Source organism: Amphiura filiformis, chromosome 9 (genome assembly GCF_039555335.1).
Source record: "Amphiura filiformis chromosome 9, Afil_fr2py, whole genome shotgun sequence".
Lineage (NCBI taxonomy): Eukaryota > Metazoa > Echinodermata > Ophiuroidea > Amphilepidida > Amphiuridae > Amphiura > Amphiura filiformis.
In genome coordinates, this window is record NC_092636.1 from 47,489,135 (window position 1) to 47,560,909 (window position 71,775).

General features: G+C 36.4%; 1 pseudogene; it reads right to left on the reverse strand.

The window, feature by feature from the left end:
* Nucleotides 1–54,044: 54,044 nt before the first annotated feature.
* Nucleotides 54,045–55,125, reverse strand: LOC140160108 (melatonin receptor type 1B-A-like; annotated as a pseudogene).
* Between the last annotated feature and the right edge of the window lie 16,650 nt (nt 55,126–71,775).

Here is a 71,775-nt window from a genome sequence, read left to right on the forward strand (position 1 = left end):
ACGAGGATTGTCCCTATATCTAATAATAATAATAATTTTGATTTTGTGAAATTCGCGATATAGGGGCCTATATACAAATTATTAAAATTTCATATTTTTTATATTTTTCCAAATGTAACAGTCCTCGAAGTAAACTTTATAAATCTAATGATATGTAATTAAACTATAGGCCTATGTAGCTGGGATGAAAAGCCGACTCAATTGAAAATTTGACCTTTCATATAGAACTTAAACATTTGTTTCCAAAAAGACCTACATTTTTAGTGTTTTGAGGAAAAAATCTATATCTTTAATAATGAAGGTCACAATTTTCATATGATTGACGGCTGTTCAACCCAACTTCCTACTATTTACTGCATATCGTTAGATTTATACAATTTACTTTGAGGACTGTTAAATTTCAAAAATATCAATTTTTTTTTTTTTGCCTTAAAATGTGTATTGTATCGCGAATTTAATAAAAATCTAAATTATTTGATATCAGAAGGGTGTGTCTGATTTGCTCTTAGGTGCCACAAACAAAATACGTAAAAACGTCGCTATCCGAGCCCTTACAATGCAATCTGTGAAAAGCAAGTCAAGATCAAAACGGGCAGGTTAAATTGTTGGCTAAGTATACGTTGTACTTATTATGCAAGATGTGTTTTACCCTCACTTAGGCTTTACTTCGTAGGCCTTTACTTTTATTTATTTGGACCTTTCTTTCTACGCTTACTGTTTTTTATAACATTTTTTTTCCTTCTTTATATTTTTATACGTTTTCAGTGGCTTAGGCCCTACATATAATTTGTCATATTTTGGGCAACATTGCTACATATACATAATACACATTCTGTATCAATGTATTTAGGCCTATGAATCTGTTTATTTTCAAATCGTTCTCTTCGGGCATGTTTAATAATGATAAAAGCCACAGTAGGTCTATTTTCTGTATAATTTTATTTGTCATTAGTATATTTGATGTTTCATCTGATGGTATTTTGGCAGGCTTGAATATTTACTTACATCGTTCAGTAGGCCTATCCGATACCGTAAAACGGGTAACTTTGGGCACTTTTCAGAGTTTTTAAAGCACTGCTTCCAAACAAAACCAAATATATTTCTAATTATCTCTTTTTATGACGTTAGGGTTCCCTTCTACACCTTGAAGTTGAAAAAGATTTGTGAATAATTTTGAAAGGGTGCCCTAGGGGTTGAAAATAGCCTGACCAAAGTTACCCCGCATTTGGGGCAACTTTGGTCAGAGTATTACATTCCATGAAGAAAAGAAAAGAAAAAATTGATCTTCGCTGTATATGGGCAAGGTTTTGTTTTTTGTGACATTTATCCCCATGCAAAATTAAGCAAGCACGCATCCTTGCTCACAAATATCGATTTTTATTTTGTCTGAAAAAAATGTAAAAAAATGTAAAAAATTGCTCATTTTTGGTCAAAAATGCCAATATTTTCGTAACTTTCAAAGAAATTGGACATGAGCGTCTTCTTCCAAATATATTTCTTAACAAATTGAGACCAAATATGACTAAAAACAATATTGCTGTACGGAAATATGACCATTTAAAAATATATTTGAACGACCAAAGTTACCCTGCTTACCGAAGTTACCCCATTTTACGGTAATTAAATATTACAATGTTAGGGACGCTCCATTTGATTTCGGAAGGGGACTGGAAGTTGAGGTGGCTTTTATTTCGCGTCGAAGGCGGCGAAATTTGTTTTGTTTTTGCCGACAAAGTTCAAGGACAATAATAGGCCTAGGTAAAATGTGTTGTAGTACATTTAAAATTTTCGTACCTGATTTGGTCCTTCTGCTGCGAATCAACGATATATATCCTCGGAATGATTCCATCAAAAATTATCCAAGATAAACAATAGTGTCCATAATTGCATGGTTGTTCCAAAATCGTAAACTCGATTCACAGAGAAGAGTATCATTGCTCAGGTATAGCGATAGGTGTAGTTTTCTTGAGGTTGACAACTGTAATGACCATTTCATATGAGCCTATACATGCTATATGACCTTTTTGCCAATTTTCCTTATTATGCAAAATAGAGACCTAAACGCAACATGACGCAACTACTTCAACAGTTAATACATTAGAAGTGGGCATAAAGAACTATTGATGGTCTAATCACTTTAATGATTTTACGAATCTACGTTTATTCAATTTGTGTACCAAACATTTTAAATCTTTATAATTCAAGAAGGTGGTTACGGATGATTTGAACTAAACACCTGGATCGTGATATGATGGGTATTTCTATAGAAATTTTACATAAAGCTGAGTCGGACTATTTTGCACTCGCACCTAAAATTTAGTACGATCATTATATTAGTGTATTGTCCGGCATCAATGAGTAATTGATCAATTTGTAAAGAGCAACTTATTTCAATAACACTCCATTCGTGAAAAATAATGGAGCGGTAAAACAATAGCGCGACGTCATAGGTGTTTAAGTCGGTTAATGGCCGCGGATTAGAACGTGAGTGGGTAGGTAAGAATGGCTTCGCCGCTCCGCGGCTCAGCCATTCTTACCCACTCACGTTCTAATCCTTGGCCATTATCCTATACTTAATACACACCTATGACGTCGCGCTATTGTTTTACCGCTCCATTATTTTCCACGAATGGAGCGATGATCACAATAACACGCCATTCGTAAATGCCTTTCTCTTTTCTCTGAAAAGCAAATACTTTTCAGGGAAAAAGTACTGGCATTTACGAATGTAGTGTTAATATCAATTGCACTTTTGAAAAGCAAGTATTTGCGAAAAGTGCGGTATTGTTATCATCACTTCATTCATGCAAAACAATGATACGAAAAACAAGAAGAAAATGATTTTCATTAATACAATAAATTGAGGAAGCGGATAGCAACATTTGCACAGTATTGTCATGGGACCTGAGAGCACATCAGACATATCGAATTGCATGCTGAATACGAGGATTGTCCCTATATCTAATAATAATAATAATTTTGATTTTGTGAAATTCGCGATATAGGGGCCTATATACAAATTATTAAAATTTCATATTTTTTATATTTTTCCAAATGTAACAGTCCTCGAAGTAAACTTTATAAATCTAATGATATGTAATTAAACTATAGGCCTATGTAGCTGGGATGAAAAGCCGACTCAATTGAAAATTTGACCTTTCATATAGAACTTAAACATTTGTTTCCAAAAAGACCTACATTTTTTAGTGTTTAAAGGAAAAAATCTATATCTTTAATAATGAAGGTCACAATTTTCATATGATTGACGGCTGTTCAACCCAACTTCCTACTATTTACTGCATATCGTTAGATTTATACAATTTACTTTGAGGACTGTTAAATTTCAAAAATATCAATTTTAATAATTTGCCTTAAAATGTGTATTGTATCGCGAATTTAATAAAATCTAAATTATTTGATATCAGAAGGGTGTGTCTGATTTGCTCTTAGGTGCCACAAACAAAATACGTAAAAACGTCGCTATCCGAGCCCTTACAATGCAATCTGTGAAAAGCAAGTCAAGATCAAAACGGGCAGGTTAAATTGTTGGCTAAGTATACGTTGTACTTATTATGCAAGATGTGTTTTACCCTCACTTAGGCTTTACTTCGTAGGCCTTTACTTTTATTTATTTGGACCTTTCTTTCTACGCTTACTGTTTTTTATAACATTTTTTTTCCTTCTTTATATTTTTATACGTTTTCAGTGGCTTAGGCCCTACATATAATTTGTCATATTTTGGGCAACATTGCTACATATACATAATACACATTCTGTATCAATGTATTTAGGCCTATGAATCTGTTTATTTTCAAATCGTTCTCTTCGGGCATGTTTAATAATGATAAAAGCCACAGTAGGTCTATTTTCTGTATAATTTTTATTTGTCATTAGTATATTTGATGTTTCATCTGATGGTATTTTGGCATGCTTGAATATTTACTTACATCGTTCAGTAGGCCTATCCGATACCGTAAAACGGGTAACTTTGGGCACTTTTCAGAGTTTTTAAAGCACTGCTTCCAAACAAAACCAAATATATTTCTAATTATCTCTTTTTATGACGTTAGGGTTCCCTTCTACACCTTGAAGTTGAAAAAGATTTTTGAATAATTTTGAAAGGGTGCCCTAGGGGTTGAAAATAGCCTGACCAAAGTTACCCCGCATTTGGGGCAACTTTGGTCAGAGTATTACATTCCATGAAGAAAAGAAAATGAAAAAATTGATCTTCGCTGTATATGGGCAAGGTTTTGTTTTTTGTGACATTTATCCCCATGCAAAATTAAGCAAGCACGCATCCTTGCTCACAAATATCGATTTTTATTTTGTCTGAAAAAAATGTAAAAAAATGTAAAAAAATGCTCATTTTTGGTCAAAAATGCCAATATTTTCGTAACTTTCAAAGAAATTGGACATGAGCGTCTTCTTCCAAATATATTTCTTAACAAATTGAGACCAAATATGACTAAAAACAATATTGCTGTACGGAAATATGACCATTTAAAAAATATATTTGAACGACCAAAGTTACCCCGCTTACCGAAGTTACCCCCATTTTACGGTAATTAAATATTACAATGTTAGGGACGCTCCATTTGATTTCGGAAGGGGGACTGGAAGTTGAGGTGGCTTTTATTTCGCGTCGAAGGCGGCGAAATTTGTTTTGTTTTTTGCCGACAAAGTTCAAGGACAATAATAGGCCTAGGTAAAATGTGTTGTAGTACATTTAAAATTTTCGTACCTGATTTTGGTCCTTCTGCTGCGAATCAACGATATATATCCTCGGAATGATTCCATCAAAAAATTATCCAAGATAAACAATAGTGTCCATAATTGCATGGTTGTTCCAAAATCGTAAACTCGATTCACAGAGAAGAGTATCATTGCTCAGGTATAGCGATAGGTGTAGTTTTCTTGAGGTTGACAACTGTAATGACCATTTCATATGAGCCTATACATGCTATATGACCTTTTGCCAATTTTCCTTATTATGCAAAATAGAGACCTAAACGCAACATGACGCAACTACTTCAACAGTTAATACATTAGAAGTGGGCATAAAGAACTATTGATGGTCTAATCACTTTAATGATTTTACGAATCTACGTTTATTCAATTTGTGTACCAAACATTTTAAATCTTTATAATTCAAGAAGGTGGTTACGGATGATTTGAACTAAACACCTGGATCGTGATATGATGGGTATTTCTATAGAAATTTTACATAAAGCTGAGTCGGACTATTTTTGCACTCGCACCTAAAATTTAGTACGATCATTATATTAGTGTATTGTCCGGCATCAATGAGTAATTGATCAATTTGTAAAGAGCAACTTATTTCAATAACACTCCATTCGTGAAAAATAATGGAGCGGTAAAACAATAGCGCGACGTCATAGGTGTGTATTAAGTCGGTTAATGGCCGCGGATTAGAACGTGAGTGGGTAAGAATGGCTTCGCCGCTCCGCGGCTCAGCCATTCTTACCCACTCACGTTCTAACCCCTGGCCATTATCCTATACTTAATACACACCTATGACGTCGCGCTATTGTTTTACCGCTCCATTATTTTCCACGAATGGAGCGATGATCACAATAACACGCCATTCGTAAATGCCTTTCTCTTTTCTCTGAAAAGCAAATACTTTTCAGGGAAAAAGTACTGGCATTTACGAATGTAGTGTTAATATCAATTGCACTTTTGAAAAGCAAGTATTTGCGAAAAGTGCGGTATTGTTATCATCACTTCATTCATGCAAAACAATGATACGAAAAACAAGAAGAAAATGATTTTCATTAATACAATAAATTGAGGAAGCGGATAGCAACATTTGCACAGTATTGTCATGGGACCTGAGAGCACATCAGACATATCGAATTGCATGCTGAATACGAGGATTGTCCCTATATCTAATAATAATAATAATTTTGATTTTGTGAAATTCGCGATATAGGGGCCTATATACAAATTATTAAAATTTCATATTTTTATATTTTTCCAAATGTAACAGTCCTCGAAGTAAACTTTATAAATCTAATGATATGTAATTAAACTATAGGCCTATGTAGCTGGGATGAAAAGCCGACTCAATTGAAAATTTGACCTTTCATATAGAACTTAAACATTTGTTTCCAAAAGACCTACATTTTTTAGTGTTTTGAGGAAAAATCTATATCTTTAATAATGAAGGTCACAATTTTCATATGATTGACGGCTGTTCAACCCAACTTCCTACTATTTACTGCATATCGTTAGATTTATACAATTTACTTTGAGGACTGTTAAATTTCAAAAATATCAATTTTAATAATTTGCCTTAAAATGTGTATTGTATCGCGAATTTAATAAAAATCTAAATTATTTGATATCAGAAGGGTGTGTCTGATTTGCTCTTAGGTGCCACAAACAAAATACGTAAAAACGTCGCTATCCGAGCCCTTACAATGCAATCTGTGAAAAGCAAGTCAAGATCAAAACGGGCAGGTTAAATTGTTGGCTAAGTATACGTTGTACTTATTATGCAAGATGTGTTTTACCCTCACTTAGGCTTTACTTCGTAGGCCTTTACTTTTATTTATTTGGACCTTTCTTTCTACGCTTACTGTTTTTATAACATTTTTTTCCTTCTTTATATTTTTATACGTTTTCAGTGGCTTAGGCCCTACATATAATTTGTCATATTTTGGGCAACATTGCTACATATACATAATACACATTCTGTATCAATGTATTTAGGCCTATGAATCTGTTTATTTTCAAATCGTTCTCTTCTGGCATGTTTAATAATGATAAAAGCCACAGTAGGTCTATTTTCTGTATAATTTTTATTTGTCATTAGTATATTTGATGTTTCATCTGATGGTATTTTGGCATGCTTGAATATTTACTTACATCGTTCAGTAGGCCTATCCGATACCGTAAAACGGGTAACTTTGGGCACTTTTCAGAGTTTTTAAAGCACTGCTTCCAAACAAAACCAAATATATTTCTAATTATCTCTTTTTTATGACGTTAGGGTTCCTTCTACACCTTGAAGTTGAAAAAGATTTTGAATAATTTTGAAAGGGTGCCCTAGGGGTTGAAAATAGCCTTGACCAAAGTTACCCCGCATTTGGGGCAACTTTGGTCAGAGTATTACATTCCATGAAGAAAAGAAAATGAGAAAAATTGATCTTCGCTGTATATGGGCAAGGTTTTGTTTTTGTGACATTTATCCCCATGCAAAATTAAGCAAGCACGCATCCTTGCTCACAAATATCGATTTTTATTTTGTCTGAAAAAATGTAAAAAATGTAAAAATGCTCATTTTGGTCAAAAATGCCAATATTTTCGTAACTTTCAAAGAAATTGGACATGAGCGTCTTCTTCCAAATATATTTCTTAACAAATTGAGACCAAATATGACTAAAAACAATATTGCTGTACGGAAATATGACCATTTAAAAATATATTTGAACGACCAAAGTTACCTGCTTACCGAAGTTACCCCATTTTACGGTAATTAAATATTACAATGTTAGGGACGCTCCATTTGATTTCGGAAGGGGGACTGGAAGTTGAGGTGGCTTTTATTTCGCGTCGAAGGCGGCGAAATTTGTTTTGTTTTTTGCCGACAAAGTTCAAGGACAATAATAGGCCTAGGTAAAATGTGTTGTAGTACATTTAAAATTTTCGTACCTGATTTTGGTCCTTCTGCTGCGAATCAACGATATATATCCTCGGAATGATTCCATCAAAAATTCTCCAAGATAAACAATAGTGTCCATAATTGCATGGTTGTTCCAAAATCGTAAACTCGATTCACAGAGAAGAGTATCATTGCTCAGGTATAGCGATAGGTGTAGTTTTCTTGAGGTTGACAACTGTAATGACCATTTCATATGAGCCTATACATGCTATATGACCTTTTGCCAATTTTCCTTATTATGCAAAATAGAGACCTAAACGCAACATGACGCAACTACTTCAACAGTTAATACATTAGAAGTGGGCATAAAGAACTATTGATGGTCTAATCACTTTAATGATTTTACGAATCTACGTTTATTCAATTTGTGTACCAAACATTTTAAATCTTTATAATTCAAGAAGGTGGTTACGGATGATTTGAACTAAACACCTGGATCGTGATATGATGGGTATTTCTATAGAAATTTTACATAAAGCTGAGTCGGACTATTTTTGCACTCGCACCTAAAATTTAGTACGATCATTATATTAGTGTATTGTCCGGCATCAATGAGTAATTGATCAATTTGTAAAGAGCAACTTATTTCAATAACACTCCATTCGTGAAAATAATGGAGCGGTAAAACAATAGCGCGACGTCATAGGTGTGTATTAAGTCGGTTAATGGCCGCGGATTAGAACGTGAGTGGGTAAGAATGGCTTCGCCGCTCCGCGGCTCAGCCATTCTTACCCACTCACGTTCTAATCCTTGGCCATTATCCTATACTTAATACACACCTATGACGTCGCGCTATTGTTTTACTGTCCATTATTTTCCACGAATGGAGCGATGATCACAATAACACGCCATTCGTAAATGCCTTTCTCTTTTCTGAAAAGCAAATACTTTTCAGGGAAAAAGTACTTGGCATTTACGAATGTAGTGTTAATATCAATTGCACTTTTGAAAAGCAAGTATTTGCGAAAAGTGCGGTATTGTTATCATCACTTCATTCATGCAAAACAATGATACGAAAAACAAGAAGAAAATGATTTTCATTAATACAATAAATTGAGGAAGCGGATAGCAACATTTGCACAGTATTGTCATGGGACCTGAGAGCACATCAGACATATCGAATTGCATGCTGAATACGAGGATTGTCCCTATATCTAATAATAATAATAATTTTGATTTTGTGAAATTCGCGATATAGGGGCCTATATACAAATTATTAAAATTTCATATTTTTATATTTTTCCAAATGTAACAGTCCTCGAAGTAAACTTTATAAATCTAATGATATGTAATTAAACTATAGGCCTATGTAGCTGGGATGAAAAGCCGACTCAATTGAAAATTTGACCTTTCATATAGAACTTAAACATTTGTTTCCAAAAAGACCTACATTTTTAGTGTTTTGAGGAAAAATCTATATCTTTAATAATGAAGGTCACAATTTTCATATGATTGACGGCTGTTCAACCCAACTTCCTACTATTTACTGCATATCGTTAGATTTATACAATTTACTTTGAGGACTGTTAAATTTCAAAAATATCAATTTTAATAATTTGCCTTAAAATGTGTATTGTATCGCGAATTTAATAAAAATCTAAATTATTTGATATCAGAAGGGTGTGTCTGATTTGCTCTTAGGTGCCACAAACAAAATACGTAAAAACGTCGCTATCCGAGCCCTTACAATGCAATCTGTGAAAAGCAAGTCAAGATCAAAACGGGCAGGTTAAATTGTTGGCTAAGTATACGTTGTACTTATTATGCAAGATGTGTTTTACCTCACTTAGGCTTTACTTCGTAGGCCTTTACTTTTATTTATTTGGACCTTTCTTTCTACGCTTACTGTTTTTATAACATTTTTTTTCCTTCTTTATATTTTTATACGTTTTCAGTGGCTTAGGCCCTACATATAATTTGTCATATTTTGGGCAACATTGCTACATATACATAATACACATTCTGTATCAATGTATTTAGGCCTATGAATCTGTTTATTTTCAAATCGTTCTCTTCGGGCATGTTTAATAATGATAAAAGCCACAGTAGGTCTATTTTCTGTATAATTTTTATTTGTCATTAGTATATTTGATGTTTCATCTGATGGTATTTTGGCATGCTTGAATATTTACTTACATCGTTCAGTAGGCCTATCCGATACCGTAAAACGGGTAACTTTGGGCACTTTTCAGAGTTTTGAAAGCACTGCTTCCAAACAAAACCAAATATATTTCTAATTATCTCTTTTTTATGACGTTAGGGTTCCCTTCTACACCTTGAAGTTGAAAAAGATTTTTGAATAATTTTGAAAGGGTGCCCTAGGGGTTGAAAATAGCCTGACCAAAGTTACCCCGCATTTGGGGCAACTTTGGTCAGAGTATTACATTCCATGAAGAAAAGAAAATGAAAAAATTGATCTTCGCTGTATATGGGCAAGGTTTTGTTTTTGTGACATTTATCCCCATGCAAAATTAAGCAAGCACGCATCCTTGCTCACAAATATCGATTTTTATTTTGTCTGAAAAAAAATGTAAAAAAATGCTCATTTTTGGTCAAAAGTGCCAATATTTTCGTAACTTTCAAAGAAATTGGACATGAGCGTCTTCTTCCAAATATATTTCTTAACAAATTGAGACCAAATATGACTAAAAACAATATTGCTGTACGGAAATATGACCATTTAAAAAATATATTTGAACGACCAAAGTTACCCCGCTTACCGAAGTTACCCCCATTTTACGGTAATTAAATATTACAATGTTAGGGACGCTCCATTTGATTTCGGAAGGGGGACTGGAAGTTGAGGTGGCTTTTATTTCGCGTCGAAGGCGGCGAAATTTGTTTTGTTTTTTGTCGACATAGTTCAAGGACGATACTAGGCCTAGGTAAAATGTGTTGTAGTACATTTAAAATTTTCGTACCTGATTTTGGTCCTTCTGCTGCGAATCAACGATATATATCCTCGGAATGATTCCATCAAAAATTATCCAAGATAAACAATAGTGTCCATAATTGCATGGTTGTTCCAAAATCGTAAACTCGATTCACAGAGAAGAGTATCATTGCTCAGGTATAGCGATAGGTGTAGTTTTCTTGAGGTTGACAACTGTAATGACCATTTCATATGAGCCTATACATGCTATATGACCTTTTGCCAATTTTCCTTATTATGCAAAATAGAGACCTAAACGCAACATGACGCAACTACTTCAACAGTTAATACATTAGAAGTGGGCATAAAGAACTATTGATGGTCTAATCACTTTAATGATTTTACGAATCTACGTTTATTCAATTTGTGTACCAAACATTTTAAATCTTTATAATTCAAGAAGGTGGTTACGGATGATTTGAACTAAACACCTGGATCGTGATATGATGGGTATTTCTATAGAAATTTTACATAAAGCTGAGTCGGACTATTTTTGCACTCGCACCTAAAATTTAGTACGATCATTATATTAGTGTATTGTCCGGCATCAATGAGTAATTGATCAATTTGTAAAGAGCAACTTATTTCAATAACACTCCATTCGTGAAAAATAATGGAGCGGTAAAACAATAGCGCGACGTCATAGGTGTGTATTAAGTCGGTTAATGGCCGCGGATTAGAACGTGAGTGGGTAAGAATGGCTTCGCCGCTCCGCGGCTCAGCCATTCTTACCCACTCACGTTCTAATCCTGGCCATTATCCTATACTTAATACACACCTATGACGTCGCGCTATTGTTTTACTGCTCCATTATTTTCCACGAATGGAGCGATGATCACAATAACACGCCATTCGTAAATGCCTTTCTTTTCTCTGAAAAGCAAATACTTTTCAGGAAAAAAGTACTGGCATTTACGAATGTAGTGTTAATATCAATTGCACTTTTGAAAAGCAAGTATTTGCGAAAAGTGCGGTATTGTTATCATCACTTCATTCATGCAAAACAATGATACGAAAAACAAGAAGAAAATGATTTTCATTAATACAATAAATTGAGGAAGCGGATAGCAACATTTGCACAGTATTGTCATGGGACCTGAGAGCACATCAGACATATCGAATTGCATGCTGAATACGAGGATTGTCCCTATATCTAATAATAATAATAATTTTGATTTTGTGAAATTCGCGATATAGGGGCCTATATACAAATTATTAAAATTTCATATTTTTTATATTTTTCCAAATGTAACAGTCCTCGAAGTAAACTTTATAAATCTAATGATATGTAATTAAACTATAGGCCTATGTAGCTGGGATGAAAAGCCGACTCAATTGAAAATTTGACCTTTCATATAGAACTTAAACATTTGTTTCCAAAAGACCTACATTTTTAGTGTTTTGAGGAAAAAATCTATATCTTTAATAATGAAGGTCACAATTTTCATATGATTGACGGCTGTTCAACCCAACTTCCTACTATTTACTGCATATCGTTAGATTTATACAATTTACTTTGAGGACTGTTAAATTTCAAAAATATCAATTTTTAAGAATTTGCCTTAAAATGTGTATTGTATCGCGAATTTAATAAAAATCTAAATTATTTGATATCAGAAGGGTGTGTCTGATTTGCTCTTAGGTGCCACAAACAAAATACGTAAAAACGTCGCTATCCGAGCCCTTACAATGCAATCTGTGAAAAGCAAGTCAAGATCAAAACGGGCAGGTTAAATTGTTGGCTAAGTATACGTTGTACTTATTATGCAAGATGTGTTTTACCCTCACTTAGGCTTTACTTCGTAGGCCTTTACTTTTATTTATTTGGACCTTTCTTTCTACGCTTACTGTTTGTTTTTATAACATTTTTTTTCCTTCTTTATATTTTTATACGTTTTCAGTGGCTTAGGCCCTACATATAATTTGTCATATTTTGGGCAACATTGCTACATATACATAATACACATTCTGTATCAATGTATTTAGGCCTATGAATCTGTTTATTTTCAAATCGTTCTCTTCGGGCATGTTTAATAATGATAAAAGCCACAGTAGGTCTATTTTCTGTATAATTTTTATTTGTCATTAGTATATTTGATGTTTCATCTGATGGTATTTTGGCATGCTTGAATATTTACTTACATCGTTCAGTAGGCCTATCCGATACCGTAAAACGGGTAACTTTGGGCACTTTTCAGAGTTTTTAAAGCACTGCTTCCAAACAAAACCAAATATATTTCTAATTATCTCTTTTTTATGACGTTAGGGTTCACTTCTACACCTTGAAGTTGAAAAAGATTTTTGAATAATTTTGAAAGGGTGCCCTAGGGTTGAAAATAGCCTGACCAAAGTTACCCCGCATTTGGGGCAACTTTGGTCAGAGTATTACATTCCATGAAGAAAAGAAAATGAAAAAATTGATCTTCGCTGTATATGGGCAAGGTTTTGTTTTTGTGACATTTATCCCCATGCAAAATTAAGCAAGCACGCATCCTTGCTCACAAATATCGATTTTATTTTGTCTGAAAAAAATGTAAAAAATGTAAAAAATGCTCATTTTGGTCAAAAATGCCAATATTTTCGTAACTTTCAAAGAAATTGGACATGAGCGTCTTCTTCCAAATATATTTCTTAACAAATTGAGACCAAATATGACTAAAAACAATATTGCTGTACGGAAATATGACCATTTAAAAAATATATTTGAACGACCAAAGTTACCCCGCTTACCGAAGTTACCCCATTTTACGGTAATTAAATATTACAATGTTAGGGACGCTCCATTTGATTTCGGAAGGGGACTGGAAGTTGAGGTGGCTTTTATTTCGCGTCGAAGGCGGCGAAATTTGTTTTGTTTTTTGCCGACAAAGTTCAAGGACAATAATAGGCCTAGGTAAAATGTGTTGTAGTACATTTAAAATTTTCGTACCTGATTTTGGTCCTTCTGCTGCGAATCAACGATATATATCCTCGGAATGATTCCATCAAAAATTATCCAAGATAAACAATAGTGTCCATAATTGCATGGTTGTTCCAAAATCGTAAACTCGATTCACAGAGAAGAGTATCATTGCTCAGGTATAGCGATAGGTGTAGTTTTCTTGAGGTTGACAACTGTAATGACCATTTCATATGAGCCTATACATGCTATATGACCTTTTGCCAATTTTCCTTATTATGCAAAATAGAGACCTAAACGCAACATGACGCAACTACTTCAACAGTTAATACATTAGAAGTGGGCATAAAGAACTATTGATGGTCTAATCACTTTAATGATTTTACGAATCTACGTTTATTCAATTTGTGTACCAAACATTTTAAATCTTTATAATTCAAGAAGGTGGTTACGGATGATTTGAACTAAACACCTGGATCGTGATATGATGGGTATTTCTATAGAAATTTTACATAAAGCTGAGTCGGACTATTTTTGCACTCGCACCTAAAATTTAGTACGATCATTATATTAGTGTATTGTCCGGCATCAATGAGTAATTGATCAATTTGTAAAGAGCAACTTATTTCAATAACACTCCATTCGTGAAAAATAATGGAGCGGTAAAACAATAGCGCGACGTCATAGGTGTGTATTAAGTCGGTTAATGGCCGCGGATTAGAACGTGAGTGGGTCAGCCATTCTTCGCCACTCACGCTAACTCAGGCCATTATCCCATACTTAATACACACCCATGATACTATGACGTCGCGCTATTGTTTTACTGCTCCATTATTTTCCACGAATGGAGCGATGATCACAATAACACGCCATTCGTAAATGCCTTTCTTTTCTCTGAAAAGCAAATACTTTTCAGGAAAAAGTATTGGCATTTACGAATGTAGTGTTAATATCAATTGCACTTTTGAAAAGCAAGTATTTGCGAAAAGTGCGGTATTGTTATCATCACTTCATTCATGCAAAACAATGATACGAAAAACAAGAAGAAAATGATTTTCATTAATACAATAAATTGAGGAAGCGGATAGCAACATTTGCACAGTATTGTCATGGGACCTGAGAGCACATCAGACATATCGAATTGCATGCTGAATACGAGGATTGTCCCTATATCTAATAATAATAATAATTTTGATTTTGTGAAATTCGCGATATAGGGCCTATATACAAATTATTAAAATTTCATATTTTTTATATTTTTCCAAATGTAACAGTCCTCGAAGTAAACTTTATAAATCTAATGATATGTAATTAAACTATAGGCCTATGTAGCTGGGATGAAAAGCCGACTCAATTGAAAATTTGACCTTTCATATAGAACTTAAACATTTGTTTCCAAAAAGACCTACATTTTTAGTGTTTTGAGGAAAAATCTATATCTTTAATAATGAAGGTCACAATTTTCATATGATTGACGGCTGTTCAACCCAACTTCCTACTATTTACTGCATATCGTTAGATTTATACAATTTACTTTGAGGACTGTTAAATTTCAAAAATATCAATTTTAATAATTTGCCTTAAAATGTGTATTGTATCGCGAATTTAATAAAAATCTAAATTATTTGATATCAGAAGGGTGTGTCTGATTTGCTCTTAGGTGCCACAAACAAAATACGTAAAACGTCGCTATCCGAGCCCTTACAATGCAATCTGTGAAAAGCAAGTCAAGATCAAAACGGGCAGGTTAAATTGTTGGCTAAGTATACGTTGTACTTATTATGCAAGATGTGTTTTACCCTCACTTAGGCTTTACTTCGTAGGCCTTTACTTTTATTTATTTGGACCTTTCTTTCTACGCTTACTGTTTTTTATAACATTTTTTTTCCTTCTTTATATTTTTATACGTTTTCAGTGGCTTAGGCCCTACATATAATTTGTCATATTTTGGGCAACATTGCTACATATACATAATACACATTCTGTATCAATGTATTTAGGCCTATGAATCTGTTTATTTTCAAATCGTTCTCTTCGGGCATGTTTAATAATGATAAAAGCCACAGTAGGTCTATTTTCTGTATAAGTTTTATTTGTCATTAGTATATTTGATGTTTCATCTGATGGTATTTTGGCATGCTTGAATATTTACTTACATCGTTCAGTAGGCCTATCCGATACCGTAAAACGGGTAACTTTGGGCACTTTTCAGAGTTTTTAAAGCACTGCTTCCAAACAAAACCAAATATATTTCTAATTATCTCTTTTTTATGACGTTAGGGTTCCCTTCTACACCTTGAAGTTGAAAAAGATTTTTGAATAATTTTGAAAGGGTGCCCTAGGGGTTGAAAATAGCCTGACCAAAGTTACCCCGCATTTGGGGCAACTTTGGTCAGAGTATTACATTCCATGAAGAAAAGAAAATGAAAAAATTGATCTTCGCTGTATATGGGCAAGGTTTTGTTTTTGTGACATTTATCCCCATGCAAAATTAAGCAAGCACGCATCCTTGCTCACAAATATCGATTTTATTTTGTCTGAAAAAAATGTAAAAAATGTAAAAAATGCTCATTTTGGTCAAAAATGCCAATATTTTCGTAACTTTCAAAGAAATTGGACATGAGCGTCTTCTTCCAAATATATTTCTTAACAAATTGAGACCAAATATGACTAAAAACAATATTGCTGTACGGAAATATGACCATTTAAAAATATATTTGAACGACCAAAGTTACCCTGCTTACCGAAGTTACCCCCATTTTACGGTAATTAAATATTACAATGTTAGGGACGCTCCATTTGATTTCGGAAGGGGACTGGAAGTTGAGGTGGCTTTTATTTCGCGTCGAAGGCGGCGAAATATGTTTTGTTTTTTGCCGACAAAGTTCAAGGACAATAATAGGCCTAGGTAAAATGTGTTGTAGTACATTTAAAATTTTCGTACCTGATTTTGGTCCTTCTGCTGCGAATCAACGATATATATCCTCGGAATGATTCCATCAAAAATTATCCAAGATAAACAATAGTGTCCATAATTGCATGGTTGTTCCAAAATCGTAAACTCGATTCACAGAGAAGAGTATCATTGCTCAGGTATAGCGATAGGTGTAGTTTTCTTGAGGTTGACAACTGTAATGACCATTTCATATGAGCCTATACATGCTATATGACCTTTTGCCAATTTTCCTTATTATGCAAAATAGAGACCTAAACGCAACATGACGCAACTACTTCAACAGTTAATACATTAGAAGTGGGCATAAAGAACTATTGATGGTCTAATCACTTTAATGATTTTACGAATCTACGTTTATTCAATTTGTGTACCAAACATTTTAAATCTTTATAATTCAAGAAGGTGGTTACGGATGATTTGAACTAAACACCTGGATCGTGATATGATGGGTATTTCTATAGAAATTTTACATAAAGCTGAGTCGGACTATTTTTGCACTCGCACCTAAAATTTAGTACGATCATTATATTAGTGTATTGTCCGGCATCAATGAGTAATTGATCAATTTGTAAAGAGCAACTTATTTCAATAACACTCCATTCGTGAAAAATAATGGAGCGGTAAAACAATAGCGCGACGTCATAGGTGTGTATTAAGTCGGTTAATGGCCGCGGATTAGAACGTGAGTGGGTAAGAATGGCTTCGCCGCTCCGCGGCTCAGCCATTCTTACCCACTCACGTTCTAATCCTTGGCCATTATCCTATACATAAACATGAGCACACAATTTCGTCCAAGAGCTTCCAAGCAAGCAGTGAATTGTCTCTATACAGTCTTTGTTTATACTACACGGTTGAGTGCATAGCATCATAAGAGCTGTGTGAGCTTCAAGCTGGTGACTAGTGGAAAATAGGCATATGTGATTGGTTTTTGCCAAACCTCAAGTGTTCCCTTCATCCAATCAGAATTTTTTTTTATATCGAACGAAAGCTAACACTTCCCCCTAAAGCAATTTTGTTTTCGTTACGTCCATATGGAAAGGTTTGGCTACAAACAAAACCCGATTCTCTTATAAATCATCTGTGCACAGTTTCCACCTCGATACACCTGAGCACACAATTTCGTCCAAGCTACCAGTGAATTGTCTTAACCATCGATGTCTCAACGCAGTCTTTCTTTGTACACTGCTATGGCAAGTATATTGCACAATAGAACAGAAAAACCTGGTTTTCGTAGATAAACCTGGTTTTCGATCGAAAACGTGGTTTTCGATCGAGAAACCTGGTTTTCGGTGAAAACCAGGTTTTTCGGCAGAGAAACCTGGTTTTTCGCCGATAAACTTGGTTTTTCAATCGATTTGAAAAACCAGGTTTTTCAAATTCGATTGTCATAGTTTTTGAAAAACCAGGTTTATCGGTCGATAAACCTGGTTTATCAAAAACTATGACAATCGACTTGAAAAACCTGGTTTTTCGATTGAAAACCAGGTTTATCAAAAAACTATGACAATCGATTTGAAAAACCAAGTTTATCGGCGAAAAACCAGGTTTATCGGTCGATAAACCTGGTTTATCAAAAACTATGACAATCGAATTTGAAAAACCTGGTTTTTCGATTGAAAAACCAGGTTTATCAAAAAAAACTATGACAATCGATTTGAAAAACCAAGTTTATCGACGAAAAACCAGGTTTCTCGGTCGATAAACCTGGTTTTTCAAAAACTATGACAATCGAATTTGAAAACCTGGTTTTCGATTGAAAACCAGGTTTATCAAAAAACTATGACAATCGATTTGAAAAACCAAGTTTATCGGCGAAAACCAGGTTTATCGGTCGATAAACCTGGTTTATCAAAAACTATGACAATCGAATTTGAAAAACCTGGTTTTCGATTGAAAAACCAGGTTTATCAAAAACTATGACAATCGATTTGAAAAACCAAGTTTATCGACGAAAAACCAGGTTTCTCGGTCGATAAACCTGGTTTTTCAAAAACTATGACAATCAAATTCGAAAAACCTGGTTTTTCGATTGAAAAACCAGGTTTATCAAAAAAAACTATGACAATCGATTTGAAAAACCAAGTTTATCGACGAAAAACCAGGATTCTCGGTCGATAAACCTGGTTTTTCAAAAACTACGACAATCGAATTCGAAAACCAGGTTTCTCGGTCGATAAACCTGGTTTTTCAAAACTATGACAATCGAATTCGAAAAACCAGGTTTATCAAAAACTACATTGTAATAGTAATGGTGACACACTTCATGGCGCGCGGGCATGGTGTGATCAACGAGGTAGAAAGGATAGAGGTCCTGCCGATTTGGTAAAGGTGCTCTTACATATACCCCTTGAAGATTCCACATCCATCCTACCAATATCATGTTAAAAACCTGTAAGCACATCATGATTTATCACTAAATGGCGTACGGAAAATTGCTGAAAATTTGCTGGCATGGAGTGTACAGTACCAGGGGGAATCGATGCGTGTACGAAGTTGTGGTACTCGACAGTTTGTTTTCAAGCTCCTTGTAGGCCTATGTAGCGTACAGACCACAATAAATCAGCAAATCCACTCGGCTTCATAAGCGTCTGTTGTTTTTATATTCCCCGTCTCTGAAATCAATGACGTAATCAAAATTTACTCAATATTCATATTTTCGAACGTTGTTTGCTCCAGTCCAGGCCCTGCTCCAGTCCTCAATACAACACAGTGAAGCGGCCGTGCGTGAGTACCGGTATTCGAGGCCTGGAGGATCTAGCCTAAGTGCAATCGGGGAGTGCAAGCGTATAGTACTCGATTGTCATAGTTTTTTTGATAAACCAGGTTAATCAAAAACTATGACAATCGAATTCAAAAACCTGGTTTTCGATTGAAAACCAGGTTTATCAAAAAACTATGACAATCGAATTGAAAAACCAAGTTTATCGGCGAAAAACCAGGTTTCTCTGTCGATAAACCTGGTTTTTCAAAAACTATGACAATCGAATTTGAAAAACCTGGTTTTCGATTGAAAACCAGGTTTATCAAAAAAACTATGACAATCGAATTGAAAACCAAGTTTATCAGGGAAAACCAGGTTTCTCGGTCGATAAACTTGGTTTATCAAAAACTATGACAATCAAATTCGAAAAACCTGCTTTTTAGATTGAAAAACCAGGATTATAAAAAAAAACTATGACAATCGAATTGAAAAACCAAGTTTATCGGCGAAAAACCAGGTTTCTCGGTCGATAAACCTGGTTTTTCAAAAACTATGACAATCGAATTCGAAAAACCTGGTTTTTTGATTGAAAACCAGGTTTATCAATAAAAACTATGACAATCGAATTGAAAAACCAAGTTTATCAGTGAAAAACCAGGTTTCTCGGCCGATAAACCTGGTTTCTCAAAAACTATGACAATCAAATTCGAAAAACCTGGTTTTTCCAGGTTTATCAAATCGAAAAACCAAGTTTATCGATTGGATTGTCATAGTTTTTGATAAACCTTTTATCAGCCGAAAAACCAAGTTTATCAAAAACTCTGACAATCGAATTGATAAACCTGGTTTTCGATTTGAAAACCTGGTTTTTCGATCGAAAACCAGGTGTTTCGATTGAAAAACCAGGTTTATCGACGAAAACCAGGTTTTTCTGTTCTATTGTGCAATATACTTGCCATACACTGCACGGTTGAGTGCATAGCATCATAGAGTTGTGTGTGAAAATAAGCCTCTGTGATTGGTTTTTCTCAAAACCTCAAGTGTTCCCTTCATCCAATCAGAATTTTTTTTTTTTTTTACGAAAGCTAACACTTCCCCCTAAAACACGTTTTTAATAGGTCAACATATAACGCAATTCAATGTTTATAGCAAGGCGAATGTGGTAAATCTGTTGAAAACGACCTTTCCAAGCACGATTTTTGACCAAAATATAGGTTTTAAAAGTCAAAACCTCAAATGTTCCTTACAATATTGTTCAGATTTATGTCATCATTTCTACCTGTTTTGTCATGCGGTTGTAAATTCAATGAACTATGAATTGATATGAACAGATATCTCAATTCAATGTTATTGCAAGGCGAATGTGGTAAATCTGTTGACAACGACCTATCCCAACACAATTTTTGACCAAAATGAAATTTTATTTCATTAAATGAAAGAGCACACTTATATTGTCATATTGTCCATATACTAAATTCATTTCAATGAGCAATGACCAATTCACTTTAAATTGCAAATTGTGCTGAAAGTTGCTAGTTTCGCTTGTTTTGTCATACGGTTGTAAATTCAATAAATAATGACTTTATAAATTCATATGTGCCTTCACACTCGCCTTATTGGAAGTAAATCTCACTACCAACACATTTTTACAATACGAGGCTGTTGATCGGGTCACGAATAATGACTAAACAAATTATAGTAGAATCTGGGCCCTGGATTATGAGTCTCGCCTAAAAATATTGAAAGAATCGAACAAAATAACAGTAACCGACTTTGGACAAAAGTAACTACGGTATATAAGGTTATTATTGAAAACAAACAATAAGTCGCAAATATTGAAGGTGTAAAATTTATTACAACACAGATGTAATGAAGAAAGTCTTTATTTGATTAGATTCCCGATATATTCAATTCTTACATTGATTTGATTTTGATGAATAATTCTCTCCAGTTGATTGATTTGAAAGTTGTATCTAAAAAAACAAATATATTGAAATAATGGAATTTGAACCAGAATAAACAAAATCTAATATTGTTTTCGTATACATGTATTATTATTAATATTTGAACCTCTGAAATACACAACTTGCAAAACATTCTCGTCTTTCAGGCGAGAACATTAAAGTAACGCCAAACACCATTGAACACGTCATTGTGTGGCGGCAATGAGATCGAGAATGCCAACAGCAAGTGAAAAACAAGAAGAATTGAGCAAGGAGGCAAAAAAACAAAAACAAAAACATACAAACAACAACAACAATTAACAACAAAAACCAATTTATAAACCCCGTCCTCCTTAACCTTTTTTCACTGAAAATATTAATTGTGATGCGATCAAATATTGAAGGAAATATTTTCTTTTGTTTCCTCTTGTTTTGGAAACTCCATAATTGCCCATATCGCTGGAACTGGTAATTTCAGCAATTTTAATTATGTTCTTCAACGATAAATTGTCCGTTTGCAATTATTGATTAATCAAACTATACACTTTTTATATTTCCTGTGAATGTGGTGCTTGCCGTTGCAATTTCTATCACTATTTGTCATACAGTGCGTAACACATAATACATTCGATGAAATTAAAAGGGATTTTAAGGGGAGGGGTATGAACGTTTGGACAGTATTTATTGTGGGACATTAGAGCACATCACTCAGACATATTGAAATGCATTCTGAATACGAAGAATGTCCTTCTGATATCAAATAATTTTGTTTTTTTGAAATTCGCAATGTAATACACATTATATGGCAAATGATTAAAATTGATATTTTTGATATTTAACAGTACTCAGTAAACTTTATAAATCTGATGGTTTATACTTAAAGTGTATGTAGGTGGGATGAAAAGCCGACGATCAATTGAAAATTTTGACCTTTCGTATTGAAGATATAGATTTTTTTCCCCAAAACACAAAACAAAATTAGGTCTTTTTGGGAAAAAAATCCATATCTTCAATATAAAAGGTCAAAATTTTCACAATTGATCTTCGGCTTTTCCTCCCAGCTACATACACTTTAAGAATATGCCATTAGATTTATAAAATTTACTTCGAGGACTGTTATATATCAAAAATGTGAAAAATATCACATTTTAATAATTTGTCATAAAATTTGTATTATATCGTGAATTTCAAAAATGAAACTTATTTGATATCAGAAAGACATTCTTCGTATTCAGAATGCAATTCGATGTGTCTGATGTGCTCTCATGTCCCACAAAAAATACTGTCGAAATGCTTAAAACGCTCATTCCAGATCCCTTAACATGAGCATTCGGAGCAAGGAAAACCTAGGCCTACTCCAACGGCATATTTGCGCCTTGTCCCATTCATTGCCTGACTTATGTCTTCATGCCGCGGCGTGGCCTTTCCACCTCACAAGAGACAGCTTCCTCCACTTCTGTCTATCTTTTGCCTGATGCATTCGCTGTAGAAGTGACGCAAGCCTACCATAGCGAGTATATCGCCCTGCACTACAACATTCACGAGATACCTATGCATTGATCCATGTCAAAGAAATGCTGATCTATAACCTGTAAGATTAGTATCTTTGAGAAAAGCGGTGTTGTATTTAATTTATGATTGCAGACCACGGAGGCATTCGTCATCGGGCCAAGTGTTTTTAAAATGCGTAAAAAACAACTTGATTTTAATGCTAATTATTGCACATTCTGAGGAAGTCTGATTATCATTTTTGTAATAGCCGAGTGGCAGGGTTTTCGATGAAATATTGTTTGTGTAAAAACTGAAGCATCCTATGGATAAAGAAATAATTATATGAATATTAACTGCACAGCATATATAACGATTCGTGATACCCAGTTGTGGTACAGTTGGTGTCGTTTAGAAGACAGAGAATCTTATTTCAATTTTATATACGCCAAAATATTTTCTGAATTTAGCAAAAATAAATGCCGAAAAGATTATGAAAAATCTATGTAAAAATTACATAGGTCCCCACTAAAGATTGCTGTTTCGTCTTTATGGGAATCTAATCTTTTAATATCTGAAAGAAACTTTGGGGACCTATGTGGACTTTTACTATAAATTGCAAAAATCAAGACCGATAATTTTGTTCTGCGTATATGTTAACACCACATTCAACACACTGCGGCTTCATTCCAATTTGATTGGAAAAAGAGAGCATTTCATACTGCAGTTACGGTCCGTTTTCCTATACACAATACACAGTGCTCTCACCATTGACGCGTGACCCCTACAAATGATGTACGTTGCAAGAATGGGCACTTGCCTAGTTAACATCACTGTGTGAAAAATAACCAGCCAATATGTTAGTTATTCTCCAAACTTCTAGCAAATATATTTCTCTAACATGACCTAAAATTACAGCTAGGTTAGATGTTCAGAAATAGTCGCACCTTTGTAAAATATGAGTGAGGGCAAGGCATAGCTAGCCAACTCCCGTGTTAATTGAATGGAGATTTGACCGAAAATATTGGTATCGGACCGCTCACTTCTGAAGGATGCCACAAAAAACGGTACAAGCTACATCTTAACTATTCTCTGGCAATCATCATGATGAGTTTCTTATAATAGTATGCCGAAATTGGGTACTGTAGGTGATTGACAGAGGGTCGCACTTTTCTGATAAATAAGTGACAGTGAACATGAAATATCAGCGCCCATAAACCCAAGTTAGTAGCTAGTTAGTGGAGGCCGTCACGGGACTGATTATTGATTATTGAAGTGCCTTATTAATAGATACGCACGATTTAGGGCAAGAAAAACAAACCGGGACACTTTTGGAGACATCATCATCATCATCATCATCATCATCATCATCATCATCATCATTTTCTTGAAATGCATGTAACTATAATTATTGTTTAGAGCGTGATGAAATAAAACATCACGATTTTCATCACAAAACAAATATAATGCATAAGAAATCGTTTGTTTTAGAGCGTGATGATGAAATAAAACATCACGATTTTCATCCCGAAACAAAGTAAATACATAAGAAATCAATTTTTCGTGAGTGATGAAATAAAACATCAAAATTGTCATCACGAAACAAAGTAATACATGAGAAATCGTTTGTTTTAAAGCGTGATGAAATAAAACATCACGATTTTCATCACGGAACAAAGTAATACATAAGACATCGTTTGTTTGATTGCAATCAACCGCGACAGTTCGTCTCACACACATAACAATGCACTGCGATCAAATAGGTTGATGACAACATTTGATTGAATGGACTGCACTGCGCCATGATTACGTGCACCGGTTCAAATCCTTTGTTTGGAGCCAATCAATAATTTCACGTACAGCCTCTATGCAAATTAGAGTTTACACACGCTGCAGCTGGGGTAATCGACCGAAGCTGGTTGCCGTTAGTGATCGAATGCATGAGCTTATTTGCTTTACTGAATCGATTTACTGGATTAATTTCCTGTTAACTGGGTTTAATGCCACAAAGGTCGAATCGCCTTTGCCATGGACCATGACTGCATCATGTCAAAAGTGATACATTTGGGATATTTCTTCCTTCAGAGTGATTCCCGCCGGCTTTTGCTTTTGTAGCTGGCTCGTTACAGCATGACAGATCAACTCTAACTCGTCGTGCTCGTAATTAGCGCGTTTCGAGAGAATAGTCTATTTAAACCTGGTTGAAATGCTCTTATATTATTCAAATTGGTATATGTTGGGGAAATGAAGTCGCGTCATGCCCTATCAAAATATACGCCGAACAAAATTCGCATCTATTGACTACTTTATTTGTGGGTAATACAGGCTTTGTGTCTTGGTTTTGTTTCAAGTGTACTGATATTTGAAATTTAAGGAGAGTCTGGCTCTGATAGAATTCAAGTGAACGAGGATTCTATTACGTTATACAAACATCAAAGCGTGTTTGAAGGGATGATATTTGGACATCGATATTAAACAAAACAAATATCAATAAATGTGTTTGACAAATCTTGGTCATTACTGCATGGTATACTGTCAACTCTTGCTTCGTAACCATGGTTACGTATGTTTGTATAAATTGATTAATTAGTTGATACAATAAGACCATCTTCAATGTGGTACGTTTGGAATCCAGATCAATTTTGACTTGCCTATACGCTGGAGAAGTTACGTAATAAATCGGATTAACTACCATAGAAATAGGTGAAAACAATTTTGAATATTTCGTACTCATCACCTGTGTATATGTCTGGATTCTGGAATCATAGATTGAATACAATACCGGTCTTTTCAAAGATACTAATCTTACAGGTGCGAGTGATCAACATGATATGATCCAGAGAGTAAACGTGAACGTACCAGTGCAGCGCGGTATATTCAAAAATTGTCTTCACCTATTGCTATGGTAGTTAATCCGATTATTACATAACTTCGCCAGCGTATAGTAGCCTACAATAATTTGTGACTGTCTACACGACGTTAATTTCACGCACACAGGGTATAAATGTTGCGACATTACAACAGCTGTGTAGCATAAATGTTGCGAGATTAGAACAGCGTAAATGAAAGTGAATGTCACGCAACGCGTAATTTCACTCAGTAACAGCGTAAATGTTGCGTCATTTGAACAGCCATAGTGCGTAAATGTTACGACATTAGAACAGCTATAGCGCGGGAATGAATGTCCCCGGTGAATGTGACGCAACCGATACTCATTATCATACCCTGTCTCATTATGCGCAATCGCAAGGAGCGTATTGTATATTTGTGACATACAGCGCCGCCGGGAGCCATTACGGGCCCGGAGGCAAAATGAACGCAAGGGCCCCTTTGATCAGCGATGACGGTGCAGGACTTCATAACTACTTTTTACCATTAATGAAAGGAATAACTAATATTATTGGGCTTAATTAAATTTAAAGTATATGTAAATAGCGCCCTCAATTTCCACACAAACATACAGTTTAGAGAATTACCATAAAAAGGCCGAAACAGATGAACAATTTGGTAACGAATAGAAAATATAAGTTAAAATAGCTAAAAAATATGTGTATAAATAATGTGTTGGTATATTGTAAAGGTCTAAATTGAAAATTACGTAATGTTTTGTTAGAAATATTAATAAATGACCACATCAAACAACCGTGCCTAGGACCCGGGCCCCGGGGGTAACGCACCTCCTTACCCCTCCCCTACTGGTGACATAACTTCCGTCGCTTATCAGAATAGCGATTGCCGATATCTGATCGATAAGTCGCTAGTAAATTTTAATCCACGAAGAGTAAAATCGCTGATTCTCTTTCGCGAAGAATGACCACGTGCAACAAAGGAGTAAAATTTACTCCCACGTGGCTTTAGACCCGCTTTGGCTAATGCGCGTGAACGTCATGGTGAAGTTGTGAAGCAAATCAACTGGGGATTGGAGTCAATTATTGCAGTTTTCTGGTAAGTATTATCCAAAATTATTATTAGTAATCGGTCCATGGATCAGGACGAACATATCCTGCCAGGATGTTTACCTTCGTGCATTGAGTGAACGCCCCAGACTGAAGTCAATGTCATGATCCGTGCATGCCAGATGCTGACCGTATGGCACATATAACCCATGAACTACAAGAGGGGTTACCACCTAAGCTTTTTTATCTGTCATATAAAACGCACGCGTTTACGCCCAAACGACCTAAACTAATCGTAGATACATCCTTTGCGCTCATTTTGGTGATAAAAGTTTTACCCCAGCACCTTACCCGGCCGGCCCGGGGGTAGGACCGGCCATCAAAGATAACCATAGGGGGTGGTGAGGCCTCAATGATTTTCATTTCGCTCTTGTGAAATTATTTCAAGAGCTACTGACTTTTTACTTGTTATTTAGGTGAAAATAGTCATTTCCTTTGATTTTAAAACAATTTTTAAAAGAATTTTTACCCGTAAAACAATTTTGCCTATAGAGGGTGTGCATATGACGTATACCGTAGATATGGCGGCCTACTCAAATGCATTCAACAAAAGCATGAGTGCAATCTATCGCGACACACAGTGTCATCGCCCCGATATCTTCATGGCAGAAATCGCCATGGTAGGTTGAATCCACCGCCACGCATGGCCATCTTGTATCGACCTGTTTAATAGTTTTGAGTCGCATAATGGGCCGAAGAACATCTGACTAAGGCTACTGACAATAGCCCCGATTAGCTCGGTTACTGACCTCGCTGTGTGTGAGTCGTGCATGGTACGCAATAGGTCATATGGTTTTAGACATACCTCCACGATTGGCCTATACACTGCGCTATATAATTCTGCACATATAAATCAGAATTATTGTCAGTTTTTGACTCAAGACGCACGCTACTTTCTCAAGACGCAAGCTAACGACTATCATATCTGTTCAAAATATATATTCAAGTACAACGAACCACATCTGGTTTCTTTATACGAAATCATTTACGGGAGATATTCATCATTTTCTACCCCGGTATCCAAAGATTTTCTTCTCATATCAAACTCGTGCATAGCAAATTCACGTGTATCGATCCCGGGTATTTATTTTAGTATCTCTGCTGACAAAGTAATTATTAGCCAGGCGATGTCGGCGTGCGACAGTTTGTCTTACAAACGTAACAAATGCACTACGATCAAACAGGTTGATGACAACAGGTGAAGGACACCGGTTCAAATCCTTTGTTTGGAGCCAATCGATAAAAGCATGCAGGGCCTCTATAGACGAATCCAAATCCACGCATTCCTACACCTGACTAGCAGCCTTTAGTTGGGTAGCCGTCGGCTACAATGCACCCAAAATGTGAAATGATTCGGCCTTGGCGGAAATTTTAAACTGTATTCCATCACCCGTTTTACACTTTCCGCGAAAACACAGGTAGACAAAAGAATGATTAAAATTTACAACACAATAGGCCCTATAGTTCCCTTCGGCAAAACATGCAGCTTCTACATGGTCTATTCGCTGTTGAAGTGACATAATAATCGGATTAACTACACCATATCAAACGCTACAAATGGATGTACTGAATTGCGAACAAAAGGAATGTTTGCAGCATAGTGCAGTTATACTGCACAGCAAACATGATTCGACCTTTGCAGTACTTAAACCTGGTTAACAGGAAAACTATTCCAGCAAAATCAATCTTATGGACAGATATGGGACCTTTTTTAGCCTACATGTAATGTATACATTATTCTTGAGTGATAGCAAGTACAAAAAATATCCGTCAGGTAATTTAGCTTTAATGCCCTTCGGAAGAGAGCGGTCTACAAGTGAGTGATAGTCACTAAAAGTAACTGTTGCATTCGATTTACACAGGGAATATTTCAGGCCATGCCGTGCCCTACTTACTAAAACACCAAAGTGCGAATATTTCCGAATATCTAAATTAGCTAAACATTTAGGACATGTTACAAAACTATATTTCCTAGAATTTCAGAGAGTACAATAAATATTGGTCGGTTATTTTTCACACAGTGACGTTAACTAGGAAATTCCTATATACATCTAACATACACTGTTTGTAGAGGTCACACCTCAATGGTGAGAGCATTGTGTATTGTGTATAGGAAAATGAACAGTTACTGTAGTGTGCTTATTTTGGTATCACTGGGTAGAGGAGACCCATAGCTATACATTAGTACCAAATATAACAATATAATTATGACGTTCATAATTGAAAATTAAGGGGAGTCCAACAATCCCCCTCTTCGTTGTTAGTGTTACAAAATATGGCTCAGTAGTTCTAGGATTAAGCTTATCATGGACATAATTGGATATGTCCATGATATCGATAGTATAGCCAGGGGGATGACACTCTATTCACGTGGTTTCTTTTCCAACGCTAAAAGATTACGAATTTTGGTGGTTTGTAAATGAAAAGTGTCCGCACTATCGATTGATTACGTAACTGTTATGAATAATTTATTAGTTTTTCAATGCAATCGCCTCGACCCATTAATACATATTATCTGTATTTATCAAAGTACTTGGAATAGCAATCTGGTGAGTTCACTGAACTACGCCCAAATACTGATGGAGTTTTAATGGCGCTAATCCTCTCCATACACAGATGAACAAATACAATAGGAGAAGGTCAACACATATGACCTCCTATATGACATGTTATAATATGAGATGTACAACAACCTGAATATCATAAAGATCAGTGTTCGTTTGTGCATATGAACTGCATATTTACAATACTAAATATTACTCGTTATATATTATGTCAAATATTGGTATTATGACAACACGGTATATACATTGTATATAAAACGACTAATAGATCCTACTATCATGGCGTCAGGTCATTGGTTCATCATATCCCGTATGTTTCTTAAAATTCATTCATATTTGAGACAGATTTCTGTGCCCATTTTATAGGCGTACAGGTGGATCCGGTTTTTTTTGTCATTTTCATTTCTTTTTGATGAAAGAATTAAGGTTTTCCACTGCACGGAGGCCACTATGTGATACTAATTTAATGCTATTTGTAAATGAATGCGGATTCCCGGTTGTTGTTTTTCCACAGTGTGACAACTGTCCACCCATCCAGACAACATCATCACATAATAAAACGTCTGTATTTTTACGATGAGTAAATATTAAACTGAACTTTGCCTTGGAACATTGTGTAAGACGGTGTAAGATTTTGTGGGCGCCCTCAACATTATTATCCTCTTTGTATCCGTAAATGACATGGCATAGACTGTGTGAATTCTATGAAGACTAGGGGCCTACTTATACATGGGGTCATATCCATGGACACAAGTAACGATAATTGACAACACGATACGCGACTGTATTTAGGGAGGCTAACCACTAATAATTAATAATGCCGGGTAGGGCCTACTCCTGGGCGACTCGTGTGGGCAAGGACGCTTTAGGACGGTGACCAAATGAGTCTCAAATTTCACCGGGGAGGGGCACTCAAGTATGATAATGTAGGCCTATACGCATGTGTGGCCAACTTTTTTAAACACCCCCTAAAACGAGTTTTACCCTACCAGCAAATTTAGGATCAATAGGCCTAAGGGGTGGTGCAATAATTATGTGTACCCCGGGGGTGAATTATAGGGGGGCAAAGACTTTTGGCAGGCCAAAAGGGTGGGGCAAGCATTATTTGGCAGGTCGAAAGGGGGGGGTCAAGCGATTTTTGGCAGGTCGAAAGGGGGGGCAAGCAATTTTTGGCACAGATATTTTGGGCACCGTTTCTATATTACGCCCTAAAAAGGCGTAGGAAAACGTTACGAACACGTTCAAATATGCAAAATTTCCTGCTCGCTGCGCTCGCATTATATGTTAAGACAATTTAAGGTTTTAAATTCGGGTTCCCCAAAATCTTGAATGTGTAGGGGGGGCAAAGATTTTTGGCACGTCAAAAGGGGGGGCAAAGGTTTTTTGGCACGTCGAAAGGGGGGGCAAAGGTTTTTTTGGCACGGCCAAAGGGGGGGGCAAGCGATTTTTGGCAGACCATTTTGAGAATTCACCCCCCTGGGGGTACACATAATTATTGCACCACCCTAAGCTAACTTAATACACTAAAGGAAGTTTTGATGAGAAAACGGACATTTTGATGAGAAACGGCCAAAATGGTGAGAATTTAAATTTTCTCATTCTTTTGGATGAGAAACTTCCTGGTGTGTGTGTCAATCATTATTGTCTTATTAAAATCCGGGACTTTGGTTGACCTGTGCTAGACTCCAGCACATGTTAATGACGCAAAGACAGTTGTGGTAACACCATGGTCGCAGACCTGCAAAAAAGCTCAAAAACAGATAGTAATGAAACCAGTTTTATTTTCCTTGCTCTAGCGAGTTCACAGAGAAGGTGTTTCTAGTACAATGCAGCGTCGGCCTCTAGCTGAGAGCGTAGCCTGAGTCCAAACGGACTCCAAGAAGGGCTCTCCATACACAAATGAACAAACACAAAGGAAAGTAGTCTCCTCCGTGACCAGCTTGATTTCGATGGAGCGAAACCAAATTGGCTGCAGAGGAGACGGGTAATTTTGCCATGCAAATGAGGTGAGTGCCCTCTCAAGAATAACTACGTAGTAGATAAAGGGTGAGAAACAGACCATTACCATAGATAATCGGTGTCTTGTTGAGGTATGGTGAGCATGTTAGTCGCTCGGAAGGCGAGACCCCGAAGGGGTCGAGCCTTCCGAGCGACTAACATGCGAACCATACCTCAACAAGACATCGATTATCTATGGTAATGGTCTGTTTTGAACCGTTTATCTTACATATACGGTGAGCCAAAATAAACGAATTTGTTGTTATGGTTTATTCATTTTCCAAAACACAAACTGGAAAAGCTGATATGATTATCTTGTGTAAGTTAAGGGTTTTCCAAAAATAAAAACACACCGAGACAGTGTAATATTCTTCCCGTGTGTCCTGCGTTTGAGTCTACGAGTCTTATCTAGTGTCAATTGAAAGTGATTTAATCAAATCAATACAGCATTGATTTTAACCGGAGATTCTATTCAATTCACTTGTGGTCATGTCCCACTCGATTATACATATTCGTAATATTAATAATGAATATGTAAATAGTTCAAAGGTCAAAGTGGGTGTGTTTTACATAGACATGGCGGTAACTCATTTAACACCATAGAATTTATATTTATCTTTAATATACTTATAGATCAAATGTCCTGAACCTAATCAACGTATATTCCTGGGTACCTTCCTCGACCTTTTTTGGTTGGGGTTAGGCCGCAGATTGTTGTAGTTTTCTACATCTAGTCTTGTGGCCTGTAATGTACTGCATTTTAGGTGCAAAATATCCTTGGTTGAACTTAATTTGTAAGACCTCATGGCTCTTGTTTTGTTACCTACTTTGTCGCAATCTGCGTTAGTTGGGAGAGGGGGGACAAAGGTAGATTGACATCCTCGTCCTAATTATACAGGCATTATTCAATAAAGGTGTTCTTGGTGTCATTCAATAATAATTTATGCTGATCGTGTAAAATATATTAAACTTTGATGCATTTTAAGTTTGTTGAAATGTCCAAAAAGTCAAATAATGTGGCCAGTGTTTCTAAATATGAACATGTACTTCTCTTGTTCAAAATTTATTGACCTGACCAAGATTATCGTGACCTGACCAAGATTATCTTGACCTGTCCAGATTATCTTGACCTGTCCAGATTATCTTGACCTGTCCACATTACTTGATATAATCGACAGTTGACCAGACTTTGAACAAAAGAAATACAATAGATAATGGAACAAAAGAAGAGGGCTAGACGTATATTCTCTGGTATAGCCATGGAATAATTGATAGGAAGAGGCACTCCCTAATTAGCATGAGGCCGCATTCTTATTTAAATTAGCCATTGTGTTATAAATTCATATTCATGTTTACCAGTAGCACTTTACACCACCAGGTAGGGTAAGCCATGAATAATTTAGTGTTGTAAAGTCAAATTAATAAGCTTCATTCTTTCCAGTCTTGAACAAAATAGTAGGCGGAGGCGGGAATCGATCTCGGTACCTCTCGGTTGAAAGGCACAGCGTACGACCACTACGCCAAGTAACTATCTGCTGTGAGACGTGTGATTTTAATCCTTGATATTGCTCAATGGAATAAATCGTGAAATTAAATCAATAATAAAAGAAGCAGAGTTTTATTTTGGGCTCAAATTGGAGACAGCTCTACTAGAGAAAAGGGAAAATATTTGTCTTTGCTCTAAAGAAAATATTTAAGTTAGAAAATAATCAAATAAATTTAAATAAATATTTTGAAACAGAATGTTATGCCTCTATTGGAAAAAAAATATATTACAATAACTTGTGTGTACTATAATTTATTATTTATTTATTATTAATTACTTACTTACTTAATTAATTAATTAATTTATTTATTTATTATTTAATCACTAACATTTATACTCACTTCATCACTCACTCACTTAAAATTAATCTCATTCTGATGACAAAACAACCCAATTAATTATATCATGAACAATATTATTTAAATTATTAAAATTTTGTAAATTTGACCAAATATTTTTATAATTGTCCCAGAAAGATTAATTTGATTGTAGGTGCATGCAGTAGAAAATAGTCTAAAGACAATATATGCAAAGTTTAAGGCCTTTTATGGTGGGTATACTTTTGGAGCTACATTTTATTTCAGGTCGAAATATGGTGAAAAAAATGAAATGTGTAAAAACGCGTTTGAAAATTTAAAAAACGTTGTTTTTAAAAAATTTTTATCCGATTTGCATAACTTTTGAAAGTTTGTTTAATGTATTATCAAAAGTGCATTATGTTAATGTGTCTAATAATGAAAAACACATTGATATAATCATATAATGATGATTTTTTGATTTCTCTTGACACCTGTCTCACTTTAATTTCAAAATGGCAATTTATTGCTCGCATTTATTTCAGAAAAATTAATTCATCCACCAATGCCAAGAAATCTACCGTCACCACTGTCTATTTTACCATAATGACAGATTCAGTAATCATCCATCTTACAAAATAATATTGTGTGAAATAATATATGGTCAGTAAATCAATCAACCAATCAACTCCCTCCTCTCAATTACTCTTGCATTCATTCATTTACCTGTTATACCTTCACACTTTATTCCAACAATCAATCATCAATCAATCAATCAATCAATCAATTCATCAATCAATCAACCCATACATCAACATATCAATCAGTCAATCTGTCAGTCATTTAGTCTCACGTCATCACAAGTCATAAAATTAAAATTGATCGACAACTTGATTGGTCGATCAGTTCATTGTTTCATTGTTTGATGGTTTGATAAGTCTATTGATCGAAATTGACTATTATATAATTATTAATATTGTTATTGTTTGATTGATTGATTGATAACTTGAAGAATTGATGTATCAATTAATTCGATGAGCCGTTGCAAGTGAGTACGTGAAATGTTTAAGAGCTGAGTTACTTCAATAGGCCTAAATTAAATAAATAAATAAACAAGCAAATAAATAAATAAATAAATGAATAAATAAATAAATAAATAAATAAATAAATAAATAAATTAATTAATTAATTAATTAATTAATTAATTAATTAATTAATTAATTAATTAATGAATTTATTTATTTATTTATTAATTTATTAAGTAATTAATTTATTAAGTAATTAATTCATACATTCATTCATTAATTAACTAATTAATTATTAGATGAATAAATAAAAGTTGTGCAAGAAAAATCAATGCAATAATGTCCCATTTCGTTTACGGCTATCTATCTGTATATTTGTTTTGTTTTCATAAAATTGCTGTAGGCCTATTTCTCTTTTGAAATCATTAGGGGCTGTGCAATAGTTATGATCCCTGGGGAGGGTAAAATTGGGGGCAAGAATTTTTGGCGAGCCGCAAGGGGGGGACAAGCATTTTTGGCCAGCCGAGAGGGGGGGAAAGCGATTTTGGCACACATCCATGGGGTGCGTTTTAAATAAAACGCTCTAAAAAGGCTTCGAAAAACAGTTATACGGAAACGCTTTAATATGCAAATTTTCCTGCTCGCCGCGCTCGCAACATAATAAGCCATACCGCATGATACCCGCAAATCATTGGCATGTGCAAGAGGGGGGGGCTAAGAATTTTGGCGGACCGAGAGGGGGTGCAAGCGATTTTTGGCAGGCTGCGAGGGGGGAACGATATTTGGCGGGCCATTCGGAAATTTTACCCCCGTAACGTACTGTTATCCTAAGCCTTTTTAGAGCATTTTATTTAATAGGCGTAGGCCTAAAAAAAAACCTCCCCCCGGCTCAGAATTATTACACAGCCCGTGATAATCTCCGGGGATAATCTCCAAAATCATTCAATCATTCTTTTGATAGACCTAAACTCTTCTAGTAGGCCATAGATTTTAAATACTATGAGTAGGCCTATACGTATTCAGCAAGTGACATGTACAAGTGCTATAAACGTCGTGCATCAGTGTGTCACTTCATTAATATTACTAACCGGCTCACACGCTGTAGTGTATAAATCAAAATTCAAAACACTCGGGTGATTACATAATCAGTGGCCTCAGCTCAGTTGAGGGCGTTTCAATTTATTACGTGATTTGGGAAATGCACAAGATCAAATAGAACGGCGAGTAATGATTATTTACTTGTTTTTAAAAACAAACTGCTTAGGGCGGTAATACAACGTGTACGTCCGTTAACTATAGATTGAATGATATTTATCATCACACGAGGAAACAAAAACAAACGAGGTCAGTGGAGGTCAGTGGTCTCAGCTCTCAGAGGGGGCGCACTTTCAAGCTTGGTACTCGCATTGAACAGACAAAGTTTGCAAACTGAATGGCGGCTTTATTTGTCAACCGTAATTAACATAATCAAGGGGTCGAACATGCTAATATCCATAACCGATCGATAACTGGACTCATTTTCTACCAAGCAAACCAGCGGGATTTGTCATAGGTTTGCGTGCGTAATAGAATAACCGTGAATTTAGTGTCACCCCCGTGGTATAGCTCATGTAAAATGTGTAGTCACATTATCGAGATGGAGGACTTTGGGGACACTCACATGATAAAAGCTTAAATGAGCCATACCTTCGGCATTAACATCAGTCTGGAGCGCGCGTCAAGTTAAAAATCCTGGCAGGATATATCCGTCCTGATCAATGACTAATAATAATTTTGTATAATACATACCAGAAAACTATGTTTGCTTCACCACTTCGTTCGCCATCTTCTTATTTTCTCAAATTAATAAGGAGCAAAATTATTCTATGGAAGAGTAAATATTACCATCCAGAGGAGTAAACAATGTAATTAGGCCTTGCCGTTTGAGGCGAGCGATCGCTCTCGCTCGCCACCGCTCGCCCAAACTCAATTTCTAGTGAGCAATTTTCCACTCGCCATAGACACTGAATATCACTCGCTGCGAATACCCCAAAATCAGCCATTTCAGTATATTCAATCGGTTCTGTACCCCCTCCAAGCGTAGAAAGTGAAAAATACATAAATTCCGTTAGACCGAAGCTCTACTTGATTATACCTAAATAAGTGATATTTGTGACAGTTGGACCACTCGCCTAGAATCATGCTAGCGAGTGATTAACCACTCGCCTTTAAAATCTAAACGGCAATGCCTGTGTAATTAGCCTTTTTTGGAGTAAACTATTTTACTCCTTTCTGAGATCAAAATTTTATTCAAATAAGGAGTAAATATTTACTCTTCAACAAAAAAGTAAATAATACCATCGAGAGGAGTAAAAGGGGATAAGTCTATTTTGGAGGAAATTACTTTGCTCCATATTAAGGAGTAATTGTTACTCCAAACTAGAGTAATTTTTACTCTGCATAATGAGCAATTTGGTATGCAGAGGAAATATATAGTAATTCAGACAAGCGTATCACTGTTCGCTTTGGTTTCATACCCCTGTTCAGACCAAGAAGCGGAAACCTCTATAAGGAAAAACAGATAATGAGAGCTGAAATAAAAGTGCATTCATAGATAATAGGCCAAAATGCACATTATTATCGCATTGTCCTTCAAAGCATTAAAGGAGCCATCAGCGTGATCAGTGATCAATCTCTGTACAGGCAAAGCGACAGTGACCACTCGCCTTTGTTATGATCATGTATTTAAAGGAAGTCTCCGGCAGTCATAACATTATGCCTTATATGTTAAAAAAATAATTATCAAGCACGAATCACATGGTTTTATTTGAAACAAACTCACATTGACCATAAAAACGAATAAAAGCAGCCGACTCTCAACACGCGATCAACGTTCCCGGGCGCCGAAACTGTCCAGTGCAATGACGTCCTAGTAATACAATGAAGGCTGGCAACAATTGAGCACAAGTAACCATGACGTCATTGCAATAGACACTTTCGCAAAAAGAATAGATTCCTATTTAAATGTTTGTTTTCACTGATCACATTATCCCCATTTAATTTCGAGACACACAAATGAGGTATAACGAAGAAAATTGCGATTTCATTCCAGCGCCTACAATGCGTGTACTACGCTCGCCGATCGTAACATGTAATACTGCACGGAGCATCGCGCTCCAGCGTGTGTACACATAAGCTGACATCCACGGGAGATCTTAGCAAGCAGTCGATCGATGAATTCTGAATAAAACCGGGTCGACCCGGTTTTAATATAAAAAGTTAAATTTTACTTATTAAAACACTTCAGGCCTGTGTTATTTGTCCTTGGATCAGTCTATGGTGGAAAGTGCAGAAATCAAACAACCGGAAGTGATATTCCGTGTTACAAAAACGACCGTTTCTTCCAAACTACTAGTCTCACCTAAGAAATTTTGTATATGAACAGTTTATTTCCAAACCGTGCTAAGTCCACAACCCCATGTGTCTCATTTACTTGTGAGATACAATCACAATTACTTTGACAAGTTTGACATTAGTAACAATGAGTTGTACCATCAACAAGCTATTATTTACCATAACAATGCTGCATAACAATATGCAGACTATTGTTGTCATTAAGTAAACAAAGGCCTCGCACAGTATTGTTACTGTTCGTCCATCCACTGTTTGCTTTGTAATGGTGCATCCAACTGAACCTAACCCTAACTAACCTCATCGTGACATCATCCAAGCAGCAAAGTTCATTTTCCATTGAAAAAGCGTTATCCGACGGATCTGCAGTCGACCATTCTGCTATACAATAAGTCCAGAGTCCACAGAGGGACCTGTCAATCACTTTCAGAATTTCATAGGATGTACACAGTAGATATTCCATTAATTCTTAAGCAAATCTGGATCAATAGTTTCTATCAATAAAGTCGTGTTCACACAGTCGGATTTAAGTCGCTTAATACCGGTAATATGTCACTAATACCGGTTTATAAGTCGCTTATTACCGGTAATAACTCACTTATATCCGACTGTGTGAACACGACTTTAAAGAATTACAAAATACAATACAAAACATGATATAATGCAATATACCACGTTTAAGGATACACTACGTATTGTTGGTCGATGCAGCCAAAATATCGATTTTCGTTATTTAAATCAATATTATATTATTGAAAAATAACACTTTGATGTTTTGCAAAAGTTCATTCTATATACAAATCATATACTTTGAAAACGTGCTTGATTTATTGTTGTTAATGAGTTATGTACATTTTACAAAAGTGTTGTTGTTTCAGCCCTCTTTACAACATAACTCTAGAATCACAGTACCTACAAAAGTATATCTGTGATATTCGAATTCTTCTACACGCTCGCTATGAAATGATCAATGCATTTTTTGCCAAAACTCACTACCATTCGCAAGATGCTGTGGACTACCAAATCGCAAAAGTTTAAAATAGTTGCTAACCTTAAACTGAGGCAACACCTAATATCTCCTAAAGAATCCGGCTCTATTCGGGATTTTAGAAATCCTACAAAGTACTATGCAGCGAATAACCACTTTAAAATCAGGATGTTTAAAGGCGTAAATAAAGAAATTCATACAGGAATTGAAAGATAAAATCACAGCTGCATATGATGTTAATCGAGTACAGGAGGAGCAAATTAAACTCAGTCCATACGGAGTTACACACAGGTAGAAAATACACACAATATAAAACATGTTTTTGGTCACTTCAATTTGACGTTGATTTAATTTGAAAAGCAGTTGCCCACCACCACCACTGGGATCTGAATTGCTCTGGGATTGTCCACTTGTCGAACCGCCGGTTGCTGCTGTCTGCGCAGGGCCCAATGAAGCCCAGGTGTCCACCGAATAGTTTTCAGTTGCGGAAGCTAAAGCTCTGACTCGTTTTCTCAAATGAAGCCATATCTTGAAATAACTAGTTGTGATTATAACGGTTGGGATTGGGTACAAAAAAGACGAAAGGAGCAGATCGTATGCTTTGGCTGTAGGATGGTTTGTGTCTTTTATGCATGTCTTGTATGTTTCACTATATCCGAGCTTACCAAAGTTAGTATAAAGTGGAATCGAAGCAAGAAATAACGGTAACGCCCACAATATAATCAAAGCAATTACTATCTTATATTTTTTAAACATATTTCTGTATATGGCAATGTTAGTTGTGATAAGCATAACACGGTTAATGGCTATACACGATAACGTAAAAACGCTCGTCCCGACACAAGTTATAAGGAAAAATCCACATAGTTCACATAACCAATTTGGGAGAGGCCAGCCATCTTCGCTGACAAAAGCCACCATAATCCACACTAGATTGCAGCTGGTGAGCAAATCCGCTACACTCAGATTGACGATGAAGATGTTGATACTTGAGCGTAATTTTTGCGAGAGTAAAACAGACAGAATGGTCACAGAATTACCAAAGATACCAACAATGACGACGAGTCCAAGTAGCGAAGCCAGAATGGATCTTTCAACAAATGAAGTTACAGGGCCGACCTCAACATCGGCTTCCGTAACGGTGGGTACAATCTCCAATGCGTCTGTCATATTCATGTTTTACCTAATCCCAGTTGATGCTCTCTGCCCAGATTTGTTGTAAAATTTTGAATAATGTTCTATTGCCTCGGCTTTCGAGTAGGAACGATTTCCATTGCATCTGTCAAAAACCATTAGCAAGATGTGAAAAAATGTGAATCATTGCTGACTTCTTATATATATAAGTAAGTACACTAACGATAGGCTTGTCCGGTCTTATTGCATCCACAACATTAAGCAATGAACCAGGCATTTCCTCATTCTCTGTAGTCATTGAGCTAGTATATCGTGGAGCGGCAATATATTATGTAACGCATTGTTCCTTTGTGCCGATTTAATTTGCCCTAAGCTATTCATCGAGAGGTACCTTTTTAGGGCAAAATGTTCCGCCATTAAATCTGTAAATTATCTGCTAGCGTATTAATAAATAATAATAATAATAAATAAGCATTTATAATGCGCCATTTATCTAGAAAATTAAATCTAATCCAAGGCGCAAAAATACAAGTAAACATGAAAACAGAGTTAACAAAAAAATATAGCTGATTAAAACAAATCGGCTATCCAAATTGTAAGCTCAATACAATTTCATACAAAATACAATCAACATGAAACCAAAGAATCCTTAATACATGTAAAACAAAAATATAGAGCAGTATAAAAGCATGATAAACGCTTTAACATATTAACGCTTTACCAGGCAGGTTACTCTCGATAAGTGATCAAAAGAATGTCATGTGAAAGCGCCCACTTGAGCGAGAGGTACCCTTTGTTCTCATACAACCCATGGGTGTGATTGAGCAGTTATTTACCGCCCAACTTAATTTAGGCGCCTCATTTAAATAAATTCAATAGAGTTGCTGATCGATTACCCGTAACAACGTAGCGTGACTGCCAGATATACTGATTAACTATTTCGCAGTATAATTTGTTATTATGGTTATATGGTTATAGACTGGTTCTATTTCGGAAAGATCGCGTTCCTAGCGGCAAGTTTGCGTAAAAGTTGGCAACCAGCTTATATTTGTTAATTTGCGTATGCTGAATTCGAATCTGTTGTCTGCAAAGCAATATTTTACCGTGGCCCTCAAAAAGACCACCAAATGACCCCATATGATTGTAAGAGGGGCAAAAATTCATTTTATACCAATAACACTTTCAAACATGTCAAATTATGCGTCTGGCCCACGGATCTTAAAATTGTAATGTTTGTGTGTGTACGACCTATCGTTATGGTGTTATGGGGCACAAAAGGTCACAGGTCGATTTGCTTGTTGTGTATGGGTCAAAATTCAAAGTTGCTCCAAATTTCGTAAAAGTTGAGGCAAAGCTCAACTAGCTTAGAGGTTTCAGAAAAAGATTAGTTTGCACTATCTGCGATGTCTAGTTAGGATGTTACACAGCTAAGGGTCAAAATATATGTAGAATTCCATAGGATATATAATCTCTTAGTGTGGAAACTGAAGATCACGGATGTGAATGAGCGTATTATAATCTCGTAATCTGGTAGCTGCGGATCAAGGATGTGAATGAGGGTATTATGATTTCTTAGTGTTGTAACTGAGGATGAAGGATGTGAATGAGGGTATTATAATCTTTTAGTGTGGTAGTTGAAGATCAATGATGTGAATGAGGTTTTTATAATCTCTTAGTGTGGAAGCTGAAGATCAAGGATGTGAATGAGGGCATTATAATCTCCTAGTGTGGTAGTTGAAGATCAAGGATGTGAATGAGGGTATTATAATCTCTTAGAGTGGTGGCTGAGGATCAAGGATGTGAATACGGGTGTTATAATCTCCTAGAGTGGTAGCTGAAGATCAAGGATGTGAATGAGGGTATTATAATCTCTTAGTGTGGTAGCTGAAGATCAAGGATGTGAATGGCAGTATTATAATCTCTCAGTGTGGTAGCTGAAGATCAAGGATGTGAATGAGGGCATTACAATCTCTTAGTTTGGTAGCTGAAGATCAAGGATGTGAATGGGGGTATTATAATATCCTAGTGTGGTAGCTGACGATCAAGGATGTGAATGAGCGTATTATAGTCTCTTAGTGTTGTATCTGAGGATCAAGGATGTGAATGAGCATATTATAATCTCTTAGTGTTGTATCGGAGGGTCAAGGATATGAATGAGGATATTATAATATCCCAGTTTGGTAGCTGAATATCAAGGATGTGAATGAGGGCATTATAATCTCCTAGTGTTGTAGCTGAGGATCAAGGATGTGAATGAGCGTATTATAGTGTCTTAGTGTTGTATCTGAGGATCAAGGATGTGAATGAGGGCATTATAATCTCCTAATGTGGTAGCTGAGGATCAAGGATGTGAATGAGCGTATTATAGTCTCTTAGTGTTGTAGCTGAGGATCAAGGATGTGAATGAGCGTATTATAGTCTGTTAGTGTTGTATCTGAGGATCAAGGATGTGAATGAGCGTATTATAATCTCCTAGTGTGGTAGCTGAAGATCAAGGATGTGAATGAGGGCATTATAATCTCCTAGTGTGGTAGCTGAGGATCAAGGATGTGAATGAGCGTATTATAGTCTCTTAGTGTTGTAGCTGAGGATCAAGGATGTGAATGAGCGTATTATAGTCTGTTAGTGTTGTATCTGAGGATCAAGGATGTGAATGAGCGTATTATAATCTCTTAGTGTTGTATCGGAGGGTCAGTGATATGAATGAGGGTATTATAATATCCCAGTGTGGTAGCTGAAGATCAAGGATGTGAATGAGGGCATTATAATCTCCTAGTGTGGTAACTGAAGATCAAGAATGTGAATGATGGCATTTCAATGTCTTGTACCGGTTGCTGAAGATCAAGGATGTGAATGACCGTATTATAATCTCGTAATCTGTTAGCTGCGGACCAAGGAGGTGAATTAGAGTATTATCATTTCCTAATGTGGTAGCTGAGGATTAAGGATATGAATGAGGGTATTATAATATCCTAGAGTGGCAGCTGAGGATCAAGGATGTGAATACGGGTATTATAATATCTTAGTGTGGTAGCTGAAGATCAAGGATGTGAATGAGGGTATTTTAATCTCTTAGTGTGGTAGCTGAAGATCAAGGATGTGAATGGCAGTATTATAATCTCTCAGTGTGGTAGCTGAAGATCAAGGATGTGAATGGCGGTTTTATAATCTCTCAGTGTGCTAGCTGAAGATCAAGGATGTGAATGAGGGCATTACAATCTCTTAGTTTGGTGGCTGACGATCAAGGATGTGAATGGGGGTATTATAATCTCTTAGTGTTGTATCGGAGGGTCAATGCTATGAATGAGGGTATTATAATATCCCAGTGTGGTAGCTGAAGATCAAGGACGTGAACGAGGGCATTATAATCTCCTAGTGTGGTAGCTGAAGATCAAGGATGTAAATGAGGGTAATATAATCTCTTAGAGTGGTAGCTGAGGATCAAGAATGTGAATGATGGCATTACAATGTCTTGTACCGGTTGCTGAAGATCAAGGATGTGAATGGCGGTTTTATGATTTCTCAGTGTGGTAGATGAAGATCAAGGATGTGAATGAGGGCATTACAATCTCTTAGTTTGGTAACTGAAGATCAAGGATGTGAATGGGGGTATTATAATATCCTAGTGCGGTAGCTGAGAATCAAGGATGTGAATGAGCGTATAGTCTCTTAGTGTTGTAGCTGAGGTTCAAGGATGTGAATGAGCGTATTATAGTCTCTGAGTGTTGTATCTGAGGATCAAGGATGTGAATAAGCGTATTATAATCTCCTAGTGTGGTAGCTGAGGATCAAGGATGTGAATGAGCGTATTATAGTCTCTTAGTGTTGTATCTGAGGATCAAGGATGTGAATGAGGGCATTATAATCTCCTAGTGTGGTAGCTGAGGATCAAGGATGTGAATGAGCGTATTATAGTCTCTTAGTGTTGTAGCTGAGGATCAAGGATGTGAATGAGCGTATTATAGTCTGTTAGTGTTGTATCTGAGGATCAAGGATGTGAATGAGGGCATTATAATCTCCTAGTGTGGTAGCTGAGGATCAAGGATGTGAATGAGCGTATTATAGTCTGTTAGTGTTGTATCTGAGGATCAAGGATGTGAATGAGGGCATTATAATCTCCTAGTGTGGTAGCTGAGGATCAAGGATGTGAATGAGCGTATTATAGTCTCTTAGTGTTGTAGCTGAGGATCAAGGATGTGAATGAGCGTATTATAATCTCTTAGTGTTGTACCGGAGGGTCAAGGATATGAATGAGGGTATTATAATATCAAGGATGTGAATATGAGGGCATTATAATCTCCTAGTTTTGTAGCTGAGGATCAACGATTTGAATGAGCGTATTATAGTCTCTTAGTGTTGTATCGGAGGGTCAATCATATGAATGAGGGTATTATAATATCCAAGTGTGGTAGCTGAAGATCAAGGATGTGAATGAGGGCATTATAATCTCCTAGTGTGGTAGCTGAGGATCAAGGATATCAATGAGCGTATTATAGTCTCTTAGTGTTGTAGCTGAGGATCAAGGATGTGAATGAGCGTATTATAGTGTTGTATCTGAGGATCAAGGATGTGAATGAGCGTATTATAATATCTTAGTGTTGTATCGGAGGGTCAAGGATATGAATGAGGGTATTATAATATCCCAGTGTGGTAGCTGAAGATCAAGGATGTGAATGAGGGCATTACAATATCTTAGTTTGGTAGCTGAAGATCAAGAATGTGAATGGGGTATTATAATATCCTAGTATGGTAGCTGAGGATCAAGGATGTGAATGAGCGTATTATAGTGTTGTAGCTTAGGATCAAGGATGTGAATGAGCGTATTATAGTCTCTTAGTGTTGTAGCTGAGGATCAACGATATGAATGAGGGTATTATAATATCCTAGTGTGGCAGCTGAGGATCAAGGATGTGATAACGGATATTATAATCTCTTAGTTTGGTAGCTGAAGATCAAGAATGTGAATGGGGTATTATAATATCCTAGTATGGTAGCTGAGGATCAAGGATGTGAATGAGCGTATTATAGTGTTGTAGCTGAGGATCAAGGATGTGAATGAGCGTATTATAGTCTCTTAGTGTTGTAGCTGAGGATCAACGATATGAATGAGGGTATTATAATATTATATAATCTCTCAGTGTGGTAGCTGAAGATCAAGGATGTGAATGAGGGCATTACAATCTCTTAGTTTGGTAGCTGAAGATCAAGGATGTGAATTGGGGTATTATAATATCCTAGTGCGGTAGCTGAGGATCAAGGATGTGAATGAGCGTATTATAGTCTTTTAGTGTTGTAGCTGAGGATCAAGGATGTGAATGAGCGTATTATAATCTCTTAGTGTTGTATCGGAGGGTCAATGATATGAATGAGGGTATTATAATATCCCAGTGTGGTAGCTGAAGATCAAGGATGTGAATGGGGGTATTATAATATCCTAGTGTTGTAGCGGAGGATTAAGGATGTCAATGAGCGTATTATAGTCTCTTAGTGTTGTAGCTGAGGATCAAGGATATGAATGACGGTATTATAATACCCTAGTGTGGCAGCTGAGGATCAAGGATGTGAATGGCAGTATTATAATCTCTCAGTGTGGTAGCTGAAGATCAAGGATGTGAATGAGAGCATTATAATATCCCAGTGTGGTAGCTGAAGATCAAGGATGTGAATGAGGGCATTACAATCTCTTAGTTTGGTAGCTGAAGATCAAGGATGTGAATGGGGGTATTTTAATATCCTAGTGTTGTAGCTGAGGATCAAGGATGTCAATGAGCGTATTATAGTCTCTTAGTGTTGTAGCTGAGGATCAAGGATGTGAATGAGCGTATTATAATCTCTTAGTGTTGTATCGGAGGGTCAATGATATGAATGAGGGTATTATAATATCCCAGTGAGGTAGCTGAAGATCAAGGATGTGAATGAGGGCATTATATTCTCTTAGTTTGGTAGCTGAAGATCAAGGATGTGAATGGCAGTATTATAATCTCTCAGTGTGGTAGCTGAAGATCAAGGATGTGAATGAGAGCATTATAATATCCCAGTGTGGTAGCTGAAGATCAAGGATGTGAATGAGGGCATTACAATCTCTTAGTTTGGTAGCTGAAGATCAAGGATGTGAATGGCGGTTTTATAATCTCTCAGTGTGGTAGCTGAAGATCAAGGATGTGAATGAGGGCATTACAATCTCTTAGTTTGGTAGCTGAAGATCAAGGATGTGAATGGGGGAATTATAATATCCTAGTGTGGTAGCTGAGGATCAAGGATGTGAATGAGGGCATTATAATCTCCTAGTGTGGTAGCTGAGGATCAATGATGTGGATGAGCGTATTATAGTCTCTATGTGTTGTAGCTGAGGATCAAGGATGTGAATGAGGGTATTATAATCTCATAGTGTGGTAGCTGAAGATCAAGGATGTGAATGAGGGTATTCTAATCTCTTAGAGTGGTAGCTGAGGATCAAGAATGTGAATGATGGCATTACAATGTCTTGTACCGGTTGCTGAAGATCAATGATGTGAATGACCGTATTATAATCTCGTAATCTGGTAGCTGCGGACCAAGGATGTGAATTAGAGTATTATAATTTCCTTGTGTGGTAGCTGAGGATTAAGGATATGAATGAGGGTATTATAATATCCTAGTGTGACAGCTGAGGATCAAGGATGTGAATACGGGTATTATAATCTCTGAGTGTGGTAGGTGAAGATCAAGGATGTGAATGAGGGTATTTTAATCTCTTTGTGTGGTAGCTGAAGATCAAGGATGTGAATGGCAGTATTATAATCTCTCAGTGTGGTAGCTGAAGATCAAGGATGTGAATGGCGGTTTTATAATCTCTCTGTGTGGTAGCTAAAGATCAAGGATGTGAATGAGGGCATTACAATCTCTTAGGATGTGAATGGGGGTATTATAATATCCTAGTGTGGTAGCTGAGGATCAAGGATGTAAATGAGCGTATTATAGTCTCTTAGTGTTGAAGATGAGGATCAAGGATGTGAATGAGCGTATTATAGTCTCTTAGTGTGGTAGCTGAGGATCAATGATGTGAATGAGCGTATTATAGTCTCTTAGTGTTGTAGCTGAGGATCAAGGATATGAATGAGGGTATTATAATATCCTAGTGTGGCAGCTGAGGATCGAGGATGTGAATACGGGTATTATAATCTCTTAGTGTGGGAGCTGAAGATCAAGGATGTGAATGGCAGTATAATAATCTCTCAGTGTGGTAGCTGAAGATCAAGGATGTGAATGGCAGTATAATAATCTCTCAGTGTGGTAGCTGAAGATCAAGGATGTGAATGGCGGTTTTATAATCTCTCAGTGTGGTAGCTGAAGATCAAGGATGTGAATGAGGGCATTAAATCTCTTAGTTTGGTAGCTGAAGATCAAGGATGTGAATGGGGGTATTGTAATATCCTAGTGCGGTAGCTAAGGATTAAGGATGTGAATGAGCGTATTATAGTCTCTTAGTGTTGTATCTGAGGATCAAGGATGTGAATGAGCGTATTATAATCTCTTAGTGTTGTATCGGAGGATCAAGAATATGAATGAGGGTATTATAATATCCCAGTGTGGTAGCTGAAGATCAAGGATGTGAATGAGGGCATTACAATCTCTTAGTGTGGAAGCTGAATATCAAGGATGTGAATGAGGGCATTATATTCTCCTAGTATGATAGCTGAGGATCAAGGATGTGAATGAGCGTATTATAGTCTCTTAGTGTTGTAGCTGAGGATCAAGGATGTGAATGAGCGTATTATAGTATCTTAGTGCTGTATCTGAGGATCAAGGATGTGAATGAGCGTATTATAATCTCTTAGTGTTGTATCGGAGGGTCAAGGATGTGAATGAGGGTATTATAATATTCCAGTGTGGTACCTGAAGATCAAGGATGTGAATGAGGGCATTATAATCTCCTAGTGTTGTATCTGAGGATCAAGGATGTGAATGAGCGTATTATAATCTCTTAGTGTTGTATCGGAGGGTCAATGATATGAATGAGAGTATAATAATATCCCAGTGTGGTAGCTGAAGATCAAGGATGTGAATGAGGGTATTATAATCTCTTAGAGTGGTAGCTGAGGATCAAGAATGTGAATGATGGCATTACAATGTCTTGTAGCGGTTGCTGAAGATCAAGGATGTGAATGACCGTATTATAATCTCGTAATCTGGTAGCTGCTGACCAAGGATGTGAATTAGAGTATTATAATTTCCTAGTGTGGTAGCTGAGGATTAAGGATATGAATGACGGTATTATAATATCCTAGTGTGGCAGCTGAGGATCAAGGATGTGAATACGGGTAGTATAATATCTTAGTGTGGTAGCTGAAGATCAAGGATGTGAATGAGGGTATTATAGTCTCTTAGTGTGGTAGCTGAAGATCAAGGATGTGAATGGCAGTATTATAATCTCTCAGTGTGGCAGCTGAAGATCAAGGATGTGAATGGCGGTTTTATAATCTCTCAGTGTGGTAGCTGAAGATCAAGGATGTGAATGAGGGCATTACAATCTCTTAGTTTGGTAGCTGAAGATCAAGGATGTGAATGGGGGTATTATAATATCCTAGTGTGGTAGCTGAGGATCAAGGATGTGAATGAGGGCATTATAATCTCCTAGTGTGGTAGCTGAGGATCAAGGATGTGAATGAGCGTATTATAGTCTCTTAGTGTTGTAGCTGAGGATCAAGGATATGAATGAGGGTATTATAATCTCTTAGTGTGGTAGCTGAAGATCAAGGATGTGAATGAGGGTATTATAATCTCTTAGAGTGGTAGCTGAGGATCAAGAATGTGAATGATGGCATTACAATGTCTTGTACCGGTTGCTGAAGATCACGGATGTGAATGACCGTATTATAATCTCGTAATCTGGTGGCTGCGGACCAAGGATGTGAATTAGAGTATTATAATTTCCTTGTGTGGTAGCTGAGGATTAAGGATATGAATGAGGGTATTATAATATCCTAGTGTGACAGCTGAGGATCAAGGATGTGAATACGGTATTATAATCTTTTAGTGTGGTAGCTGAAGATCAAGGATGTGAATGAGGGTATTTTAATCTCTTTGTGTGGTAGCTGAAGATCAAGGATGTGAATGGCAGTATTATAATCTCTCAGTGTGGTAGCTGAAGATCAAGGATGTGAATGAGGGCATTACAATCTCTTAGGATGTGAATGGGGGTATTATAATATCCTAGTGTGGTAGCTGATGATCAATGATGTGAATGAGCGTATTATAGTCTCTTAGTGTTGAAGCTGAGGATCAAGGATGTGAATGAGCGTATTATAGTCCCTTAGTGTGGTAGCTGAGGATCAAGGATGTGAATTAGCGTATTATAGTCTCTTAGTGTTGTAGCTGAGGATCAAGGATATGAATGAGGATATTATAATATCCTAGTGTGGTAGCAGAAGATCAAGGATGTGAATGAGGGTATTATAATCTCTTACAGTGGTAGCTGAAGATCAAGGATGTGAATTAGGGTATTATAATATCCTAGAGTGGCAGCTGAGGATCGAGGATGTGAATACATGTATTATAATCTCTTAGTGTGGTAGCTGAAGATCAAGGATGTGAATGGCAGTATAATAATCTCTCAGTGTGGTAGCTGAAGACCAAGGATGTGAATGGCAGTATAATAATCTCTCAGTGTGGTAGCTGAAGATCAAGGATGTGAATGGCGGTTTTATAATCTCTCAGTGTGGTAGCTGAAGATCAAGGATGTGAATGAGGGCATTAAATCTCTTAGTTTGGTAGCTGAAGATCAAGGATGTGAATGGGGATATTATAATATCCTAGTGCGGTAGCTGAGGATCAAGGATGTGAATGAGCGTATCGGAGGGTCAATGATATGAATGAGAGTATTATATTATCCCAGTGTGGTAGCTGAAGATCAAGGATGTGAATGAGGGCTTTATAATCTCCTAGTGTGGTAGCTGAAGATCAAGGATGTGAATGAGGGTATTATAATCTCTTAGAGTGGTAGCTGAGGATCAAGAATGTGAATGATGGCATTACAATGTCTTGTACCGGTTGCTGAAGATCAAGGATGTAATCTGGTAGCTGCGGACCAAGGATGTGAATTAGAGTATTATAATTTCCTAGTGTGGTAGCTGAGGATTAAGGATGTGAATGAGGGTATTATAATCTCTTAGTGTGGTAGCTGACGATCAAGGATGTGAATTAGGGCATTACAATCTCTTAGTGTGGTAGTTGAAGGTCAAGGATATGAATGTGGGTATTATAATATCCTAGTGTGGCAGCTGAGGATCAAGGATGTGAATACGGGTATTATAATCTCTTAGTGTGGTAGCTGAAGATCAAGGATGTGAATGGCAGTATTATAATCTCTCCGTGTGGTAGCTGAAGATCAAGGATGTGAATGACGGTTTTATAATCTCTCCGTGTGGTAGCTGAAGATCAAGGGTGTGAATGAGGGCATTACAATTTCTTAGTTTGGTAGCTGAAGATCAAGAATATGAATGGGGGTATTATAATATCCTAGTGTGGTAGCTGAAGATCAAGGATGTGAATGAGGGTATTATAATATATTACTGTGGTAGCTGAAGACCGAGGATGTGAATGAGCGTATTATAATCTCTTCGGAAAATGGCCCAGTTTTGTTCTTTTCAGCCACGTCCTGACAATTGAGCCCGATTGCTCCCTCCTCCTCCATTTGCAAGCCGTATTTCAAGGGTATATTATAATCTCTTAGTGTTATAGCTTCTTCTTCTTAGCGTGTCCACGGCACAAAATTAAATGTGTTTCGGCCAGTGCTGCACACATTTTTCAGCATTCTCATTGTAAACTGCTAAGTCAGCAGTTGCGCATGTTTGCTCCAGTTGAGGGCAACTCAGTAGGTGATCCATTGTTTGTGGTTCTGTTCCACAATCGCAGGTTACATCTATTTTCTTTCGATATCCCCATTTGCTGAGGTTGACTTTACATCTTCCTACACCAGACCTTAACCTATTAAGTCATTTCCATTCAACCCAACTTGCATCTCCACCAGGTGGTAGTTCTTCGCCAACAGGAATATTCAAAATTGGTGGGTGATTGGTAGATCTCTCCTCCCACATGGCCGATGTTTCAAGTGGAGTTACACTGTTCAGGAAGCTATCTCGTCACCTTTCATATTGAAGATATGGATTTTTCCCCAAAAAGACCTTTTTGTTTGTTTGTGTGTTTTGGGGAAAAAATCCATATCTTCAATACGAAAGGTCAACATTTTCAATTGATCGTCGGCTTTTCATCCCACCTGCATACACTTTAAGTACATATCATCAGATTTACTTCGAGTTTACTTCGAGTACTGTTTATATCAAAGATATAATTTTTTAATCATTTGACATAAAATGTGTATTACATTGCGAATTTCAAAAAATCAAAATTGTTTGATATCAGAAGGACATTCTTCGTATTCAGAATGCAATTCGATATGTCTGATGTGCTCTAATGTCCCACAATAAATACTGTCCAAACGTTCATACCCCTTCCCTTAATGAGTAGGTTATTGCACTCTGAACGCTGGTCAACCGATATCTATTGTTGTACAAGGCTCACTCAGTGGCGTAGCTGCCGGGGGGCATTGGGCTGGAAAAAATTGCCTATTTGGGCCCCGCCCCCTAGTGCAAGGAAAAAAGAAGAAAAAGGAGGGAGAAAGAGGTAAAAGAGGTAGAGGAGGGGCAGAGAGATGGGAATCCATACGATATGCAATACGATTATTATCAATAAACCTGGCAAAAATTGTCTATTTGCCCCCCCAGTACAGGGAAATTTGGTGGATTTGGGCCCCAGCCCCATACAGGATTGCCCCCCCCCGGAAAAAATCCCAGCTACGTCGCTGGGCTCACTCAGTCATATAATGGGGCAATACAAACGATCGAATTTGGTGTTGAAATGAGTAAAATTTTGAGTTACACCTTTTCAATGTAAAATTAATTTTCTTGGCCAAAAGCAATAATGTTCATTTTTTCAGTAAATGTCAGGAGAACTCTATGATGCTTGATACTGTATTTTTTTCATATCCTAGTGTTAAACTAGGCCTACTTTGTGACTTTTGAAAAGGGCACTTTTTGCCTTCAATTTAGGCTCATTCAGCCCTGAAGTCATGGAAATCTCTCATTTTCACACAGCACTTAGTAAACAGTCATATAATTATTTCAAAGTTAGTTTTGTTGGTACAAAATAAAACCTTACGATGTTATGACGACATGTTCAGAGGGGGACTTATTTCTTTTGAGGTGTTTATATATATTTATGATAATTTTAGAAGTTTCCATTATATATGATTTTAACTAGCATTTTTCATTAAGTTTCCAGAATATTCCATGTACAAACAAAATAAATGGAGATAAACACCAAAACAAGTTAACAACAACATAATGATGGGACGAAGAAGACCTATAATTTCTATCATGTAATGATTTTATGTTGGGAATTTCCACGCCATATTGATAGGGTAGAAAAAGATTCCCTGCTGATTTTGATTGTTCTAAACCCAACAATCTGGATTTTATTCTGGCTAATTCCAACTACACTGGCTAATTTCTACAATTCAATTCAAATTGTTCCAAACTATTCCAATAACTCTATCTTGTCCCGACTAATTCTGACAACTCCAGATTATTGCTATAACTCCACTTTGTTCCAACTAATTCCATTAACTCCGGACTGTTCCGATAACTACGGAATATTGCGATTAATTCCGGATTGTTCCGACTAATTCCGGATTGTTCCGACTAATTCCGATAACGCCGGATTGGTCTAACTAATTCCGGTAATTCCGGATTGTTCCTACTAATTCCGTGAACTCCGGATTGATCCAAATAATTTCGATAACTACACGGAACTCAGAATAACTACTAATAAATATAGCAATTCCGATAATTCCAATATCGGACTCAAAATACGGATTTAACACCCAGTCGTTGTGCATACATTGTGCATACGGCATGCTAACGACTAATCGAGCTGCAGATATCGGCAATCCCTTTTTCGATCGTCACAAAAAAAACCGCGAGGCCCAGATGCCCTTTCACGCTATACTCATTGCATTGCAAAACGTAGTAAATAAAAGTAGTGCAGTATCACGGTGTGCCTTTTTCGAGGCAATAAAGTGTTATTAGTGTTGCTCGGTGGACGCTTAGATTATTAATACACAGATTGGAATTTTCCATGCATGTGCCCTCTAAGCGTACTCGAATTCAGCTGACGTACCGGCGCGCCGGTACAGCGTACAGACCTGGCGACATCGCTTATCTTACGCGCCAAGTTTCTTTTGTGTACGTTCGCGCTGTTTGCGCTATTTTTGAGTTTGCTCACGCGGTACCTGACTTAGCGTCGATCCCCTGAGGCAACATGCCATGTTTCCGCGGTATGGGTGGACGTATTGTAGGCCAGTGAAGTACAAATTGATGCGCAATAATACGGTTCTCTTTCCTCGTGTAAATTGCTCCTATGCCATGCAGGAAATGGATATTTTAATAAACCGTGTCATCATGGTATTAAAATACCATGATGACACGGTTTTGTTTGCTCACATTTGAACTAACGAGTTTACATTTCTGCTCTGCGCTAGAATCTTGGATATAATTATTATTTTTTGTGTAACGAAAATAAATTAAAGAATGATGACACGGTTTTGTTTGCTCACATTTGAACTAACGAGTTTACATTTCTACTCTGCGCTAGAATCTGGGATTTATTGTATGTGTAACAAAAAAAAAGAAATATGATAACAGTAACAAAATAAAGCGATATTCTGAAAAGAATCGTGAAAACGTGAACAATTTACATTATTAGAATATACGACAAGACTTGTGTACATGTAAATGTAAATGTAAATGTAATGGTGCGGAATAAGACGTCAATTGAACGTTGATATAGAAAACTGGCATAAGTGTTAAAGAGCACGTAATGTTAAAGCGCACGTAATGTTATGGGCAAATGAACACCCAACACGGTCCGTAAGTTCTACGCATTTAGATAACCCATCAGTCAATTCGTTCCCGGAATACTGCAGTTGAAATCCAAGCACCTCCTTCAGAAGATATGACCTTAATATTCGGGAGTGTGAAAGTCAATTGGGGTTACTAGAATAGGTGACTCCATTTGAAATCTACACTCCCTGTGTGGGAGATTAAGGTCATGTCTGGATGCATGGATGTCAAACAGAATAGACCAATAAGGTGTGTAGTAATTCAACATGTTTTTTTATTGTAAATTACATATAAATACGTACATTTCTTTTCGCAAGATTAATTTCAATTAAGTACATAATATTTTACCACTGGCCCGGTTCAAGTGTTCTGTAATTTACCTCTTTTTAAAGCACAGCTTTCACAAAAGCACTATACAATAAGTCCAGAGTCCACAGAGGGACCTGTCAATCACTTTCGGAAGTACAAAGTAGACATTCCATCCTTACGTATTAAAGTATACTCCAATTGCAGATCTGGATCGATAGGAATATTATTACAAAATACAATATATAAAACAATGATATAAATGCAATATAGCACATTTGAACTGAGCCAGCACCTATTATCTCCTTAAAAATCCGGTTCTATTTGGGATTTTAGAAATCCTGCAAAGTACTATGCAGCGAATAACCACTTTAAAATCCGGATGTAATGCGTAAATAAAGAAATTCATACAAGAATTGAAAGATAAAATGACCGCTGCATATGATGTTAATCGGGCACAGGCGGAGCAGATTAAACTCAGTCCATATGGAGTCACACACAGATAGAAAAGACACACAATATAGAACATGTTTTTGGTCACTTCAACTTGTCGTCGATTTAATTTAAAACGCAGTTGCCCACCACCACTGGGATTTGAATTGCGGACAGTCGTCCGATTCTAATCAGATTGTCCACTTGTCGAACCGCCGTTTGCCGCCGTCTGCGCAGGGGTTGGAGCCTGTGTGTGCACTAAAGAGTTTTCAGTTGCCGAAGCTAAAGCTGAAATGAAGCCATATCTTGAAATAACTAGTTGTGATTATAACGGTTGGAATTGGGTACAGAAAAGACGAAAGGAGCAGATCGTATGCTTTAGCTGTAGGATGGTTTGTGTCTTTTATGCATGTCTTATATGTTTCACTATATCCAAGCTTACCAAAGTTAGTATAAAGTGGAATCGAAGCAAGAAATAACGGTATCGCCCACAATATAATCAAAGCAATTACTATCTTATACTTTTGAAACATATTTCTGTATATGGCAATGTTAGTCGTGATGAGCACAACACGGTTAATGGCTATACACGATAGCGTAAAAACGCTCGTCCCGACACAAGTTATAAAGAAAAATCCACATAGTTCACATAACCAATTTGGGAGAGGCCAGCCATCTTCGCTGACAAAAGCCACTATAATCCACACTAGATTGCAACTTGTGAGCAAATCCGCCACACTCAGATTAACGATGAAGATGTTGATATTTGAGCGCAATTTTTGCGACAGTAAAAGCGACAGAATGGTCACAGAATTACCAAAGATACCAGCAATGACGACGAATCTAAGTACCGAAGCCAGAATGACTCTTTCAACAAATGAAGTCACAGGGCCGACCTCAACATCGGTTTCCGTAACGGTAGATACAATCGCCAATGCGTCTGTCATATTCATGTTTTTTCCTTATCGCAGTTGTTGCGCTCTGACAAGACTTGCTGTAACTTGTAAAATTATGAATAATGTTCTATTGCCTGAGAAGCATCAGATTTAGAGTTAAAACGATTTGCATTGCATCTGTCATATTCATAATTTCTTACGCATTTTATCGTAACGGCTGCCTTCAAAACCATTAGCAAGATGTGAAAAAATATGAATCATAAATGCTGTTGCTGACTTCCTATAAGAAGTCGCTATACAAGTGTAAGTGTAATAACGGTTAGTGACCGTATTGGCTTGTCCGGTCGTTTTGTATCCATAACATTCGGCAATTAACCAGACATTACCTCAACCTCTTAGTAGTCTCTTCTCTCTGAATTATTCCATTGATTTTGATGGATAGTCTTTTCACAGCTGCCTATAGTATTATGATGAACACTCTCTATATTTTGAGGTCAACGCCATTTAGGAACTATTCAAAAAAGATGATCATGAGAAGGCATCGACTTTTTACACATGTTTGGTGTAACCAATGACTCCAATAAAGTCTTTTGTCATGTTCGTTGACAGTCACTGTCGAGTATTTGCGCTATTACCTAACATGATTAATGTACATTTGCGAATACAATTATTCCAAGTACAGGGTGTCCAAAAAAACAAAAAAAAACAAAAAAAACGAACCCTCATTGCGCCCTCTTTTTCTCCTATTTCTGAAAAGTTGATCAAATATATTTTTGGTATGTAAAGAAACCTATATTCGTTAGTTTTGATAAACCGAAACAAAATATTTCAATCGGCTCACAACTTTTGAATATATGCTCTTTTAAAGATATGTTCCCGTTTTTCACTCTGTCCACGGAGGAGTTTTTGCTACTTCAAAGATTGAAAGGAGTACACGTACCGTGCATGAATATCAAACATTCCTCAATGATAAATTTATAAAATAACTTTATTTAGGGAATGGGCTTTACCGTTGGGCTTATGGCTTGTGTATTTGGTTAAGTGTCATTAATCTTAGTGTGGTAGCTGAGGATCAAAGACGTGAATAAAGGTATTATATAATCTCTTATTGTGGTAGCTGAGGATCAAATGATGTGAATGAGCATATTATAATCTCTTAGTGTGGTAGCTCGGGATCAAGAATGTGAATACTGGTATTACAATCTCTTAGTGTGGTAGCTGAAGATCAAGGATGTAAATGAGCGTATTATGATATCTTAGTGTGGTAGTACACCACATTTCGCCATAATATATTCTAGAAACGCTTGCTGTTAGAATAAGAAAAATTTTAATTGTAATTATTGCACAGGTCACGGCGACCCTGTGACCTTTCCGGAAAAAAGCCGAGTGGCAGGTTTTTCAAATAAATATTTTCTGTGTAAAAACTGTACCATCAGATAGGTAATGGATAATATGAATATTAACTGTACATCTATCACAACAATTTTGATAACAACTTGCGTCACAATTGATCTAGTATAGAAGGTAGAAATTTATTTCAATCTTATATACGCCATTTTTTTTTGGAATTAAGTGAAAATTAATTCTGTAAAAACTGCATTTTTTTAATGTAATTTTCACATTAGACCCGACAAAAGATTACCGTTTTGTTGTTATGATAATCTAATCTTTTGATTTTGTAGATAAAATTAGGGGTCTAATGTGGATTTAGGATGCAAACTGGAACAATCCAATGCCTTGTCAAAATCATTTGCTTCAAAATGGAGTTCGGATGCACTTCGTAATACAACTTCCGCCACTGCGGGAAACCACATGCACAGCAGAGCACATGGCCGATATCAAAATCGATTTTATGTATTGTGTATGTAGGCCTATTCATAGGACCCTCGTATTAATTGTCTCTATGCGCTTGAGAATTCAACAATATAAATAATGGTAGCTTTATTATAATACACATTAATGTTTTAAGCAGATAAAATTCCAAAATATGATGCAGTAATGAAGTTGCGATTTATTAATATTATAGGTATAAATTTTCACGATGACACTATCAAGTTCTTCGTGGTCGAGCGGTCTAAGGCGCTGGACGTATGGTATACGTGATACTAGCCAAAGCCGTGAGTTCGAACCCCGCCTCTGCCAAACTTTACAAGAATTAAAATGAAAATTTTACTTTTTAAAAATTTCATATTGGGGAAATGTGACTGGGAGAATTTATGTATGGCGTGGAGTGGTGTGGTGTGGTAGCTGAGGATCAAGGATGTGAATGAGGATATTATAATCTCTTAGTGTGGTAGCTGAGGATCACGGATGTGAATAAGGGTATTATATAATCTCTCATATGGAAAGGTTTGGCTACCAAACGATTCTCTTATAAACGCATCTACGCGTCCAAGAGCTTCCAAGCAAGCAGTGAATTGTCTCTACACAGTCTTTTATTACACTGCACGGTTGAGTGCATACCATCATAAGAGCTGTGTGAGCTGGTGACTAGTAGAAAATAGGCATCTGTGATTGGTTTTTGTCAAAATCTCAAATGTTCCCTTCATCCAATCAGAATTTTTTTATAGCGAACGAAAGCTAACACTTCCCCCTAAAAACACTTTTTTTTTCATTACGTCAACAGATAACGCAATTCAATGTTTTTACCAAATTGTAGGTTTTAAAAGTCGAAACCTCAAGTGATCCTTAGAATATTTTTCAGATTTTATGTAATAACATGAAAGAGCACACTTATATTGTCCATATACTATTTCAATGAGCAATGACAAATTCTCTTTAAATTGCAAATCTTGTGCGAAAAGTTACTAGTTTCGTCTGTTTTGTCATACGGTTGTAAATTCAATGAACATTGACTTTGCTTAAAGAGCGCTTACAAATTCATATGTAGTGTGGTAGCTGAAGATCAAGGATGTGAATGAGGGTATTATAATCTCTTAGTGTGGTAGCTGAAGATCGAGGATGTGAATGAGCGTATTATAATCTCTTAGTGTGGTAGCTGAAGATCAAGGATGTGAATGAGCGTATTATAATCTCTTAGTGTGGTAGCTGAAGATCAAGGATGTGAATGAGGATATTATAATCTCTTAGTGTGGTAGCTGAGGATCAAGGATGTGAATGAGGGTATTATAATCTCTTAGTGTGGTAGCTGAGGATCAAGGATGTGAATGAGGGTATTATAATCTCTTAGTGTGGTAGCTGAAGATCAAGGATGTGAATGAGGATATTATAATCTCTTAGTGTGGTAGCTGAAGATCGAGGATGTGAATGAGGATATTATAATCTCTTAGTGTGGTAGCTGATGATCAAGGATGTGAATGAAGGTATTTTAATCATCTCTTAGTGTGGTAGCTGAGGATCAAGGATGTGAATGAGCGTATTATAATCTCTTAGTGTGGTAGCTGATGATCAAGGATGTGAATGAGCGTATTATAATCTCTTAGTGTGGTAGCTGATGATCAAGGATGTGAATAAGGGTATTATAATATCCTAGTGTGGTAGCTGAAGATCAAGGATGTGAATGAGGGTACTATAATCTCTTAGTGTGGTAGCTGAAGATCAAGGATTTGAATGAGGGTTTTATAATCTCTGGTAAAATAATTTTTATCATGAAAAGATTTTATGTTGGGAATTTCCACGCCATATTGATGGGGTAGAGAAAGGTTCCCTTTGAATTTGTATTGTTCTAAATCCAATAATTTGAATTTTATTCTGGTTAATTCCAATTACACCGACTATTCCTACAATTCAATCTAAATTGTTTCAAATTATTCCAATAACTCTATCTCCTAAGTGTGTGCTCAATAATGTCGCCGAGACTGAAAAACACATTGCAAACAATAAAGGTAAAATGTATGAATGGAGTAAAAGATGGAACTCTATAAATATGTAATAACTGTTACCTTCATGTTTGTGTAATATTATTGCAATTCACTTGTTTTGTATATTTGTTGTGCCTCATATAATCATGTATAAGTAAGATCATGTTTGATAAATAAATGCACAGGGCACCTGTGTGTGCTCTGTGGAAAGAGAAAAAATCTCCTGATTGTTCCAACTAATTCCTATAATTCCACTTTGTTCTAACTAATTTCATTAACTCCGGACTGTTCCGATAACTCCGGATTATTCTGACTAGTTCCGGATTGTTCTGACTAATTTCGGATTGTTCCGACTAATTCTGATATCTCCGGATTGATCCAACTAATTCAAATAACTTCGGATTGTTCCGACTAATTTCGATAACTCCGGATTGTTCTGACTAATTTCGATAACTTCGGATTGTTCCGACTAATTTCGATAACTGCGGATTGCTCCAAATAATATCGATAACTCAGAATAACTACAAATAATATTGCTATTCCGATAACTCCAATATCGGACTTTTGACACATGTGTCATGCAATATATTGTCAAGTATTACAACCGACAGTTATACATATCATAATATGTCCACTTGGAAAACAATCCTTAACAAAACTATATTTTAAATAAAATAATTCTGCTCCAACAATCCCCACAACATGATTTCCTAACAATAGTAACTGAAATGGTCAAATCTTTATTCCTTTTTATTTGAAACCAACCCTCTTTCGTCCCACGCAGTACGATTTTCTCTCTCAGTGCAATAAATATGCTTAACTTTTCCTAATCTTTCTTTGCTTACTATGCTAATGTTACATTATTGTTTTAAAGAAAAATATTGTATCCAAACGGTTACATTTCAGCCCCGGGAGTGGCACTTCAATATGAAATGGATATAGGTGTACCAGTAAGGGGCATCCGGTGATAGCAAAATATAGAAAATATAAGGTCATTGCAAGCCTGAGAGCATGATTTTTGGTATTCTGTTAGAGCAAAAATCAGTGTACAAAATATGGGGTCATTGGGTGAGAGAGGGACCGTTTGGATCTAAATTAGGGGGTTGGGGTGAGAATATGACCTTTTTTAATGGGGTCTTTGGGTGAGAGCCAAAAGAAGCCTCGAAAATCAGTGATAGACGACTCGTTGCTGTTCAGACGGAAATATTTTAGGGTCTAGGTCTTTGGGTGACATGCAGATCTAAAGGAAAAATATGGGGTCTTTGGGTGACAGACCATGTGCTGGTAATGGGGTCTTTGGTGACATGGTGAAAAAGAGGGTCTTATAGCCTGGTCTTTGGGTGACAGAGCACGTGGTAATGGGGTCTTTGGGTGACAGCGATGGTGAAAAGGGGGGGTCTTAATAGCCCAACATACAACATCCCATTGGGCGCCCCATTCCTTTTTTAAAGGAATTATTTTTATTAGTAAATATTCGCCCTACCATATTGTAACTTTCAGGTTCGAGGGCGCACTGCCATTTTAAGGTGTTTACGGTTCAGTGCGTTAAAACAAGAAAAGTCTCAGGTCAGTCAACCTATGTTGAGTTTTTTATCATTTGGCATCTAAATCATATAGTTTCACCTGATATTAGTGGCATTTAACTGTGAGAGTTCTGAATATGAGAAAATTCCCTCCGAAATTAGCCATTTTCCCATTGAAACCCGTGTTACAATACATAATTATATAGTGGTATTTAACCTTTAAGTCGCTGCTATCGGCGTAGGTACGAAGTTGCCTTCAACTATATTCATTTGATTCATACGGCATGCTAGCGACTAATCGAGCTGCAGATATCGATAATCCCTTTTTTGATCGACACAGAAAAACCCTAGGCCCAGATGCTCTTACCCGCTATACGCATTTCATTGCAAAATGTAGTAAATAAAAGTAGTGCAGTATTGCGGTGTGCCTGTTTCGACGCAACAGAGTATTACTATTAAATGTTGCTCAGTGGACGAACGTACAGTAGGCCAGTGAAGTACAAATTGATACGCAACTAGAGGCAAATGGTGGTCATAGACACAAACCTAGCTGGGGCATGTTGGTGTTGTGGAGGTATCTGACCCCTGCAAAATGTTCCAAAAATGTTCCCCTGTCATGAGGTTTGTTGTCACCGAGTTTGAGTCCTGTACTCCTCACAGATGTCCAGAAAATGCAATTCTAAGATTTGACCCAGATGACCTTTGACCAGACCCCTGCAAGATGTTCCATAATTCACCCCTGGTCATGAGTTGTCACCGAGTTTGAGCCCTGTACCTCTTACAGATGTCCAGATAACGCAATTCTATGATTTGGCCCCAGAACTTAGTGATGTCTTTTGAGCTGACCCGTGCAAAATGTTCCAATATGTTCGCCAGGTCAATTGCAAATCCACAGTAGGGTTGCAAATATACCATATGTCACTCGTAGTGCGACAATTTGTACAGATAAATTTATCACAGGTATTTTTTTATTAATTTGACCATTCGTCTGCATATTACCAAATATAACCCATTTTGGGCTACCGTTTTTCCGCGAAGGTCATTTATGTCGACAAATTGTTCACAAATCCACAGTATGGTTGCAAATATACCATATGTCACTCGTAGTGCGACAATTTGTACAGATAAATTTATCACAGCTATTTTTCTATTAATTTGGCCATTCGTCTGCATATTACCAAAAATAACGCATTTTGGGCCACCGTTTCTCCGCGAACATCATTATGTCGACAAATTGTTCGCAAATCCACCACAGGGTTGCAAATATACCATACGTCACTCAGAGTGCGACAATGTGTACAGATAAATTTATCACAGGTATTTTTCTATTAATTTGACCATTCGTCTGCATATTACCAAATATAACCCATTTTGGGCTACCGTTTTTCCGCGAAGGTCATTTATGTCGACAAATTGTTTGCCAATCCACAGTAGGGTTGCAAATATACCATATGTCACTCGTAGTATGACAATTTGTACAGATAAATTTATCACAGCTATTTTTCTATTAATTTGGCCATTCGTCTGCATATTACCAAAAATAACGCATTTTGGGCCACCTTTTCTCCGCGAACATCATTATGTCGACAAATTGTTCGCAAATCCACCACAGGGTTGCAAATATACTATACGTCACTCGGAGTGCGACAATGTGTACAGATACATTTATCACAGGTATTTTTCTATTAATTTGACCATTCGTCTGCATATTACCAAATATAACCCATTTTGGGCTACCGTTTTTCCGCGAAGGTCATTTATGTCGACAAATTGTTTGCCAATCCACAGTAGGGTTGCAAATATACCATATGTCACTCGTAGTGTGACAATTTGTACAGATAAATTTATCACAGCTATTTTTCTATTAATTTGGCCATTCGTCTGCATATTACCAAAAATAACGCATTTTGGGCCACCTTTTCTCCGCGAACATCATTATGTCGACAAATTGTTCGCAAATCCACCACAGGGTTGCAAATATACTATACGTCACTCGGAGTGCGACAATGTGTACAGATAAATTTATCACAGGTATTTTTCTATTAATTTGACCATTCGTCTGCATATTATGAAATATAACCCATTTTGGGCTACCGTTTCTCCGGGAAGGTCATTTATGTCGACAAATTGTTCGCAAATCCACCGGTTACTTTTAAGGATATTAATACATGGCATAAAATGTGACAATTTATCAAAATAATTTTATAATGAACGCTTTTATGGATATTTGCCAATACAATATACCGTATATCTGACATGTACATGGTATATTAGGTATGCTAGGTGAATTCAAATTTGCCATCAAACTGCATCATTTTATATATCAAATTAAAGCTCTTGAGCAGGGGTAGCGTTTTAAGGGGTCTTGGGGTCCAGGACTCCTTGATTTGGCAGGTCCCCGTGATTTGGACCCCTTAATTTTGTACGTCTGTGTAGAATTAGATGCCTGGACCCCTTTATTTGCCAATTTGGACCCCTGGACTCAGCAGGTCACCGCTAGCCCTGCTCTTGAGTAAACAAAGCCAAAACTGAAAACCTTTTTTGATAGCACTTTCCGTAGCAAAGTTACATCTTGTCAAAGATTGACTTTCATCAAAAAGATTCAGCTAGCAAAATTCCCCAAAACGGCATTTCGGGGGTGTTTCTAGATCTTAGTCTCATTATGATAGCAGCTTTTTTTTAATGGAACTGCTATCAAAATCCTCTAAAATTCCTTGTGCGATTGTCTTATCACCATAAAAAATCATATATTTGGGTCAAGTGAAGTATAGAAAACATATTTATGTAGGTTTCCTTCTTCGGCCAGTTGTTTTAAATTTCTATGTAAATATGCACATAGATGAACTCCTGGATGGGGCAGCTTTAATTAGCATGAGGCCACATTGATATGTAAATAGCGTATTGTTATTTAAATTTGTGCCCAGACGTATTGAGGGCGACAGTCATGTTACCCAGACGGAGAATGGCTGCATATGCCAGGCATGTCAATTTGCTGAGTGAAGGCTGATAATCACCTTTCTGTATAGGTAATAAGCTAGTATATTTCGTGTACCAGTTGGTTATAACAAAAAATTAGTATCATATTAAATATATTAAATGTATAAACTTTGAAATTTACATGAATTTGAAAAGTCAGGTGATGTGAAATTCTGCTGCGTGACCCCCTCTGCGTGGTAGAATTATATTCATAAAACATTGAATTTAACAGATATCATGGGCAGCCAACCACGATTTATCAGCATTTAAAATATATGTTAATTAACAAAGATAAATAATAAAGAGTACAAATGGCAATTAACTAGTAAACAAGCCTGAAATCTTAAAATGTTGCCACGTGATTTCCCGAACACATGATATTTCAACATGTGACCACTATTCAGATTTACCGTAAATATTTGGAGTATGCTTGCACATCATGCACATACACTGTGCATTTCTTTACCTCCGTATAAAATCAATAATTCATGCTGGGAGCCAAGTAACATTGTCTACTAAGTGCAGATTGGTATTTTATTTTACTTGAGAGCATAATAGAAATACATAAGACGAATAAGGCGCCATGATGGAAGGTCAGGTCGGGTATCAAAGGTTATTATAACTTAAATACTACTTGTATTTCCCACATTGCCTCTGTCACATATTTCCTTCATATTATTGCCAGCAAGTCCTAATTTTGACTTTGCAAATTGCAAAATGTCATTTCATATCAATTAGTAGACTTTCTTTGAAAAAAAACATATCACTGGTGCCTGATGGGAATACCCGTCCGCCATTTCATTAAACTGGATCGTTTTCGCCTGGTTTGTGCCCAGATGTATTGGGGGCGCGCTATACTCTCATTGAACAGGCAAAGTTCGCAAAACTAACAACGTTGTTATTTGCGAAACTCAATTAACATGATCCAAGGGGTCGAACATGAATTATTCATAACAAGCTATAACGGATCGATAACTGGCCTCACTTTCTAGCTAGTAAACCAGCTGAATTTTTCATAGATTTTGCGTTGCTAATAGAACAACCGTGAATTTAGTGTCACCCCTTGATTTGCATTTTGTCGGCGAATTTGGCTGACTAGCAAATGTGTTAACTAAGGTTTGCCTGGGATGAGTACATCATCAGGTTGTAGTAAGCTACAAATTTCAAATGTTTGAGGACTTGTTCTCATTGCTTACCTGTGTTTTCACCTCATATTTTGTGGTCAAAATGATTACAAATGTGTAATTTGCAATCATTTCCGACGGCTAAGTAAGATGGCCTTGAACAGGGATCTCTGATTTGAATGCACACTAACCAGGGCCGTGACACTCGTATTCAATCCCTGTATATCAGTAAGCTTAAAGACGAAATACCTAGGGGAAACTGGGAAAAAGTGGAAAAAAAAATTTTGTCCAGCCCAAACAGGATTACGAAGCAAGGCAAGGCAAAACTTATTAAGGTTTACAAGATACATATTTGGTGCATACGCACCGATATGAACCTCGCGCCAATCAGGCCGTCTTCACGTACTAGAGGTAAAGTTTGACATATCAGATATCGCACGACTCTGTGGTATATTTGGTTAACAAGATAGAGGGTTAAATGCACAAAGTGCTATATCTCATTAACCAATGATCCTACAGAGATGTGAGCACTGACTTTTGTTCTTTATCACCAGAGGAAAAGTTTGACATATCGCACGACTCTGTGGGATATTTGGTTAAAAAGATAGATTGTTAAGTACACAAAGTACAAAAAAGTGACTATATCTCATTTACCAATGATCCTACAGAGATGTGACCACTAACTTTTTTGTTTTTTATGACCAGAGGAAAAGTTTGACATATCGCACGACTCTGTGGGATATTTGGTTAAAAAGATAGAGGGTTTGGTGCATAAAGTTCAAAAAAGTGACTATATCTCATTAACCAATGATCCTACAGAGATGTGACCACTGACTTTTTTGTTCCTTATGACCAGAGGAAAAGTTTGACATATCGCACAACTCTGTGGGATATTTGGTTAAAAAGATAGAGGGTTAAGTACACAAAGTACAAAAAAGTGACTATATCTCATTAACTAATGATCCTACAGAGATGTGACCACTGACTTTTTCGTTCTTTATGACCAGAGGAAAAGTTTGACATATCGCACGACTCTGTGGGATATTTGGATAAAAAGATAGAGGGTTTGGTGCATAAAGTACAAAAAAGTGACTATATCTCATTAACCAATGATCCTACAGAGATGTGACCACTGACTTTTTGTTCCTTATGACCAGGGGAAAAGTTTGACATATCGCACAACTCTGTGGGATATTTGGTTAAAAAGATAGAGGGTTAAGTACACAAAGTACAAAGAGTCACTATATCTCATTACCCAATGATCCTACAGAGATGTGACCACTGACTTTTTCGTTCTTTATGACCAGAGGAAAAGTTTGACATATCGCACGACTCTGTGGGATATTTGGTTAAAAAGATAGAGGGTAAGTACACAAAGTACAAAAAAGTGACTATATCTCATTAACCAATGATCCTACAGAGATGTGACCACTGACTTTTTTGTTCCTTATGACCAGAGGAAAAGTTTGACATATCGCACAACTCTGTGGGATATTTGGTTAAAAAGATAGAGGGTTTGGTGCATAAAGTACAAAAACATGTGCAATTTCACTTAGTTGCCAGCGGAAGAAAACGGGAAGATTACAGTGGTTTGTTGCCAGCGGAAGAACCCGAACGATTACAATACCTAGCTGGGGGGTGTAAACCCCCCGGCTAGGTAATAATACGGATCTCTTTCCTCATGTGGGTTGCTCCTATGTCATGCAGGAAATGGATATAATACCATGATGACACAGTTTTGTTTGCTCAAATTTGAACTAACGAGTCTGTGCTAGAATCTTGGATATACATTACGTTTGGGAATTGGAAAGAACCTTCTGATAAATCATGCATGACTCAATTACAAATCTCTACATCCCTTTCTTCTTGTCTATTGATATTTTGAATAGTGTTTATCTTCCCTAATAGATAGCGCCCTGATCGATTCTTCCTGCATATCAATATGCTTCATTTACATTACATTACAGAGATCGGACACTAATCCCTACCATAACAAACCATGTATAGACTCTACATGCAAATACAGGTGATATAACAGGTCTATATTACAGGATTAGATTAGTAAACTATGATCTATTTGCAAGTATTATAGTGATTGAGCAGGAAAGATTTGATACTATTTTTTTGTATAGTAGTCTAGTTGCCGGCGTGCGTTATTTCTTTCTGCAACCATAATGGGCCACAATGCGATAACACATAGTACATACATGTAATTAATAGGCCTATGAGGCTAGATATAACACGAGTTTATTACCATTATTATTTCCTCTTACTTAATAAAATAAAAAGAAATCGATAGAATTAAAATTCTATAACGGTTTACCTGGGGTTCGAACCCACAACCTTTGTATCCATAGTCTAATGCCTACACGACTGTGCTATGATTCGTTGTGCCAGAAAGGTGTTTGTTTATGATACTTATTGATTACGGAATAAACTGCATACACACAATATACTATTACTAGTATAATAAATACGAATATAATCCTAACCCTAACCCTAACCCTAACCCTTACCCTAACCCTAACCCTAACCCTAACCCCTAACCCTAACCCTAACCCTAACCCTAACCCTAACCCTAACCCTAACCCTAACCCCTAACCCTAACCATAAGACCCTAACCCTAAGACCCTAACCCTGACAATAATGAACCTTGCCTCGGACTATGCGGTTAGTGATATATTGCGGCCCATTATGGTTGCAGAAAGAAATTATTTATGTCCTCTTTTGCACAATTACTGTATTTTTGTGGGACCTGAATTTCAATTTTTATGATGATGACATAGACTCGCTTGCCAGTCCTATATACGCCGTACCTATGTATATTGAGGACTGGCTTACGCCATTTTGGATGTCAATGGAAAATACACACTTAACGATTTGCGCCGGTTAGAAACTTGAAAAAAAATCTTTAAAATTTCATCAATGTATATAAATGTGGTACCAACTGTATTGTGCTTGATAATTTAAGACTCGGTTGAAACAAAATTAAGGATCGAAAGCATTTAAGTGTCCAAAAGGCAAAATTATCGTCAAAGTTCTGGCGAAATCGGCACCCTTGCGAAGGGTTCAGAATTCGAATCGGGAACGAAAATATCCGATCTTTGCGATCAAAAACACAAAATTACAACTTTAAACATACTATTGGCAAAAGACATTATTACCAAACAATATAGAATAGAAAATTTGACATCATTTTCTCAAAATAATAAAAAATTTGCTCACTAGACATCGAAAAAGTACGCAATCCAATTCCCGTTCAAACGCGTGGGAAACTGAAAGTGCATAATCGTGACTAATGATGACATGTATGATGCAAACTCATAGGTGTTGTGCGTTTGGCAAGTTGGGAGGGGTGGGGGTTCAAAATGACCCCATAGGATTATAAAATTGCTCAAATACCTCTTTCAAATATATCAAACTATTTACATAAATAAACAAAAACAAATAAATAAATAAATAAATAAATAAATAAATAAATAAATAAATAAATAAATAAATAAATAAATAAATAAATAAATAAATATATAAATAAATAAATAAATAAATAAATAAATAAATAAACGAAAAAAATTGAACAAATTTTAACGTAGCATTAAAATCATAAATATAACCATTGCTGGCAGGAGGACTCGAACCAACGATATTGATATCAGCAGTCTGATGCTCTACCATTGAGCTAAATGACAGCATCTAGTGATGAGCGTCGAGTTTTTAGCTTATACAGTGTTTGTCTGTGATAATGTCGCCTCGTGAAAGAAAGAAATATAAAATCTCAATTTGTAATTTAAATTTATTTGATAATTTTCTAACCTATATTTTCTTTCGAGCAGGGACAAATATTTCCCCTTTTATCTAATTTGACCGCTATATAAGAATCTATTTCTTTTATTACTGATTTAATTCCGCGATTTGTTCCATTAAGCAATATCAAAGATTAATGTCACACATCTCACAACAGATATTTAGTTGGTCTAGTGGTCTTTCACAGTGCTGTTTAACCGGGAGGTACCGAGATCGATTCCCACCTCTGCCTGCAATTTTTTTTATTTTTTGGGAAATACTAACCTGACATTCGCAGCTGACATTCGTACTTCAGTAGCGGAGTTATAACTTGTTAAACTTTGCTCCTTCCGTAAAAGGGTACATTATTTTGGCACTACATTATTTCTTTCTTTTTTTCACATTGCTGGTATTAAATATCAAATGGTCATAATTGGCGGTCACTTCAAATCATCCCCAACTGAACTAGGTTCAGGAATTTCCTCTCATTGTTAACTGTTGGTTAACCCACCACTTGAGAATAAAGGATAATGATAGGTGCAACAGGATTACCTACGGGATTATCTCAAGGATATAATTCCGTTCTCCATCCTTTTCTTACATCTTCTCTGATATGTGCTAGTGTCAATGGTTATTGTTAAAAGGCAATAAGGTGTGTAATTGCAATATTTCCTCTGAATAGGAAAGACTCTCTACATCGAGTTATGTATGCTGGTGGTTCGCAATACTGTTATTTAAGAGAAGGTATCTTCCAAATCCAAATTCAAATGAATTATTATTAGGGATGCCCACTCTCAATACAGTTTCCACTAGAACGATTTTTCATTTACTGTGTGCGTGCACTCACACACGTATTGTCTATGGAGAAACTGATCGATACAAGAAATCCCAGGCATGTTAAATGGCGTACATACTTGTTTTGATCCAAATGTAGGCCTATATCAGGGTGTTTCAAGAAATTCCTGATTCCACCAGAAAACATTCACCAAACTTTTTCCTGTTTGGTCAGTAAATAGAGAGGACCTTCCTGCATGAAGAGATCAACTTTTTTAATGAAAAATTTAATGAGATGAGAACTACAACAGGTTGAAGTGACACCATTCCGTGCATCAGGTGTTCAAACGCAATTATCTCCGAATTTGGAGTGAATCAGACAAGCAAACTTACATACTCATAAAATTTAACTATTTATGAAGACAAAATGTGTAGGATGTTAAGAAATTTAAGAATGTTTAAGCCTACCGCGGCCCATCTCAAATCATCCACTTCCCCGTGCACTTCTCACTACCATGTCCATTTCATAGGGAGTATAAAAACCGGGGACCATCATGGCTTCCATGCACACAGTGTATTGCTCAATGTAGTAAAGATAACCTTTGAGTTGGAGCAAATTTCTCAAAATTGGTAGTGATTAATGTTACCAAACTTATGCCATGATGAAATATAATAATTTTTGAAGATAAAATGTGCTGACCTTAAAAGATTGAACAATGTTTAAGACTACCGCTTTTCATTTGAAATAATGCACTTATTGTTCATCTCCTCTATGGAGATATTTTCCATGGCGGCCATCTATGATCATGCTTGAGGTTTCACCAAACAAACCATGGGTTTTGAGGTCTTATATTTTTTGTTGTATGTCAACAAAATCGATAAAATTTTCAGGATGATCTTATTTTCATGTTGTTATAAGCAAATATAATGTTCCAGATAAGATAATTAATAAATACATTAAGAAAAAGTACCTTAAAGTTGCACTTTCTGTTAGTATTCCTTTTTGGACTTTAACTTTTTAACATGTTCTAGCAGCCCTATATAAAACCGTAACACTCGAAAGGCCATATCTCTAGAATGAAACGTCCGATTAAGATTATTTAAACGCCAAAATGTTTCTTTCATCAATTCCCATCCAATAAGTTAGGTCTGAATCAATTTAAAAGTACTTCAATTTTTAGTGGACATGCCTATTATTATTGTATGTGTAACGGAAATAAATTAAGGAATGATGACACAATTTTGTTTGCTCACAATTGAGCTAACGAGTTTACATTACTCTGCGCTAGAATCTTGGATATAATTGAATATTTAACAAAAATAAATTAAGGAATTGTGTGTTCCAATTATATTCTATGTCAAATAATGTCGGTTTTATTGCAATATTTTGATAAAGCCTAAATTACAGTGTCGAAATATGATAACAGTAACAAAATAAACGGAGCGACATTCTGATAAGAATCGTGATAAACGTGCACAATTTACATTATTAGAATATACGAATAGACAAGACGTGTGTGCATGTAATGGTGCGCAAAAAGATGTCATGGTTGAAATTGAACGTTAATATGAACATGATAAAAAACTTACAAAAGTATTAAGGGAACTGGAATGAGCGTTTTGAGCGTTTCGACAACATATTTTGTGGGACATGAGAGCACATCAGACCTATCGAATTGCATTCTGAATACGAAGAATGTCTTTCTGATATCAAATAATTTTCATTTTATGAAATTCACGATATAATACAAATTTTATGACAAATTATTAAAATTTGATATTTTTCACATTTGGAGATATAACAATCCTCGAAGTAAATTTTATAAATTTAATGATATAGTCTTAAAGTGTATGTAGCTGAGAGGAAAAGCCGACGATCAATTGAAAATTTTGACCTTTCATATTGAAGATATGGATTTTTTCCCCAAAAGACCTAATTTTTTTGGTGTTTTGGGAAAAAAATCCATATCTTCAATACGAAAGGTCAAAATTTTCAATTGATCGTCGGCTTTTCATCCCACCTACATACACTTTATAAAGTTTACTTCGAGTACTGTTAAATATCAAAATATTCATTTTAATGATTTGCCATAAAATGTGTATTACATTGCGAATTTCAAAAATCAAAATTATTTGATATCAGAACGACATTCTTCGTATTCATAATGCAATTCGATATGTCTGATGTGCTCTAATGTCCCACAATAAATACTGTCCAAATGTTCATACCCCTTCCCTTAAAGAGCACGTAATGTATAATGGGCAAATGAACACCCAACACGGTCCGTAAGTTCTACCCAACCCAGTCAATTGGCTACTCCAGTTGAAATCCATACACCTATTGAAGGCATGACCTTAATCTTCCACACAGGGAGTGTGAAACTGAAATGGGGTTACCTGAATAGGTGACTCCATTTGAAATCACACTCCCTGTGTGGAAGATTAAGGTCATGTCTTCAATAAGGTATCATGGATGTCAAATGGAACACACAATATTTTCATTGTAAATTACATAAATACGTACCTTTCTTTTCAAAGATTAATTTCAATTTTAATTGAATGTACTTAAAAGTACCTAATATTTTACCACTGGCACGGTTCAAGTCAGTTTGCTGGGTTCAAGTTTTCTGTAATTTGCCTCATTTAAAAACACAGCTTTCACAAAAGCGCTATACAATACATGTAAGTCCAGAGTCCACA